The 71,288-nt window shown below is 40.0% G+C and overlaps 5 protein-coding genes and 1 long non-coding RNA gene across 6 annotated transcripts in view; 1 reads left to right on the top strand and 5 right to left on the bottom strand.

Moving 5' to 3' along the window:
- The window catches only part of LOC120804809, an 8,386-nt gene extending 7,007 nt beyond the window's left edge, over positions 1–1,379 (bottom strand). Inside the window, exon 1 of the long non-coding RNA XR_005709485.1 lies at positions 1,191–1,379. This is a non-coding gene — a long non-coding RNA (uncharacterized LOC120804809). The remainder of the gene's footprint in view (positions 1–1,190) is intronic.
- Positions 1,380–5,381: 4,002 nt separating this feature from the next.
- On the bottom strand, positions 5,382–7,478 carry tmem230b (transmembrane protein 230b). Its single transcript, XM_040155550.1, has 3 exons — positions 7,067–7,478; positions 5,945–6,067; positions 5,382–5,785 (listed from the first exon to the last, which is right to left on the bottom strand). The coding sequence occupies exons 1-3, from the start codon at positions 7,160–7,162 to the stop codon at positions 5,645–5,647; spliced, it is 360 nt and encodes a 119-aa protein (XP_040011484.1). The 5' UTR covers positions 7,163–7,478; the 3' UTR covers positions 5,382–5,644.
- A 10,377-nt stretch (positions 7,479–17,855) lies between these two features.
- Positions 17,856–23,076, top strand: adra1aa (adrenoceptor alpha 1Aa). Its single transcript, XM_040155884.1, has 2 exons — positions 17,856–18,756; positions 22,523–23,076. Exons 1-2 carry the CDS (start codon positions 17,859–17,861, stop codon positions 23,074–23,076), a joined length of 1,452 nt encoding a protein of 483 aa, XP_040011818.1. The 5' UTR covers positions 17,856–17,858.
- A 5,136-nt stretch (positions 23,077–28,212) lies between these two features.
- On the bottom strand, positions 28,213–35,483 carry dpysl2a (dihydropyrimidinase like 2a). The gene is made up of 14 exons (XM_040155692.1): positions 35,442–35,483; positions 32,343–32,431; positions 31,920–32,104; positions 31,587–31,751; positions 31,231–31,292; positions 31,012–31,092; positions 30,848–30,916; positions 30,573–30,693; positions 30,331–30,487; positions 29,888–30,029; positions 29,597–29,767; positions 28,909–29,088; positions 28,571–28,775; positions 28,213–28,472 (listed from the first exon to the last, which is right to left on the bottom strand). Exons 1-14 carry the CDS (start codon positions 35,481–35,483, stop codon positions 28,381–28,383), a joined length of 1,761 nt encoding a protein of 586 aa, XP_040011626.1. The 3' UTR covers positions 28,213–28,380.
- A 1,473-nt stretch (positions 35,484–36,956) lies between these two features.
- On the bottom strand, positions 36,957–41,820 carry bnip3la (BCL2 interacting protein 3 like a). The gene is made up of 6 exons (XM_040154543.1): positions 41,674–41,820; positions 40,276–40,546; positions 40,056–40,137; positions 39,857–39,963; positions 39,595–39,744; positions 36,957–39,056 (listed from the first exon to the last, which is right to left on the bottom strand). Exons 1-6 carry the CDS (start codon positions 41,723–41,725, stop codon positions 39,008–39,010), a joined length of 711 nt encoding a protein of 236 aa, XP_040010477.1. The 5' UTR covers positions 41,726–41,820; the 3' UTR covers positions 36,957–39,007.
- A 1,168-nt stretch (positions 41,821–42,988) lies between these two features.
- On the bottom strand, positions 42,989–56,130 carry ppp2r2aa (protein phosphatase 2, regulatory subunit B, alpha a). Its single transcript, XM_040154542.1, has 10 exons — positions 55,733–56,130; positions 55,290–55,367; positions 53,337–53,434; positions 52,889–53,054; positions 52,589–52,701; positions 51,687–51,864; positions 49,812–49,976; positions 47,862–48,031; positions 47,541–47,632; positions 42,989–47,170 (listed from the first exon to the last, which is right to left on the bottom strand). Exons 1-10 carry the CDS (start codon positions 55,737–55,739, stop codon positions 46,891–46,893), a joined length of 1,347 nt encoding a protein of 448 aa, XP_040010476.1. The 5' UTR covers positions 55,740–56,130; the 3' UTR covers positions 42,989–46,890.
- Between the last annotated feature and the right edge of the window lie 15,158 nt (positions 56,131–71,288).

Below are 71,288 nucleotides of genomic sequence, written 5' to 3'. Positions count from 1 at the left end.
CAGGGAAGCCTGAATGATTCTGGGAGAAAAATGAAAAAAAAAATTGTTGCTTAACATAGCTATCACCCTGTAAATAAGGGAAAAGCAATCACAAAAACTGAGTTATTATTAAATGTTTTCTTAGAAGACCAGAATGGAAGTAAATATTTATCACCGGTGTACCTTTTTGAAGAAATATTAAGTGTCAAAGGTGACTAAATCAACCTACAAGTTGACGAAGAATAAAGGAAGCTTACATTTATGACAAGTTAACAGTGTCCCTATACAAGCCAGTGGCCCAACGCAAGGGATTCCAGGCATCATGAGTGATGTGTGCCTCTGTGCACCTCATGTCTAGCCCGTCAGTATTAACAAGCACAACAAAAACAAAGAAAGGGAAAGGCTAGTGAAGGGAGTATATGTCATGTAAAAAGCAGAAGACGGCTGCACTCCTCTGTACAAAACATCTAAAATTAGATTTTGTCCAGCATATTGCACCATGTGCAGTAGCAGGCAAATAAACCGTCTGGTTCATATAAAAACAGACACCGAGCCACAGGCTATTTATTCCTGCACCCCTACAGTGAATTGTGATGCTCAGTCCTCCATGTCACCCTCCAGACCTGTAAAACAAAACAGGTGCATCTTTTGTCTGACAGTGAGTCTGATACATGCAGAGAGGAGAGAGCCCTAAATAAAATATTAAAAAAGCACTATTTTGACTGATTATTGTTCTCATTATTTTAATCCAGGGAACGGAGATCAGTTTTGGGTTATTTTAGCCTGTTAAATCTATTCACTATGGTTTAATTAGGAAAAAAAAACACCACCCTCATTGGGAGATTACAAATGCTGCATCTGATACACAAAACATAAACAAAACCCGCAACGTATCACAGTATTACTACAGTACATTTTACATGGAACCTAGACTAATGTCAAAACAATACTACGGGCCTCCAAAATAATATTATAGTGCTAAAACAGGAAATAACAGGCAATAAAGTAAGGTCACCGCTGAATTACATAGGCTCACTATAAGTGGAATAGCAAGAATAGTACAGAAATGTTATAGAGATTTCTATCCAACCAGCAGATACAGTGTGTTACTGATCTATTACAGACGAGATACCAACTACTAGAAGATGTTTTGTATGTTTAGGTGGCGGGCCTGTAGAGGATGCTTTGGCTCTGCCTGCACAGCTCCTTACCTTGCTCGAGGCACTCTTCACTTGAAGCTGAAAGTACAAACTTTCAATCCATTGGTGCTCCTCTTTTACACTCGTTTTGCAGACCAAATTTAGCTGTTAGTTGCTTTCCTTTCAGGGAGAGGTTAGATTAAAGCATACGTCTCTTTAAATAAAAAAAAAAAGACGCCGTTGACTAAAGCGCAGGTGGTCACATTGTTGTTCTCAGTCCGTGCGTGGATCAAAAGGAAAATAAAAATTGACCATCGACCTCCATGGTTATCAGTCGTCCTTAAAAATACTTTGCGGTTTCAATGAAATCCATAAACCCAAGCCACCTTCAAGGGTCCGACATCAGCCCACTTAAAGTCCATTTAAACTTTCCACGCCTTGGCTTTTATGTCCGCAATCTTCTTAGTCTAAACTTGCCCAAAGTACCTTTAATCATAAGTGAGAGTTTTATGATTCACTTCATAAATATGCAGAGCTGGCTCTCGGTCGACGCAGTGCACATTTAACATCAAACAGGAGCAAGTTTCATCAGAAAGAGAGCACACTGCACGTTTAGGTAGAGCCCTGCTGTTGATAGTCTCTCCGTGTCTCTCCTCCCATTATTATCATTCCCTCCTCCTCCAACAGGAGCTGCGTGAACCGCTGTCACTCACACCGAACAGAACCGCAACGCTTCCTGTTACACCTTTCAGGATAAAGCCCCTGCTGAGGTACAAGGGTAATATAAGAAGAAACAGATTCATTGTTAAAGGCGTAAATCTTGGCTGAAAAGATTGGTCAAATAAGCGATTGATCGAGGAAAAATGAGCAAATATTTATTCAGTTTTCTTTGTTTTAGATGACTGAATATCTTTACATTTTTTACTGCTGGTTGGTTAAAACAGTCAATTTAAATATGTTACCTTGGGCTCCGGGGGAATTGTGATGGGCATTTTCACAATTTTACTGACATTTTATGTACTACATGAATCATTACTTAGTTGCATAAATTGTGCAGCATTACGTTAATGAGTGCAAGCAGTTTTCATGGAAAACATGTAGAAATGGGACTGGTTTAAATACTTAAATGAATGATGGCTGAATTTCATTTAGTTGCTTCAGTTTCAGAGTCCTGGTTTTGACAAGACAAGATTTAAACCAGAAAATTCTGAAAACTGTTTTTAAAAGTCCCATCATGTCAGGTTGTGGTCAGAGCATAGTCAGTAGGTCTGGGATGTAAAAAAAAAAATGCTTTTATACTGAAGCAAAATGTATCGACTTCCTTTACTTTGCCGCCTGTCTCTGTGTAACTTGATGCTGCTGGTGTTTTTAGCGCCTTAGACAAAAGCGCCTTGCCGTGGGAAAGACTTGGGGATCGTAACAAAAGGCAAACGCACACCTAAATCTTTGACTGGGACCGTTTGGTACAGCATCCAGCAAATACCCCACAAAAACATCTCCTATCGTCCTCTGAGGACAAATAATAATTCCAGTATGTAAAATGGAAAACGGGTGGGACATACTCTAAATAATTCATTGGGTTTGACCACCCACCATACATGCGTGCGCACACACACACACACACACACACACACACAAACACAACCTGCCCAAGAAATGTTGATTATTTTCCCATTAAGACTAATTAAGATTACTACGTATCATCCCTTGCAGTAAATCTTATATATGCGGTATCCCTGTAATAACCATATCATACTTATGTCTGCTAACTTTAATTATCTGAACGGAACATCCTGCTCCATAAACATTAAAGAACAACAGCATTTATGGTGGCAGGGTTGGAATAACAAGGCTATGTTTATATAGTTATTACAATGTAAGCTGTTGTAATAGCTACGTGACAGTCTGACTTTGAACACATTAAGTAACTTTAACTTACTGGAACAAACGGCCAAACAGTTTAGGTCAAGTGGGGAAATAAGACTCATTGTCTAAAAAATTTTTGAGAAATATTCTGACCACCTTTAAACCAGAGAAATGTACGTGTCAAAGCAGATGCTAAGTTAAATTTGTATTACATTTGTACCTAAATGATTAATCTGCCCTTAAAAACTACAACTCGTTCAAATTATGAGCTAATGTCAGCTAATGGCTCAACATAAAGCTAGCAAGAGTTATTATTCGCTTCATAAACTTTGGGTTTGCTGTTAATAATACATTTATTTCCACAGACCGAAAAGAGCTATCAAGTTAGCTATATTATATTGTATCTTTTTTTTAACCTTACGCTGTCACAGATGACATGAAAAAAAGTTTTTCTTTTTTTCCTTTTTTTTTTGTTAAAACTAATTTGGACGACCCTCCATATATGTATAATTAGAAAAAGAAAGAGAGAGGGAGAGGTAGTTTTGTAACTTTACTTTCAAAGATTTTCATCATCTTACCTCAGAACCACTTCTTTTGATGTCCTCCTAAACTGAGTGGTGAATGATTCAAATATGAGCAGATGTACTGTCATTTATGAGCTGCCGGGGATGCGGTCGGTTGGGTTATCGGGGGACACATTACTCTTTCTTGTTTACCGTACGGTTTAATATAGCCAATACATCGCCAAACAGTCTGTATCACCACAAGGGGGCGACATTAGTCTGGATCAACAGAGACCGATGAGGTCCAGGACACTGTGCATGAGTAAGAGGGGTTAATGACGTAATTTAGCACAACAGACCTTTATTACTGGTTTACAATGATTGTGCCTTGATGACTTTTTGTGGCTTGACAAGGCTACAAAATAATATGTCAACTGTAGTTAAATTAGTATAATATTCCTAGAATATTACTATACACTCATTGTGTGTGTGTGTGTGTGTGTGCGCGCGTGCGTCTTATTATATGTCTGCTCCACAATTGTAGTGTTTCTTTGTGCTTATCTAATATGTCACTATACTAGGTTTTATGGTTTTCATATAAAATGAGTTCTTAACAGTAATTTTCTCCTACAGCAGTTGCTGCCTGTGTAGTAATAATGAATACCGTTCAAATCAAGGGTTAATAGAAAGCACACATTATAAAGGTATAAAAAAATACTGGATTGTTCAATGGTAAATTGATGAGGCAAAAAATGCAGAGATACCAGGAACAGCACAGCCAATCTGTCCTTTCTCAGTGAGTTTGTTTGTAAGTGTGAGTGCTTTTTGAAAAAGAAGGCAGCCTTCAGAAAAAAAGTTTTTAAGCTTATGTAAAGTGTTTGATCTGATCTAAGACCAGGCAGTTTGTGGTTAGTGGCCGACTGACTGTGTACAATTGGTAGCAAGAAATACAAAGAGAACACAAGGTACTATCCTTGAAAACATCCTCTAAAACAGCTGGTTGCCAAGCATCTGAAAGGATGCAACCTTTACTGGCAATGGGTTTTATATATGACATTATCCTGCAAAGGAAATGGAGGTGGTAGCCTTGCCTTTCACCAGCACACTTTCAAATCATGTTGAAATTGGTGAGTTGATAGCGCCGAACAGAGGAGGAAAGGCTCTTGATGCAGGCTGACAGAATGACGGGCCTTAATTGCGTGTGCGCGTCCCTGTTTGACAATGTTCACTCTCACAGGCCAGGTGCACCATATGGAGATCAAAGGATTGGCAGAATGGCATTAATCACATGAAATCCTCCAAGAAAGACCAACTCTGCACAGTAAGGAAGAATTAATTGGAGGGTAGGGCAAATTGCGTTATACCGTAGACTGATCATATTATGGACAAAACCATATTAGCCTTTTATTAAATATCAGTTGTCAGCCTGACAAGCTATACAGCATGATGTAAGATGCAGGTATATCACTTAGCCTAGTCTGCACAGCCTGATATATTTGCGAAATTGAATTGTAAATCGATTGCTTGTAAGCCAGTTTTTATGAATTTTCTCTACCACTGAACATATGGATGGATCAAGTCATATGTGAAAACGCACTGAAAACAATTCCAGTTTTATTTGGCATGAAAACCATTCTGAGAACCATCTCAACATAAAATATTGTCTACAACTGTCTACATACTGAATTAGCAGCTAAAATGTGTTGTACATCAAATCATTGTAAGGTTATTGACAGTGACGTATTGACGCTGTTTGGTTTCTATTAATCACAGGCCCTTGTCTGACACTCGAGATTTTACATGAATTAAATGAGTATGAGGGTTAAGTAATGCCAATGTCTCTGAGTGTAGATGATCTAAGTAATAAAAATAATATTATACAAATAAAAAGGACTCATCAAATCACTGTTTTATTAATTAATCAAGCTAACAAAACAACAAATATACAAGTCAAACAATATCTGATACTGATATGGCTTCATAACAGCAGACTGGCATTAACTACGTGGGCATTAAAATCTATCAGAATAACATTGTAGTTCACGGCGACGATTAGACCTCTTTTTCTTTAAAGGTATCACTACCTGCAGTTCAGCACAAGCAATACCATATATGAGTGCATGCAAGCCCAGCAAGACTCTGAAGCTACGATGTAGGTCAGTCATCAAAGTCTGGGATATCATCATAGGAGTACCCTGGGTAGCCCTTTGATGCATAGTAAGCTATCCGTAGGTGGTAAATTCCAGGCAGGAAGACAAGGATCCCAATGATAAGGACAGGCACGGTTCGGTCTGAGGGCTGAAATGCAGCAAGCATGTCAGACATTTATTCAGTCAAGATAGATATATTATTTGTTTTGCTGTAAAATAAATAAATAAATAAATAAATAAATAAAAAATAAAATAAAAAATAAAAAAAAAACAATTACAAAAACCTGCTCTTTGAAAAAGTACTCACAGTGACTCCAAAGTATCCAGCCAGGAGAAGGGCGCCAATGATGATTAACAGAGAGCCGATTAAGAAGAGGACCGTAGCTAGTGCTATGGCTTTGTATGGGACTTTGGGTGGGCTCTTTTTGAACTGGAGAGGAGGAGAAATATTTAATTAAAAGACTTTTCTCACAGACACAGCAGGCTTTATAGAGCACTGCCTGTTTTCCCACTCATACACTAGACAAGCAAAAAATTAGTCTGGCTCATGATTCACTGGTACTTCTTGGAAAGTAAAAGTCTGAGACTGGTAGACAGATATTTTCTATCCAAGTGAGCTGACTTTATGAACAATGAAACTGTCATTTGAGGATGTAAATATCTGGTTATGCATAGAATTCCCTCTGAATAAATAGTGGAGCCATGACCTGATGGTCATGACAAAGTTATTTATGCTGATTTAAAGGGTAAACCAACAATTTTTAACACAAAGGTCAATTTACTAGTTGTGCAGCAAATGAAAACATGAAAACACTCGTATAGTGTCGTCTGTGACTCTGGAGGAGATATTTCAAGTAAGAGAAAATAACTCTGATGGTGTCATTAGTGTTATCTCAACTTGGGAACGGGAACTACAAATTTATGACCAAAAAAACCTCTGTTACAAACTGGGGGCATGGAGTTTGAAATAAAGGGGTATTTACCAAAAGACCAAAGACCTATATCGACTTGCATTGTGGGAAGTGTAGGACCAAATGTTTTTGGAGCTTGATCCATACAAGGCACTAAGAGTCAGGAAATATCAGCCTCTGCTGCCTCGATTCTGACCACTTTTTAAGAATGTCCTCCCATGTTATGGAAGTGCAATACTAAAATCACCGAAATGCCCCCTTCTGCTCATTATTTATCATCATGTCCCGAATTTTCACTTTTAAAAGTGGGTGAACTATGACCTCCAGTCAATAAGGACAATAAGTCAATCACTGCTGCTAAAAACAGAATTATATAAGATATAAATGACATTATCATTCCTGAAACACTGACTGGGTTTGCCAGAAAATTTGAAAGACCCTCCCCTCGTCCAGCACGGATCGCTGTGATACAATCTGCAAGGTGGCGGGCTTTCCTCGCATTATGCGACCTGTCTTACCTGTAAGTCAATGTAGCCGTCATCATCAGCGGCCAGCCTGGAGTACCTAACTCTGCTGTTAGGAATCCCGTTGGACACAAGGTTACGAGCAGGCATCTTATCCAGCTGCTCAGCAGCCTGCTAACACTTTGTTTTCAGTGTGTCAATGTGGCTACAGAAGCGTCGACGACACCGCAGCCATCATCCGGATCACTCACTAGCCGTCAGTGTAGAAGTGAAGTAAAACATTACACCCGGTCTGAGGTAGAACCGCTGCTATTTCCTAAAATGGGTCTTAAGAGGAGATTACAGCAGAGTGTTGTCTGTTTTAGGCCTTGTAACATGGAGCTTCCTTGTTTTCAATACGCATCTACCTGCTCTGCGCTTGCGCACACCGAAGCGCGTTATTGGATATTATGGAAATCTGGATTCAGCGTTATTCCGAGATTCAATGTCATGTGTGCCATGCAGTGTCAACATTGCGTTAAGGGCATCATATAAATTCAAAGATGTCAAACTGCTTTATTCTGATGAAGTGTTTTCTCAATGGTGATTTGCACAGATCCATGCCGGCCACAAGGGGGCGCTGTCAGGTCTTATTAAAATGACAGGTCACAGTGAGCCGCAGACACTCTGGCGTCAAGATTCATCTCTTTGTGAGGATGTTCATTTCCTGAGGTGTTCTGTCAGGCCAGCTTTCTAATCACACTGTGTTCTCAGAAGATAAAGTTTCTGTCTAGGCTGCAGATTTTTGTTACAATTTCATGTAATAGAAGCGGAGAGACACACACACACACACACACACACATAGAGTCTTCCTGTAAAGGTTGTTTTTAGCCACAGAGTGTAATTTCACACGCAATATTTATTTCACATACTTGCTTGGAAGTTTTACAAAATAGAAATTCTGGGCAGTCACGGACTCCACTGGATGAAAAATCACAAACCGTTATATCAAAACAATGTACTTAATCAGCTACTTTTCTCCCAAAATGACACATTAATGAGTCTCTTTGATGTCCATTGTCCATCAATATAAATTAAAGTCACGATCCCATAACAATAATTGGTGCATCTAATTGTTGAATATTTAGAACAAAAAAAATAATCTCTGAAAATTCAACTGTGGGAGAAGCGGCCTCAGTTGTTCGTGTATACCAAGTTATCTCTGCCAAATGCTGTCGGCCCTCTGTTCGTGCACAGCAATAACCTGGCCAGTGAACAACTGAGCCTGAAACGGACAAAAACACACACAAAAATAACATTGCTGACAATTCCCTGAAATGAATAATTAAAGCTGTTGTGGGAGGGATATTGTCTTTTTTTTCCCTCCCTTTTTTTCAAATTGTGTTTCTCACATTCCCCTGCTGCTCTGTGGGAAATTGGACTGTCACATAGACAAATATAGACTCCCCTGTAGGCAGAATTCAGATAGCTGCACAGCCCTGAAGCTACAGAGGAACAGTGGATCGCTGTGATTCAAGCTTTCTGGCAGAGCTGTATACTCTACATTCAAGGATAAATGCCCACAGGTTGGATATAATCTAGAAATACTCTGTTCTTTTCGTGAGCCGTAATAATAAAGTAAATGCATACTCTTATTAGATGTGCTCGCAGCATCAATAATACGCTCTTGCTGCCTTTAAAGTACTTGTTGGCAGAGAGCGCGTCTTGAGCGATCATCAGTACGCTCAGCGACCTTGACTGAAGGTTGCATTGTTGTAGTTTAAGGCCATATCGTTGCTCTCTGGAGGGATATAAGCCCCAAAATCAATCGTGTTTCACATTCCTGTTGTTTTCCACTACATGTAGTATGAATCACTGTGCAATATGCTGCACTGTATGCTCTCGCTGTTCAATTTTACAATATTTATACATATTTACAAATATATCCAAGCTTCTGCAGAAAAACAATCTCTATAAAGCTATCCTCGATGCAGCTAGACTTCCTCTTAGTTTTAGGGGGATTAAACGAAGGTATTTTCTCTTTCAGTTCCAAATGCATCAGTACTGCAAATGGCAGTGCACACATGTGGAGCGCATTCAGCTCCCAAATACTGTATCTCCTCTGGTCCTCTCTTTTCCAGAAGAAAACCATAATAGAAGCCACCTCTGCCCCCTGACATGATTGACTGTGCAGACATTTTGCATGGACATGATGCCATCTTCACTGTACCTGTTACTGACAGTAATAGAGGTAAACTTTGCCCTTTGCCTTATTATCGATGCCAGTTTCCTTACTCATATCTCACTGTGCTGTGACCACATGTTGACTGCATTCATTAGCTGTCACCAAGACTGCGTCACTGCTCCGTATTCCTTTGTACGCCAAATCAGTCGCACTTATCTGTCCCGTCACCTCGCTTGGATGTTCAATACTCACAATCAAGGTCACTGCACAAGCTGCTTACCCTTCCTCAGTCTGAATTTAGAAACATGGCATTTCATTTATCTGCTCCATGGCCTTGAAACAATCTACAAGACCGGATAAATCTGCAATTATTTACATTCATGAATTCAAACCGAACGGGCTCAGAATGAGACCACTGATGGAGTAATCTATCTGTAAGTAACCCTACTGCCCTTTTTGTTCATTTTCAGACATTACTTCATGCATCATCTACTAGTCCTGTCTGCTTTTTGTTTTGTTTTTTTTTCTGAAATAGATGTGGGTTTTAGGATTTCAGTGGGATTGCCCTGTGAAATATTGGTGCACCGTACCACTCAGTACAAATAATAAAGCTGCAACATCTGCAGTGACATCTGGACTTGTTATTAATTAATCAGATGATAGGCAAGACTGTCACCGGTCAGAGGGGGGCAGAGTCATGTTGTCATGCTAGATAATCCCTGCAACTAGACCATAATGCCAGCACAGAGGAGCATCAGAACAGCTGAGCACACTTAGCCCTTAGGGTGTGTGTGTGTGTGTGTGTGTGTGTGTGTGTGTGTGTGTGTGTGTGTGTGTGTGTGTGTGTGTGTGTGTGTGTGTGTGTGTGTGTGTGTGTTTATAAGGCTGTGTGGTAAGAAGACAGCAGCAACCCCTTCTAACCCCTGAGTATGACACTGAACAGTAAGAGAGCAGCATTTCGGCCATAATTAGAGTCCTGTCTGTCTGATAATTAGGTCTGTCTTCATTACAGCAATTGCAGCTAGCACCACAACTGGAGCCCAATAAAACCATTATACCCCTTGAACATTATGCAGTCTTCCTGTGGCTCAGCCTTTTTACTTAAAAAAAAACCCGACCAGGTTTCAGATATGATCAAATTGGACATGTGTGTGGTGCACAGGTGCTGCTGAGCAACAAGCGTTTCAAATTTTAAAATAATTTTGCTGGGACTAATACAATTCTTTATTTTTTGGCCCACTGAGCCACATGTGGAAGAAGGAAATGACTCCGTTGATTTGTGGTTTTCTGCATTGCTTGTATGTGTGCTTGTATATTGAACATTTGATGAACAGTAATACATATGTATAAGGTATGGCAAGGGTTTTCTGTTTTTATTGATAGCTATGCTAGAGGCACAGCTGAGTGGATGGCAGTGCTGGTGAGTCTGTCCACTACTTTGGTTCAGACTGAAATATCTCAACAGTGATTCTAACTGACTTTGGTAATCCACTGACCTTTCATCTTATGCCTCCAGCAGGTCAAAATTTCAATTTGTCCAGTATTTTGATTTATATACATGCAGAACTATTGCCATTCTCATCAGCCTCAGCTTCACTTTTTATATAGTACTAATTAGCAATTGTTAGCATGCTAACATGCTGAACTAAGATGATGAACCTTCTACCTGCTAAACATTAGCATGTTAGCATTGTCATTGTGAACATGTTAGCATGATGGCGTTTAGCTCAAAGTACAGCCTCCCAGAACAGCACGGTTGTAGACCTTTAGTCTTGTTAATTTTTTATTGTTTATTGTGGGAGATGAGAAAACATGTACTAAATGATTATATTTAAAAATGTTACAACCAGACCTCATGGCCCTAGTAATAACTACACCATGCAAATGTAATAAAATCACTTTTCAATGACCGACTTCAAACATTGACATTTGTGAATGCATAACCATATCGGATTTATGCCTCTGATTGAGGACAATAAAATGAGGAAGGATTTGTCAACTTTGATTGAATCACGGAATATCCCCACTTGGCCCGGAACACTAGGAGCTTGTGTAAAATTCATGCCAAACAGTCATGATGAAGTGATGTATAATACTTTGGTCATGTCATTGCAGGTGCTGTATTCCATAAAGGATGGCTGTAGCAAGTTGCAGTAATACGTCTTGTAATTCTGTCCATTGCCACTGATGAGTCAGGTGTTTTTCTTCCTCTTTAATCTGAAATTTCAAGTGCGAAGCTCAGGTTAGCTGTGTTTGTGTGTGGGTGGACATCTGACTGCTGCAGTACAATGCAATGAGGATGTCGATCACCTCTATTTTGCAGTGTCAATGTGAACAATGCAATGAAAAGCATTTTATAACAATTTTCTCCTACAGCTTTATGGCATTTCACTATAGCTGTCTGCATTTACCTGTTCTGATTATTTTGATTTTATTATTCTGATTTTGTCAAAGTCAGAACCATAGGAGAGGAAAATCACCGTAATGTCACTGTTAATGCCAACATTAGTGTGAAAGCTCAGCTCAGGTTGGTTGCCTCCATGACGAGAAATGTTTCTCCTAGTGCCGAGATATTGATTTCAGTATCTTTCAAACTCAGCAGCCTGCCACACTGCATGGGCGGCTCAGACAGGTAATTGCTTTTCCAACAGGTCTTAGATGGCACGATAAACTCTAACCAGATGAAAATACACAGGAGAAACATCTGAGTATCATTTCACTGCTTAATTATTTTGTAATTTTTTTTAAATTTTGTATTTAATATTGTTTCGATGACTTGTTTTTTTAATGCATACATAATTGCACAGTAATTGATCTGCTGTTGCAGCGAATACTTATCTAGAAGGTTGTCTGTCTGTATCAGTGCAAGGCAGAATAATGAGCCATAATCTCTGTAAATGTTAGGATAATTGTAACCTAAATTGCTGTGAAAATTGTTTTTTCAATTTTAAAGACACTCCATCTATGACATTTGCTTTTATAAAATAATCAATTTATTGTGAACACAGAATAGAAATGACTATTTATGTTACTCAGTGCCTTTTGCCGATGTGAATGTACTTTTAAAGAGCTCAGAAGTGTGCTTATGATTTTGCTTTTGACACGGCAAAGTAGATTTGCCCCCAGGATATAAAGGCGGGCAGAAAGACACAGAGCATTGTAAGATTAAAGTCTAGTCATTGATTGAGCTGAGAAGCTGTACTTTAAATGGTCAAATGTTTACTTCACAGAGGGGCTTAAAATCTCCGTGAGCCGGCAGCAGCCCCAGGTTAAAGCCGTTATATCTAGACCCAACTGGAAAAAGAAAGAATAAACCAACTGGCTAAACCAGAGATTTGTCCACAGTGGGACGAAAGGAATCAGCCACTCCTCCCCAAAACAAAATGTGCGTTACTTTTTTAGGTCTGTTGATAAGATAAAGAGGAAATTATTTAGATTACAGCCAGCATTAATTACACTGTAATTAGTCAGTATAAATTATTTAATATACAGAGGGTATCAATAAAATAACTACTGGGTACCACTACCTATACCAGGACAAATAAATACATACAAGGGAAGAAGACAAAAGGTTGGGGAATAAGTCGGTTATAAATTTGTCATAGAAAATAAAGCACACTGTAATTAAATTACCTACATACAGGTTACAGTTATATTGTTATTGAGGTAATATTGTTGCTGAAATGGAACAAATGGGGTAAAAATTACAAAGAAGACTTTACTTTGTTGAGAGTTTTCTAAATATGGGAGGCTTTTTATTACTACTATCATATACATTATTGCTGATGCTGGGGAACAAAGAATTAGGTTAAGCCTTGGAAGGAGGGTCTACCCCTTATAACTCAAAATAGCTATCTGCATGTTGTTAAAATTATGATAAAATACAAGGGAAGAGTAAGAACCGAGGCTGGCTTTTATGTCCCGTCATAGCATCAGATCTTAAAGATTACAAAGCCAAATACATGTATTTTCACTCAGAAACTTTATTCAACAACAACATAGAGTGTAAAGAAAAGCGTGGTGATTCTTTGTTAGAGTGTAGGTCAGGGGTATGTGGGCTATAAAATAAAGACATTTTACATTGTAAGTACAGTGTAGTTTCCAGTTAGCATTTCACTGGTACCCCTTGTTTACAAAATGTTCACACTGTAATATCTGGGCTGTTATCTGACGGAATCTAAAATGATAAAACTGTATCATAAAAAACTATCATCATCTTTAGTTTTATATTTACACTGTTTACAAAACATAATTTCAGTTATTAAATCCAAACGAAACTAAAAAAAAAATCACCAGAAACAGAACCAAAAATTCATTCATATTAGTTTTGAGAAGTGATTCGATAGAATAAAATATTCAATCGAACACAGCTCCTGCAGGTAAAAGTATGGATAGATTATAATAGAAAATAATGCCATGACGGTACATGAGGTCGCCAGATTTACTACCCAGACTTACATAATTCATATGACTGTTTTAAAACAAAAGTAAAGTACATCATCTTGTAACACTGCAGTCTGACAGGTGGCAATAAGGTGAGTGACGCTCGTTAGCGACACATTTCTGAATGAAAAGTCATTATGGGTAGACAGTGACCGGTCGCGATGACGCACGGGGAGTGATGCTGAGGGGGGGTGATGTGAGGATGAGGATGGTTGGTCTGGTGGTGGAAGGGTGGGGGAGAGCGAGTGTGTGTGGGGGGGTGGGGGGTGTCGAAGAGAAAGCAGTGAGTCATTTGGTGCTCATCATCATATGAAGAGACTTGGAGCACCTGGAGGTCGAGCGCCCGTGCCGGCAGATGTGAGGGCTCTCCACGATGAGCGCACTTGGCTCTCCCCGCACCGTCTCCTCCTGGTGCGAGTCAGCAGTCACAACCGCGTCCAGACGAGGCTCGGACACGCAGCGGTCGGGATGTGAAAACCAAACTCAAAGTTAGGTGAGTCTCGGAAATTTTATTTTCGTTGCCCCCCCCCCGTCGTATTATTTCTAATTGTAATTGACGCGTTTCTTCATTTGCTTCCCGTGCTGGTTACGCAGACGTTGGATAAATTTCATTGTTTCTGAGTGGAACTTTGATTAAAAAACAGAAAAGAGGAACGCTTTATCAGAATTTAAGAATCCAATGATGATGAATTGTGCATAACTGGCCAAAAATAACGTTGGTTTAATTCTTATTTTTTAAGCTATAATTTGTAAAGTAGTGAAGCATATGATTTATCTTGGCAAATGGGCTCTGCTTGAATATCTATAATTGTCTTTCCAATCTAAGTGAGTTGCCTGTCTAATATATTATTATTATGCTGCACTGATCTATAAATAGATGCTATTTCTGATGTTTTTAAATCTCTCTTCAGTTTCTTAAACTTAAATGTAATGAGAAACCATCCTTTGATGTGGATAAAGATATTAGACAATAGCAGAGAAATGCACTGCGAGGTCTCGAGCGACAACTGACCATCACAAATGCCTACAAGTCCCTGTCTCTGTCATTTTATTAGGGCGGATGTCACTTTCTGTCAGGTATCACCTGTAGTCCTGCACCGTGGCCTCAGTTGATAGAGCTGGGAATTACCCCAGCACACCAGTGACGAGGCTGAGATTATAAATCTGAGCCCGAATGGATGTTTACTCCTGGCTAATTAAAATAACTGCAGACAAGAGAGGCTGCGCTTCTCGAGCTTTCCTCAACATTATTGTGGATTCCTGTCCAGCCCTCAGCAGGAGCTGCACATCAACCATATCAAGGCATTGTTGTGTGTCTGCCTGGGAAACAGCCAAGAACACAAAGCGTATATTTGTAGACTACTCTGGGGGGGGGGGGGGGGACATGCATGTAACAGGAAGGAACTCCAGTGTTTTAAAAACAAAGTGAAGGCGAATATCTACTAAGTGCCCTTGGGCAAGGCATCTAACCTCCGGCTCGCCGCCACCCTTCAGCATGCCTGCTCTTTCACTGGGTAACTCCCACTCTAGATGTGTGTAACTCTGTGTGAATATTAAACAGTTCAGTGCTGGATAGAGCCTAACCAGTGTGCATTACTGTAGTGCACCTGAATCTATATCCATCCCAGTTGAAATCCCACACCCCTTTAAACTCATCCTGCAGTTTAGTGATATAAATAGGTTGTTTATCAGAAGCCCGATGTAATAAGCTTGTCAGTTTCCATTTGTCTCAAAATTAATAATTTTAATCACAAGCCTCAATCTTTATAAAGTACGAGCTGAATGAATTAATCACATTAGGTTTTGTTAGGCTCCTTGGAAATCTCCGCAACATGTATCTCACGACATAAGGCTTTATTATCGTCTCAACAAATTTTTCTCAGACAAAAATGACAAAAAGATAAACATGATGATTCATAAGCAATTCAATTCCAAGTCCGAGACTCTTACTGTTACTGTAATACAGTCGCCGAGGAACCACAAATGTCAATTCCATCACTGATGTGAATGTCTGCCACCTAAATGCTGTACTATAAATCTAAAACTTAAACTTTACATGACAGAATGGATCCAGTCAATATGACTGAACTTGTCTAACAGTAAATCCATCAAGTATAATGTCTCCAGTTTATTGTAACTCAGTATGTTTAAAATTAGTTACAAACAATTTTAATGCAGCGGGGACACTTAATACTTTAAGCTGAGGTAACTCAATCTTTTCTATAGTGCAAAATGTTGATGGCATAATGAGCTCCCGCAATGCTCCAGTGGATAAACATGTAACTCTTACTCTCATAACTACCTTAGAGTCATCAGCCCTCCCACCTCCATCCTCTACTTGAGTGGGTGGAAGAATGTCCCAGGTGCTGCCTTATGATGGCTGCTGTATGCAGGTTTTTCCCGCACCGTGCCGGCACAGGAGCCAACCTGGGTCATAAAACTCAATCAAACACGTTAAACAGCTGTACATCCAGTGTGGAGCAGAGGTTTGTGGGGCGCAGAGGAGAAGGTCATCCGGTGGTTAACAGTTTGACGCAGCGTAGGAGAGGAGGGGGCTAAAGAGTTGAGGAGACTGCATAATGCCTGCGCCGTCACCATTGTCTTTGCACAGTCTTTCTTTGCGTTAAGCGTTTTTGACCCTGGCATTGTTGTGAAGGCTGAGGGGCTGCTGAAAAAGAACAAGAATAGATAGATAGATAGATAAGAAACTGACTCAGTAGAAAAGAGGGCAACGATGAGATGAAGTTTTTATTTAGTCTCAAATAAAGCAGCTTAACAAAATCTGAAAATCCTCAACATGGCCGCACTACTTTTACTAGAACTTAACTAATCTAATCTACATTTAGTTAAGGCACATCCACATTACAAATGTCAGGAATCTGCACAGACAGGATTAACTTCACATCTGTCAAGGTGAAAGAGTTCTCCTGGCCAAAATCAGCACTGCTGGATGGAGTTAGAGCTAGCAGACAGTTAGCTGAACTTAGCATAAAGACTAGAAGCATCTAGCCTGGCTCTGTCCAAAGGTAACAAAATCTGCCCAATGTACGCTCAATATAACTACACCTTAATACACACACAATAATTAATGTCAAATTGCAACTGTCAATTTTTTCATGTAGCTTTGTAGAGGCCATAGTGGGATACTGATTTGTTTAAGAGATTAAGAGTGAGGTTAGGCTTATCTTGGTGTAGGTCAGTTGAAGATCATATTAGCACCAAAAAATGGCAATAAAATACACATCAGGTCCTGTGACTGAGGCTATGGCATTGTTGACTCTCCAGCTGTCCTGGTTTGGCTCAATATCATCTAGAATTTGAATTGTGTGATTTTTCCCGGACAATTCAGCGAAACGGCCAACTGGTCAGTCCTGATATCGGTTTCTTTATTCCTCAACCTCACATTGTGTTTAGTCGATAAGCACAGGATGAGGCTGTGGTCACATTGATCTGACAGCAACTGGGGCTCAGGCATTGTCTCTCGCCCACAGTCTTGATAGATCTGAGCCGAAGTAACATGGAAAAGAAAAAAAAAAAACCAAACAAAGATGAATGCTTTTGTATTATAGTGTATGTGATGGATGTGTCAATTCTCTCAAAGAAGGTTCTTCTGTCTCTCCTTTTCAAAGGCACTGCATACTGTTGCTGTATCCTTCTTGCTGTGTTCAAGCTGAATTTGCCACCTGCGATCAACAGGAGGAACCTGGATGCTGCCCACTGCTCAACTACCATCCAACCAAGAAAAGTGATTTCTCACTCCAATATTTTTAGGAAAATGAACTTGAATTTAGTGCCCAAACTGCAGTTTTTGGTTCAGAGAACATGCAAAGATTTGTCTTGATGATCATCCATTTGTCTCTGCAATCTGTAATGCGACAGTCGTGTTGTACCAGCTGCATAATAGCAGTCAGTTTTAACATTTTCAAGATGGATTTTCTGATTTCAGCGCAGTAGGTTTTGTCTGCATATATTACATTTCTCTCTCAGTGTTTCTGCATGCATCCATTCCTGTAGTTTTATTTTTTTTGATGCATCGCCAGCGTAATGGCTCATTTGCCAGAGGCATCATCATTCAAATTATGTTTGGACAAGACAGACTTAATGTGATCATTACTCTAATGGCTTTTATGAGAATGCCCTGATATCCTTTTTCTGCTGTAGTGAACTTAAATAGGTGCGTGTTCCAGTCTACCTTTGCTGCAGAGGACAGTGTCGAGCATCAGCATAGAATTGGAACAGATGGTTCCTGTGCTGGACAATATGACCCCAGCTCCTCTGACACAGAACTGCTCCAACTGCAGCCAGGTTTTAGTCCCAGAGCTCAACGTGGTCAAGGCTGTGGTTTTGGGCTTGGTGCTTGGTGTCTTCATTCTGTTTGGAGTTGTGGGAAACATCCTCGTAATCCTCTCAGTAGTTTGTCATCGACACCTGCGGACAGTCACACATTATTTTATAGTTAATCTTGCAGTGGCAGATTTGCTGCTGAGCTCCACTGTACTACCTTTCTCTGCCATTTTTGAGATCCTGGATCGTTGGGTGTTTGGACGGGCCTTTTGTAATGTTTGGGCAGCTGTGGACGTGCTCTGCTGCACTGCCTCCATCATGAGCCTCTGTGTTATCTCTGTGGACCGCTACATTGGAGTTAGTTACCCTCTGCGTTACCCAGCTATAATGACAAAACGCAGGGCTCTGCTGGCAGTGATGCTGCTGTGGATGCTGTCTATCATTATATCTATCGGACCTTTGTTTGGCTGGAAAGAGCCAGCTCCGGAGGACGAGTCCATCTGTAAGATCACAGAGGAGCCAGGTTATGCTATCTTCTCTGCTGTGGGCTCCTTCTACCTCCCTCTGGCCATCATACTGGCTATGTACTGTCGGGTTTATGTGGTAGCTCACAGAGAGAGCCAGGGCCTGAAGGAGGGCCACAAGACAGAGAAGTCCGATTCAGAGCAGGTGATACTCAGGATACACAGAGGCAACACAACTGTATCAGAGGACGAGGCCCTTCGCAGCCGCACACATTTCGCCCTGCGACTGCTCAAGTTCTCACGTGAGAAGAAAGCTGCCAAGACCTTGGGCATTGTGGTTGGCTGCTTTGTGTTGTGCTGGCTGCCTTTTTTCCTGGTGCTACCCATCGGTGAGTATTGTCATGTTCATTAAGCAAGATGATGTCCAAGACCTCTTCAACTTTTGTCTAGGGAATAAATTGTGAAATACATCAATTCAAAAATATATGATATAAACAGTATCATTTTAATCAGCCTATACTGTATGTCATTTGTTTACATGATGAATGGGAATCGAATAGTTCGACATTATGGGAAATATGCTTATTTGCTTTCTTATCCAAAGCAAAAAAAAAAACTCTGCCTACCAGCACCTCTGCTTCCAGTCTGTATGTTAAGCCAAATTAAGCTAACTGCCTCCTGGCTCCAGCTTCATATTGAATGGACAAATACTGGACCTGCTTTTTTTTAAACTTTTTAATCAATTTGATGTTACTAATTAAAAGCATGTTCATATATTTGATCACCTGCACTCACACATTTAAGTCAGAGAGCTATTTAACTTCTTCATTAATTCATTTTACAGATTCATTCATCGATTTATGCCACTGCCAGGTATGTAAGTGCTGGCGAATTTAATAGTTAGGTGACATTAATTGAATTGCTCCTCTGTGCGAGCACACTGAAGTTGCTATCATTCAGACAAGCCATGTGACCCTCTTGAGCACTGTAGTAAGTGCTCTGACTCTGCCAGGTAGACATTCTATAAATAGGCTCAATAAATCTTTCAGAACGGCGACAGCCTCAAGTGCCCCCCTGTCTATAAAGAAAAGCACAGAATTTCAGACCGATATACACCGATCAGTCACATTTAAACCAGCTACCGGTTTTAATGCAGTGGGTGATCGGTGTATATTTTTTTAAAAAAAACTTTGAATGAACTTTCAAGCCGTTTCTCTGCTCCTTCCTCTCTCCCTTATGTCTGTTACTCACTCTATCACAACGCCAGTCCGGGAATGCCATCACACTGGTATCAGACTTTATATGATGTTCCCTTCAAGAACACCCAGCTTGAAGAGGACAAGCTTGAAGGGAAATCACACAGTTTACAAAACCGTGCATAGATTTAATGTGTTGGAGTTAATATGGAGGGAATGTGAGAAGGAAATCCGAAACCAAGTAGATATGAGATATGGAAAAAAAAAAACAACTCACAAATCTCTCAGGGTTTTTATTTATTCCATGCTCTCATGCTTGTAAATATAGCTACTACCATTTGGCTGAGTACTTCCCTGACTGTGAAATGAGGAAAAGCCTCAGTTTACCAATGCTCCCCGACTAATGCTGGCGTCAGGCTGCATACCGCTGCCACATAAGTCTGTCGACAATGACAGATTTAGCAGTGAATCACTGTTTTGATGTGTAGTACAAGATAAGTTGTGATTGTTTGATTTGGTTTATTGAAGGAGGAATTATTTTGTCATCAGAGAAAAATAAATTGTGGGAATTTGATCATGTCAAAACATCTTAAAAAGGTGAGCTGTCAGGCTCTGTGTTTATTCGTGGATTGTCCTCTGTTCTCCTTGACATTTCAGAAGTCCTTCTCAGGGACTATAAGGAAGTGTAAAGCAATCCATTGCTAATTTAAAGAATAGCTTCATGGGGTGCCCTTGTGCTAAATGATGACTGAGCATGAACTGGAACTGTTTTCATGTCATCTTTCTTCCATCAGTATCTACTAAAAGCATAAGAAGTCCCCATAAAAAATATTAAACAAGTAAATAAAGACTAATTCAGACCAGGCCGTAATCTGTGTTTCAGCGCCCTTTCTGGTTGTAAACCTCAAGTCTCGGTGTTGTTGTGTGTGGTCACAGGTGATGTTGTGATGTCACAGTGTAACGACACACCCTGGAGTACACTTGTACATCACAACACAAGGGCGAGAAGTTCTCAGTGAGTGTTACGTTTCTCTTTAAAGCTGCACCAGTCAACAATATTATATGATCAATTGGTCAATGTGATGTGTAATGTGATAGGGGTCGCTTGTAGGGACGAACCCACAGATAATAATCACCCAACTCTGCAATTCCCCTCAGCTCCGCTAAGCTTTTGTAGCACCTATCAGATCATTGTTTTGGTTTTATGTCATGCAACTAACTTGTTCAAGTTCACTCTGTCAGCTCCCGTCAACATTGTTTTCAGCCGTAGGCAGCTGTTTTCAGTGAGAAAAAAAAAAAAATCTGATAAACCCACTGTACCCTAACTGCTTAGCACTAAACAGCAGACAGTCACGGTTAACGTGAACATAATGGAGCATTCAACTGCTAAAGAGTCAGGTATTTTCCTCAGTAGTTGGTGGAAGCCAAGACAGAGCTAAAAGGAAAGTGAATACTGGACTTATATTCATCAGTTTGCCAGAGACATGATTCCAAATACTAATGTTGCTCTGTGTCTGGACGATGTGTCCACAGGCAAATGTTTACCACAACTTTATAAGGTCATAATATGTCAGTGTAGCGTTTCTAGCTTGTTCTGCTGCCCCTGGGTGACCAAAAAAAACCAAACAATTATTGCTGCTTTAAAATTAATTTAGTTGTGGGATGTTTTAATATCTGTGGCTGTGAAAGTCATATTTCACACCTTAGGGGCAGCTGTATTGGCACAATGCTTGCTAATAATGTGGGCAATTACTGTTTTTCCCCCTTGTTATCTCTCTCATGAGCGCACCATTTTGTCGCTGTTTGGTCAAAACCTTGTACCTCAGCAACTAGGAAAAACAACCTTCGTTGCAGACCGACCACACTGAATTTTGCAGGTTTTTCCAACAGATTTTGACAAGGGTTTATAAGCTAAGGGGTCATATATCTTTCTCAACCCAAAATATGTTGTGCTTTATTTGAAAGTAACATTGCAAAAACTAGAGTTAGACAGTTTACACACCGATGTTTAATTGATTTTGGACAACAATACACTTCTGTAACGGCTGCAATGCCTTTCTTTTTTCACCAAAAAAGTGAATCTATCAAGGGTATCAGAAATAATAGAATTGTTTTTTTGGCACAGCTGGAGGTAAAATGTATGAGCTGCACAGCCGGGCACAAAATAATTTGCTCTCGAAATCTCTCTCCACCTCCTCGGTCTATCCATCTCTATATCACAATCTCATTTCTCAAAAGCTCAAGTTTAAACGTCTGCAGCAGCTCGCGCAATAAAGCATTTCACAAGACAGCTTTTCCCCTCCTACCTCTGAAGATAGATGATAGATAGATAGATATATTGCGACCACAAAAGAAGTCAGCCATTTAATTTGTTTAATGTTTCACTGGCAGCCACTGGATATGTGAAGAGTCACCTACATTTTCAGTGACAAACAGGCCTGCACGTAATGGGCCTGTTAAGCCATTGTCTCTGCTTCATCATGAACGATCCCACTCACACTCTGCTGTGAATGCTTCCTCTAATCCAAAGCAGCACCATTTATGATAAAACCCTGGACTTTGATGGCAAGTAAGGAGCTTTTTTTTAAAGTGGAAACTGGATGGAACAATTAAAAATAAATCGTCTTAAGTGGATGCAATGAGAGCAATTATATGTTTCTCTCAGCACTTGCTGATTCATAGTTTTACCCAGCAGCCTCAGCTGTACTTTGTGTTCAGTGCTAAGTAGCAAATGTTAGCCTGCTAACATACTAAACCAAGAAGGTGAACATGGTCAATATTACCTGCTAAATATTAGCATGCTGATACTACCATTTAGTCTAAATCCCTGCTATGCTTCACAGAGCTGCTAGAATGATTGTAGACTCTTGCTTTCCGACATATCAAACGCCATGTGTCAGACGAGAAATCCGTTTGGTTTTTGCTGTTAATCACGCTTGTGTGACTAATGTTCCTACAGGCTCGATGTTCCCTGCATACAGACCTTCTGACACTGTGTTCAAGATCACCTTCTGGCTCGGTTACTTCAACAGCTGCATCAACCCCATCATCTACCCGTGCTCCAACCAGGAGTTTAAGAAAGCTTTCCAGAGTTTACTTGGAGTTTGCTGTTTTAGAATGACACCCAGAACGCACCGTCATCATCTGAGTTCAGGTCAGAGTCAAACACAAGGTCACAGCCAGCCACTCACACTGGGCCTGGACAGCAGGGGGGCTCCCTGTCGGCTCAGTCCCTCCTCCTCTATGGCCTTGTCCAGGACCCCTTCCTCGAGGGACAGCACGGAGTGGAGGGTCTGTTCGGGAGGCCCCACAAGTGGATCTGGACCGCCCAAGACAAACAGAACTAAAGTAGCCAAACTCTGCAGTAAAGGCTTCCACCAAACCTGCTGCTGCATCCTCAGTAGTGGGACTCCCTCGCAGGAGACAAACTGCGCCCAACCCCCTCCTGGCGGAAACCTTCCCACCATTAAAATCCACCAACTGTCCCTGTCGGAAAAAGGAGAGCCTGTATAACCACTGTAATCCTTCATCCATTAGTCACGACTCTCCTTTCAAGGTCACAGATGAGAATACATTTCCTTTTGCTCTGGTAACATTACAAAGGATGAGCTGTGTTGGAATGGCTGCTTTGATATTTAAATTTGAAATATCTCAGCTTTGATTTCATTCTGTGATTTTTCCTGGAATGTAAGATCGTCCAAATCTCCCACAGAAATATCCCAAGCACTAACCCTTTACCAAGATGTTACACCTTTATAAAAACACACTACTGCCAAATACAGCTCGGGAGAGCTGTCAACATATTACTGATTCTTTTTTTTATCATAAAATAAAGCAAATGTCTATCAAATTTTGGAAGAGTGTGGAAAAAAGACCCTGTAAGCACTCCCTCGAGGTGGACCAAATGAAAATCAACCAAATAATAGAAAAGCTGTGAAATTATTTCCTCAAGAGGACCAAAAGATTTCTACATGTTTACATATTTTATATTACGTGGAGCATTTCAAATGTATAAAAATGTAAATAGGAAAATTTTATATATTGCATGATTTCAACAAATGTTTCGAAAATGCTGGTCAGCGGTGCTCCTGTCGTCTCCAAAGTTTGCCTAATGCTTTTCCTGTTGTCAAAATGTTGTCTGTGTACTGCTCTGTACACAGTTGAAACCAAGGGACGTTGCATACTTCCGTGTCAGATTACAATAAATTTGTATGACATCTTCCTAACAAGGGATTCATGGGGACATTTTTGGACTCTTTGGTGTTTCATTCCTTTTTGGGGGGGGGTTGATTCACTAAATATATAGCCCCTCAAAACTTGTAGTTCATCCGTCCACATTCCCACAATTTCATCTACCTCTGAGCAGTGCCAGATGGATGTCTTAATATATTTCTGTGGAATTTTAACTGACCTTGTGGTTGCTGACCTCAATCCTGACCAGCCCCCAAGCCTCTTAAAAATCCACCAGATTTGGAGATGTCAAATTAAGTCATACACAGTCTCAGACATTCTTCTCTTAGGCCGTACTCCTTGTGTTTCTGTCTTTTATAGTCACCATCCACATACAAAGCACACAGAGTCTTTAGCTCGGCCTTCTTAAGATTTTCTGTGTGAGCGCTGCATTTACCAGTGCAAAAGGTGAACAACGGAGTGTGTTCAGTGGGAGCTCATGACTACAAAGTATCCCTGTTTACGCAGAGGCATCAAAGGGCAAGAGGACAACCTCTGCCAGCAGTATTGATTTTATTTTCTCTTGGCTACACCCTCTGTAGTACCAAGACGTACTCCCTTTGTGAGTCTGAGAGGGAAGCGATTCAGTCGGCGTCATTAAGCCAACGTCCTCCTCTGGGCGTTAAATTCAGTGGAAGAAGTGCACTAGATAGCTTTCCCACAGGGGAGGGACCTGGCAAAGCAGCGAGAGTGCTCGTCTGTGTCCGCATTGTCATTGACTGGCGTGTCTGTGAACCTGTAAATCACACCACATCTCTGCTCAGATGCCATTAGGAGAGGAGCTAGCAGCCGCAGCAATAAACTACAGATGGTACAGATGACCTAATTCACCCGTTCCTTTATTGTTCGCCTCTATCAGGAGTGGTGGGATTATGAACAAAACCTCAGCCAACAAATACCGGTGTGCCGTGCTTTATAAAGATACAGTGTATCATCTTCCAAATGAAATGGCTGTAATGAATACCGTAATTAGATCTGCAGCCTCGCAGGAGGCAGATATAGACTGGAGCAGGGCAAGAACGTCCCCTCCTGTGTTTCATTTGCATCCCCTGATTTTATCCAGCAACCTAATTCTATCATGGTGAAATTATCAATAAGTGTATAATCTATATTTTCTCAGCATTCTTTTGTAATGCATTTGCAAATTACTGAACCCACGATCACTGATTCTAAACACTTACATTTTATCATGAATGCATATAGAGTTCTAAATTAATGTTCACAATGATACTGTAGTGACGACATATCGATCCTGGGAGGGATTGTTGTCTCATAATAGTGGTGTCTGTGTTCTAGTGGATTGAAAGCATAGCAAGCACTGCTGGTGACTCATGTTTGCTCACTTCCCTACGAGGGTTTAGCTTTGTAAAGTCTTCCTGAGCCTTTTTTTCTCTCTCTCTCTGTCTTCTATTTCTAAAGCTCTCATCAGTTGGGGAAGATGTCGACAATACAGGATTCCCCCTCTCTGGTTTAATCAGTGTGCTCCTCATATGAAGTCCTAATTGGACAACTGTCAAACAGCCAGGGGAGCTTCATACCAACTAATGACAGAACTTTTGCTGACATGTGCATTCACTGTGATGTAGCCACTGTCTTGCTCAGTTCATTTAACTGGAAGCGCCCCCTCCATGGGTGAAGCGTCTAAGGAGATGGAAGAACAAAATTGCTGCTCTGAGGCTGACGCTGCGCACCAGGACTCTGTGTCCCCACCTAGTGTCTCACTGTCTCTCTGCATTTACTCCCTCCACTGCTTGGATGTGGTGTGACTCAACAAAATAGCTTTATTTTAGATGCCAAAAAGTTGACTGATCTTCTGGAGAGATTTTCATATATCTGTAATTTTTTAAGAAGGTTCCTGGACGAAATTGTGCAATTCAGTACTAATTATAAGAACACTATGCTCAGTTGTCAGACTACACTTCTAATAAATTAATTCCAATTAATTTGCTTATTTAACATAAAAGAGAATATTTTAATTAGGGGTGGAAGGACCGAACTTAAATAAAAGTAGCCATCCCACAATTTAAAAATACTCCATCACAAGTAAAAGTCCTTTGAAAATTTCCTTACAAAAGCATTCATGATGCAGAAGAAAGACCCCTATTAGCACTGTATTATTTAAGAATATCTACAAAATGTTTTTAAGATATATTTATTTGTGTCTGAATGGGTTTTACGCAAAAAAAATTCAATTAGTTAGTTCAAAATTCTTAAAATTACATTTACTCCTCACTCCCTCACTGAAAAATCTTAAATTTATGAATATTCAAATGTATTCAACTTCAAAAGGTTTCATCACTGGACATATGTCTGCTACTTCATTGAAAGGTCTGTGCTTACTGCATGTGTGCTGGAGGTTTACGTAAGTTGCATATTGGCCTCCGAACAAGTTGTTATGTCACATAAAATCAGCTCGTATGTACACGTCTTGAGCTCAGATTTTAGGTGAGCACAGCGAGAGGTCAACTGAAAATGCAGACAGGCAATAGTAAGATTAACTCAATATGGGCAATAAACATTACTAACATTATCCCTACATTACCCATAATAATGACTTACAATTCTTTCCAGGTATACTTTATATGACATAATTAGATCATTAAAGGATAAAGTTTTTCCATTTAAATTCTATACGGTTAACTTCATTTATAAAAAAAAAAAAAAAAGGTTAGTTACATTATTTTAATTTTTTATTATTTTAATCCACTGAAGTCAACACAGATGGGGTCAAATGCTGACGGGACCAATGATTTCCCCCAAAACCCTGGTAACCTACAAAACATACATGATTGAGAGAGTGTCACACTTGCTGGGAGAGGGGCAACAACAGTGCTCAACATTACAACTCAACAACCATTACCAAGAAACTTCCCCAAATGTAAATCACTTCACATTATAGCTTGGCATACAAAACCTACACTTGACAAGGCAATGAAGAAGAAATAACCCACTGTGTTACACTCTGGTCGTACGGTTCTGCATCACCGCCAACCCGTTGTGGTTTGGTGAATACAGTTACTACCTCGAGTGAATCTGGTGTCAACAAAGTTGGGCAGATAGAGGGGTAAGAGAAGAAGAACTGGGTATCTTGTAATTCATTCACAACACTAACACTGAAAACAGTGGACACATCATCAGCACATTGTGAGGGATTTCATTAACATACTGAAGCATTTTTCATCAGGTCTCAAAGATCATGGTTCCACTTCTTTAAAGAGCCTTCATAGATACAGTGTGCTATCAATATCATACAGAATAGGCAAGCAAGGAGTTCAATTCAACAAATATCCTAAAACATACAGACACGTCCAATACAAATAAAATGTTGCAAGCTCACATACACTTTTACCATTTGGATTGTTACAGGTGCAAGACAAATTCCGTCAAAACTGAGTAGATGGTGACTCTACCCCGGCTGTGGCTTATTACAGAGCTTACACGACTGCTGTGTGGATGTGCACATATACACCAATGGTCATATAGCACCAGGTGCAGAGAGGTTGACGGCAAACCCCCCATAGCTTCTTCATAGTGTCTGTCTGAATCCTGAACAATATACACCGGTCTGATCATTGGAAGCTTATTGCCCTGACAAACCTTTTCACAAACATGAGGCAAAAAACAAAATGATGAAACGAGGGAAAAAGGTTCATGTTTCTCAGACAAAATGTTATGTACCAGCCATTGCTCCCCGCCCCCACACTGGGGGTGAAACTAAATGAGTGGTTTACTTCGAAAATGCCCTTTCTTTTCCTTTCAGTGCAGTCAGTGCTTTCTAAAATGACTTAATAAAAACATAGCACATCAGTTTTAAAAAATGAAGAAAGTGCAATTATAACACGGAAGGAAGACCAAAGTGAATTGTTCAGCCGCACACAGTACCTACACAAAAACTGAACACTGCAAACTTCAGATAAAATTAAAACGTTTTATGAGATGCAGAAACAATATTAAGCTTTCATGATAAGTATTTTGAGATTTTCGTATTAAGAATGTGAGAATTTTTTTGTACTAAAACAGCAATGTTACAGTGTAGAAGTGTTACCACAGGGACAGTGGAGGCTTCACTGTCAACTAAAGGTGGTCGTGTAACACGACCACCAGCACATTCTAACTGATACCTGGGAAATAAACAGTGCAAGAAGAAAAACTGTAAACGACTGCTGCTTCTAAAATGCCCATGACACTGACCACTTCCCAAACATACTTTTCTGTCAACTTTCTGTGCCAAGAGGGCAACTAGACAGCTCAAACATGTACAGCAAAAATTATACAAAAATGTAAACAAATGTAAACAAATTACTTTCATCAGTAATCAAACTGGGCTTAAAAACTACAAAAAAGCTGCTTCAAATCACTTGATCCTTCCTTGATGACAGTGGAATATGGCAGGAAAGATGAAACAAAATGGAATAGTGCTTTTTTTTTGCATGAGGTGACATAGTGGTAGTGTGTGAATAAGAATGGATGGAGTGCTTTTCGGTGGAGTGCAGGGGGAGTCAGAGGTGACCAGATGTGATGTGACAGCGGTAAGAGTGGCCTCTGGTCCCATGTTGCCCTGCACTACGGCTCAGTCGCGAGAAGAGCTTAGCCGAGGCTGGTGATGTTTGCTTTTCCACCAGGGGGAGCCACGATGCGCTGAGTGGTGCGACGAGGAACATTATCGTCAACTTGGGCACCTGAAAAAAAAAAAATTAACGTACAATGCGATGTAACTTAAATGCGTAGTTGTGACAGAGGGCAACTACCAGGAATGAAATCTGTTTCTTCGACTCACCAGACAGGCTGAAGCCGGACTGGTGAAGGTTGCGCACTGGCTGATGAGTAAACTGCTGCTGCTGCTGCTGCTGCTGCTGCTGCTGCTGCTGCTTGGCAGGGGAAGTCTTCACTGAGGAGACTGTGGACATCACCTTGGGAGCCACAGTCACCTCACACACCGGCCCATCATACTGGCCCCTGGGGACTCCTCGCAACTCTGTGAGCTAAACGTACAGGCAAATTCTCAGACCACAAGCTGTGTGGCTCACTAGCTACCTATATTGTTAGAATTTAGTTCCTCTATAGCTGGATGAGTGCACCTGCTCAGAGGTGCAACTACTTGCAATTAGGACTCACCCTGCTGCGAGCCTTTATCCTCTTGTACACATGGTCAGGGAAGGGTTTACGGCTGATGTAGCGCCCACAGCCCTCAGTGGTGTGAAGGCTGGCCTCCTCCAACACAATCTTGCCCTGGCTAATCACCACCAGAGGACCTCCACGCACTTCTGTGCCCTCAAATATGTTATACTCCACAGCCTGGGAGAAGAAGAGATTCGATTTGGAGACAACTAAAACACTGCTCAGAGTCAATGGAATGCATAGTGTGTCTTATTACATGATAAGCATAAATCACGTGGTTTTTATACCCCAACAATTTCCACTGATAAATTTACATATGTAATTATGCTTAATGAAGAAGAAGACTTGTTTGAACTGATTTTCATTTGATATCCTGCAACAACACATCTGAAGAATTTTGTTTCGCCTGCTCCCACAGGACACCGTTCACTGTAATTTACATTAAATACGATTATACTTGCAGTCCCTCTAAGTAAGTTGACTTTCTTTAATGGTTAAACAACAGCGTTTGCACTGTGTTTGCACTTTAAAAAAGCTCTTTTTCACCCGGTTTCTGTAATATGCATTACTAAATCCATTGTTGCTCCTGTAGAGGTGTGTGAAGTAGGTCTCAACTGGTCTAGCATGGATAGATGACTAAGGACATTGTGGATAAGAGTCGAGTAAGGCAAAGTATCCATCTGACCAGGTTGTGGCTTTTAGCTGAGATGATCTTAGTGATGTCTGGGTCCCACAGCACGAGGTCGGCGTCAGAACCCACAGCGATGCGGCCCTTGCGGGGGTACAGGTTAAAGATCTTGGCTGCGTTTGTGCTGGTCACTGCCACAAACTGGTTCTCATCCATCTTGCCAGTGACCTTTTGGGACAGGACAACAAATCACATACTAGCATCTAAAACACACACAAAGGTTTACGAGGTCATTTGCCCTACAGTACTTCATGACAGGAATATTTGGAATGTGTCAAACAAGCTCACCACACATTTGTCCCAGATTAGGGACATCCTCTCCTCAGTGCCATTGGTGCCCTCTGGGATTAGGGTGAAGTTATCTTTGCCTACTGCACGCTGAGAAGTCTGGAAAGTGCAGTGAGCACTACCAGTCACGTGCAAGTCTCCACTAGGTAAGAAAAAAAGCAGCGAGAACTAAGGATACACTTAATACGTACAATAAGTCTCATCTTTGACAAATTACTCATGACAAAACTGCGACATTTATTTGCTGCATTTAACATCCTATCTTTGTAGTAAGTGCATGTAAGTAAATGTCACTTGAGTGTGCCTCTTCTGCAAAGGGCATTTCATAATGAATGTAGTCACAAAAAGAGGTATAGCTGAGTAAAAATAAAATGCTTCACACAGCAGTAACATATGTCAAATTTTGTTCCTTCCATCTTTAAGTCCTGGCACAGAGCACCTACCATGACAACAGGGAGTTGAGGTAGTCGGGGGTGGTGGGATCAGGGCTGAGTGGTGGAGAAGTGACATAGGCTGCTGCCTTGGCCCAGTTCTTGCTCCAGTAATGGGTGCCGTCTGTGCCCAAGCTGGCAGATATGGGCTCTCCATAAACCACAGCACCTACGGGAGCAGACAGGATGATGTCAGCGCAAAGTGTAAGTATACAGTGTTTTGACAGAGAAAATCTCGAGATTTCTCTTCTTACCCCTTTTCCTGGCAAGAGCAATGACATCAGCAGCACTCTTGCTCATCACCTTGGTGATGTAGAGGGGACAGTTGGTCTGATTGGCTACGGTGACCGAGCGATTGACTGCCTCGGCCTCCACCTGCAGAAACAAAAAGTCAGATTCATCATCACCATAGTGGCTCTTTGACAGCCTCTCTCCTTTTGATTCTGGGTCTTCTAATCCTAAAAGTACATTATCACATAATCTTTCGTCTTTTGGTAACAGTAAGTGAGAAGCCAGCCCTCCGTCTTACCTCCTCTGGGCGGCTAAGCACGTGCCCCTCAGGACCAGTGATCCCCAGCTCTAGAATACGTCTCTGCTCCTAAATAAATCCCCACAAAAAGATTATAATCCAAAACAGAAAAAAAAAACAGTTTCGAGCTAAGACTTGATCAACTTGATCAGTGGTTCTGTTACCTCTGCAATGATGTCTCCATTCTCAGCATGCACCTGTGCAATGGCTCCGAGGTCTCTGATGACACTGAACACCTCATAGATCTACAAGAAAATAAAACACACTCATCAGCTCATTAGGTCAAGCATCTACACCAAAGACATCGAACAGCCTAGAAAACATGGGCTCTGGCAGACAACTCAGCAGAGATCCCACTAACATCGACCAGAAGCAAAGCATACCTGAGAGTCAGAAAGTTGGAAAACATCCTTATAAGCCAAATAGACCAGGAAAGAGTTGACACCTGAAGATAGAAAACTTATGAGAGAAAACAGCCAAAGGTGGAATAAAGAGAGCAAAAGAGGGGAAGACCCAGAGTGAAGGAGAAAAGTAAAATCATAAGGATAAAAATTGCAAAGCAGAAATATTGAGTTACTATTGAGTTACTGTTTTTCCACTCAGTGATAAATGGTTGAACCCCCCCCCCGCAGTATCAGAGAAAGACTTTTTACTGAAACATTTTACTGTACCAGTAAAAGTGGCAGGTAAGTCAGTGATTTTGAACTGCATGCGTAGATGTAAGCTGTTGACTACATACCGTTATCCTTCACTAGGGTCTCCATCTCTTCCTGAGTCCCTTTGTTCCACTCAGTGATGTCCACATGCAGAGAATAGTCACAGCAGGACTTGCTATCAGCCCACTCCCTCCACTGTTTGAAAGCAGACACCAGGCTGACGCCAGGCTCCGGCACCACATGGTCAACTACACAACACAAAACAAACAGGTCGGATTTTATGTGGATAAGCAAACTGCATAATTAAATCATGCGCTTGACGGCATGTACATCTGCAGTGATGCGGTGTCCCTGCACTAGGATGACTGTGCTTTTAAACTGTTTGAAAACATGTGGAAATCTAATATAATTCATACTGATCATGGTCGTTCCCCCAGCCAGGGCCGCCCGGGTGCCTTGGTAGAAGTCATCTGCCGCCACCATGCCTCGGTCAGGCATCTGGAATCGGGTGTGCACGTCAATACCCCCAGGCATCACCATTCTCCCATGAGCCTCTATGATCTTAACTCCCCCCGGAACAATGAGGTTGTCCCCGATTTGCCTGAAGGACACAAATGGAAGAGAAAAAAACAAACAAGCAAAAATAGAAATTAATCAAGGAAACAGGATAAAACTAAGACAATCTAGAGTCCTAGAATCAAGGTAATAGGTGTGTGTAGCCTTCTTGTAGATATAATGTTAGTTAATGTAGTTCTGTCATTTGTCTTAAAGCCCTTGAGTGCCAGTGCAAAAACTAGAAAAAAAAAAAAAAGGGCAATTAATCTTCAAATTAAACGTACTTGATGACTCCATCCTCCATGTAGATATCAGCCAAGAATGATTGATCATCGTTCACTATCTTTGCTCCTTTGATGAGGAGACGGTCACTCTGAAACAAAGAGACAGCTTTTCACATCAACTATAAAGCACAAGTACCATAGTGATTCATTTAGCACGATGCATTTCTCAGTTTTTTCAGAGGACTCGAGGCCGAAAGAATGCAGCTTAAGTTGTGAAATAGCTCATGGTCACCACATTGCTCATACACAGCACAGATCAGCCCACAGCAACCTTCACCCTGTGGGAACAATGATTAGGATTATTCTATGATTTATTCACACTTAATAGACACGTCATTTGAAAGGAGGGAGCAATTCTTGACCAAAACCCTCAAGTAAAAGCACACACTGTTGACTGACACAATTAACTCCACCTGTATGAGATGTAAGGAGAGTGTACTAGGCTGGCCTACTTCTCCTAAAGGCTTCCCAGGGTCTCTGAGGACGGTAGGGAGGCTAATGAAGACAAAAATGGTTTACTGCAAACCTCACAGCAGGAAACACTCAGTTTCCGATGTTCGGGCTGGGTGAACACAGACAGTGGGAACGCATTAGGTATAAAAGTCGTGGCTGTGTTGGCGTGATCTCGCAGGCCATTACTCTCCTACAAATGGGTCATATAACCGTATGTCCTCTCTGAGTCTGAGTACTCGGCGACGAGCATGACGAGGTTGTCATATGTCTTAGCTCAAAAAGTCTCTCACTGTGCAGAATTTGTGTAGCCCTTAACTCGCTCTTTGAATGTATCAGAATGTAGAGGACATATATAAACACACTTCTCTGCTGTAAAAATGAACTTCGTGATTAATCCTGCAATTTGTAGTCATAAAACTGAACTGATAACTAAGAACTAAATGTACTTAGTAAAGAGCTCGGTGTCGAGCAGCGTAGGCTATACTTTAAATGGAAGTAGGAACTATGCTTTACATACTCAGAACTACACTCAGTCTATTAGGTACACCTAGATAAAACTAATGCAGTATATATAGTATATTTTCATTATCGATTCATTTTCCAATTATTTTTTCAATCAACCAATTTATTATTTAGTCAATAAAATGTAAAAAAAAATGTCAAAAAAGGCCCATTAGAACTTTAAAGAGTCGAATGTGATGTCTTCAAATTGCTTGTTTTGTGTGAGGAAAAGTACAAATATCCATAAATATTTAGTTTACAATGATATCGCACAAAGAAAAGCAAGGAATCTTCTCATTTGAGAAGCTGGAATCAGAGAATATTTGGCGTTTTTTTGACCACTTTTTGTTTGAAAAATGACTGAAACAATGAATCAATTATCAAAATAGTTGATTATGTCCTGTCGATCAACTAATCGTTTCACCTCTAATCTATTACAACAGTTCTGCAAGAAATACTCCCTTCATGAAGGTTATCATGGTTTTAGAGAGGTGTTGATTCAACTTCATGGTCAATTTGTAGAATGAGGTGTTTCTATTATTTAGCCTACACTCATTATTACAAACAGGGTGGACAAAATAATAGGAACACCTGACCGTGACTGTAATTATGACTAATAGATTTTGTTAATTTTCCAGCATCAGCATAATCATCATCATCATCATCATCATCATTATCATTATTGCATCAACATAGGGCTGCAACTAGGGATTATTTTCATCAGTTAGTGCATTTTTTTACTATTTTGGTTAAATGGTCATAAAACCTCAATATCAGTGAATGACAATAGTCTTATTAGTAGCCAAATAATCTTTGAAAATAATATGACACACAAAGACAAGTGTGCTCATTACAACTGTTGTTTAACTGGTCTAAACAATGAATTAATTTTTATCATAATTGTCATGTTTTTGTCATTCAGCTTATCATTAAACTGACTGTGTCTAGATATGGTGGTACAAGATTTGACTGTACAAATTAATACAGTGAAGAAGGATGATTGTGAGACTATAACTACAACCTTCACAGCATTGCTACCATTCCTGCTTTGGAGACAATGTGATTTGAACAAATTCAGTTACTGTTGATCAGGGACAAAGCCAAATCTTGGTGTTTTGCTAAAAGCTCTGCAGAGTGAAACTATCTGCTTCATTCCAAACTGGTAAATGTTGTCTGACTGTGTGTGTCTGAAGGCCTGGGGGCCTACTGCAAAGTTGCTGCTGTCTGCATGTTGTGTCTGGGATGTCAGGGCTGTATGTTTATAGCCCTGTCTTGACCTGTGAGAGCTTTGACAACTACCTAGATAACTGTCTCTACGAAAAAGGCCACTACATATCACAAGACAGTTTGGTGCTATTAAATGATCAAACTTAAAAGTAGTTGCTGTCTATACGCTTCAGTGCTCTGGCTCTAACAGCTGCATGATGAAAGCTTAGGGAAAAGAGTTTGGATGGGTGCTTTCCAATGACCTACTTTACAAAAGAGGTTATACTTCTTTTAACTATCACGACATCCCGACTCTAGGCCCTTAATACGGTTTAAAAACTGCACCACAAAACCTCATTTAAAACAGTATTTCAAAGAATCGGGGTCAAATTACCCAAACGTTTCCTGGCTGCAGCAATGGAAGAGTTTGCCAAAAACAAAGAACAACAAAAGTGTCCACTGAAGAGGGCAGACAAGGTAGATGTTAGAGGATGGAGGATGAAAGATGACAGTGAAGGAGCCTGTGCCTGAACATGTTAACTACACCCTACAAGCTGAGGATGCTGAGGAGGACAGCTAACATTGCAGCTACTAACGACAGGTAAAGGAGCAAGGAGATGCTTCAGCCAAGCTCTGAGTGCTCATTATAAAGAAAGCTACTACCTAAGCTCCAAATGAAGAATTGTCAAAGAGCTTGCTGTAAACCCACTCTCTGGGTCTCACTGTTCGTCCCAGGCTGTCAGTCTGTGGAGGTGAAGCAGGGCTGCTGCTGCTGCTGCTGCTGCTGCTGGTGGTTACAGCGTCAGTGTAAATGAATGGATACGACAGCTAAAGCGTTGGCTAGCTGTTGGTCTAATCTTGAGGCTCGCCGCACGTTAGAATAATGCCACCACTGAAGGATAAATGTGAGAATCTTTCAAGTGATTAAACAATACTCACTGTAATTCTTGGGATGTTCTTCTTTCCTTGGTAACCCGACATTTTGAGGAACCCTCTGACACAGATGCCCCCTGCCTCTTGGCTAACGCGAGCTAGCTCGACTGCAAAAGCTCAGCTGCCAATGAAAGGATGAATGGATGCTCTGCTTGTTGGCCAGTCGACGCCCTGGGCGGTCCCTGTCGATAGCAAGGAACGTTCGCACGGCGCAGCCTAACAAATGACTTGAAAGGAGACGTTATACCGCTGCCTGACAGTCGTATCCTTAGATTTACTGCTAGAATGGGTCCCTGAAGACCAGACGGGGACCAAGAACAGAAGGGCCACGAAGAGGTACCGCGCATGCGCACTGCCCCGCCCTGCACAGTCGCAGCTCCATGTTTCTGTAATGTGTTATCACCAGTTTTGGGGGCAAACAGGTTATAGGCGTTACCTGTTTTCATTGACTTGGTCAGATCAGCACCAGTCAGGGATCTCAACAGGTTCCTGGGCAATAGAATAATTACAGTTATAATTACAATTACAATTGCCAAACGTAAAAAAACATTTATCCTCGGTTATATAAGAGGTTTGTTAATTATCCAATACCATATTTCTGTAAATGAGCTGGTTCATTTCTGTCATCCCAGAAGAACTTTATATAAGGAGCAGTCACATTTTGTGGCGGTTTGTCTTATACCTTGCATCAATAGTTGTTTGTGGAATGGATAAACTTTCGATTATTGCATGTATAGTTGAAAATAATTGAAACACTATTTATCACCCTGAGCAAAGTAGATGGATTATGAGACAATGGGCCCCTGGGCACAGACATGTAAAAGGCCTCCCTTTTACACCCCTCCACCTAAGAGGAAGACACCCAAGACAGTTGTTTGTAGTCGCTTTGCGCCTCTTTATGGTAATTTTGTATCTCTTTGAAGTCATTTTGTGTCTGTTTAGTCTTCTTGCATCTTTTTGCAGCTGTTCTGCGATTTTGTGGTTGATTTGCGTTTTTTTGTAGTTGGTTTGAGTCTCTTTGTTGTCATTTGATTGACTTGCTAACTAGAAATATTAACAGTCACCTAAAACAGAGGTTCTGGCACACAGGCTCCCTGACCCTTTAACCCCCTGGACCTGTGCCCAGTAAGACCCATAATCCACCCATGGTGACCGACGTTTCACTTTAATGTCATGTTTACCAGTATGATAACAATCAGATGGACGGAATAAAATTTCACATAATGACAGTGGAGAAAAGGACCATGAAGCAAAAAAGCAAGGAAAACAGATGCTTTTTAGATGTACAATTTGGGGCATCCGTGGCCTTAAAAAAAGTTAGACAAGTGAGCCTGTGTTGAAAAGGTTTTATCCCTGAACCGCCAGGATAGATCTGCGTAGTGAAAGTCAAACAGAGGCATCCATTACTGCTACCGAGGAGCCCTTGAGCAAGAACCTTAATCCTAAACTCTGCAGCTGCTCAGTGGCCTACTGTGGATGTACAGCTTCCAGGCATTTATAACTGAGAGTGTACACATGAGAAAAAAGAGCATTGCTCTTAGTGAATCTTCCCTGGATTTGAAAAGGGTTACACATGCATGAGGATATTTTGAAGCTTTTTTAAAATGATTTAGCTAATAACACAAATAAGAATTCATTTTTTACTGATTGTGTTCTGTTAACGTAGCTAGGTTATCACAGAAGTTAAGGGATATTAAGTTGGAAGAGGAGTTTAAACCTTACCCAATTCAGAAGGGAAGGACGTGGATTTAGCAGAGGATATAGGAGTGGTGACAACTGAATTTGCCAGGCAAGGGACAGAGAGGGCTGATGGCCTGTATGATTTATCCTATTTGAAAACCTATCCAGACATGAAATAATTCTGTCTATTCTCTTTCAAACTTATTATTATATTCTTGTTTATGAAATGTAAATTAATTAACTTGCTGCTCACTAAGAAGCCCATAATGATATGTTCATTTTCTTAGTTATTATGGCTTAAATAATGCATTAAGGTCTATGGAGCTCTATTCACTTCCTTGGTATTTATATCTCAGCCACTGTATACAGTACAAACTTTATTCAAATTCCAAAACGATCTGTATTGCACACTGATCAACTGTACATAAGCCTGTTATGATGGCATGTACAGTTTATGAGTTAGTATAAGTTATGTAATGTATTAAAGCCTAAATGCATGTTGAGAGCTTGAAAACGAATACTGTCACTACAGCCAATACTGTCACTACAGCAAATATTGTACATTATGGCCAATGATTTCTCATATGATTGTAATGCCATCCATTAACAAACACTGACAGAAGAGTAATCCAGTCATCCAATCAGCATCAATATACAGAAATCACATGCATTTTCTTCAGGAAATGCTTCTTATGTCATTTTATGGAAGTTCTACACACAATGTACGCTGTTAATTGTATCAACTATGTGAAATGATTGCAAAGTGAAATCTAGATATAAGTCAGATAACACTCTTAAATGAGGCCCCTAGAAATACCTTCCTCTGCCGTGGTTTCTGCAACTGACCCTTCAGCAATTAAACAACAGCAAAAACACATTACTTACTCTGCAACAATTCATAAGCATGCATAATATGCATTAATACCAATGTATAAACAAATTGTACAATGTCAAGAGGTGTCTATTACATGGGGCAGATCACAGCTTTAATAATTTTTTACATCTACATCTTTAAATAACTAAACATATAAGAAAACCAAAAAACAGTCTAAGATAAATCACCAATGTGCAGTGGTGAAAAATAAAATTTGGCACTTTGCCATTGCTGCTATATTATGTGTTAAAGAAGAAGATATGTAGGCAAAAAGAAATAAAAATAGCATATGGCCTGGTAAAATGCCATCCGGCCTCTGTTCCATAATCATAGTATCCTCAAACAACCCCACTGTAAAATGTTGGAGCTACATACTACATCAATGTTTAAGCTTTCCACCTTAAAAAAACAAAACAAAAAACAAAGCTTTTAAATGAAACCCTCAGGAGTCAACATGATTCAAGTTCTACCCTCAAAAATGTGTGGAATTTAAAAACAAATCCCACTTGTGCAGCATCATTGTTGCCCACCTGCCAGTTTACTGCACCTTGAATGTTAAGCTCAAAAAGTTAAGGCGATAAAAGTCCCTTCTGTTCCCAGAGCCAATTCAGTTAGTTTGTATTGCAGATATGGCGCATATTTTTGGTTCATTCATTCCTAGGAGAGGGCCAGATTTCTCATGTCATAACATCAAAACAAGTTGAGAAATTTCAGAAAAAATCCAAAACCCTGAAGCCATCTGACATCAAATTCAGAAACAGCATCTGTTATCTACTGGATTCAAGTTAGTGACAACTGCTACAGATACAATGTTGCTCGGTGTCAAAATGTGATGTAGTGCAACCACATTACGTAATGTGTACACCTTTATACCTAACATCTACAATGGGACACAATTGGATGCTGACTGGAAGGGAAATGTGAGCGTACAATAGATGCAGAGAGACATCTCGACTACAGGAGGATGGTGGAGAGACGTGGAGACAGGAAAACATCCAGGCACTGCTTCTTCCTCTATTCAGTAAGAGCTGGTGGAGGCTGTGGCAATTCTCTTCCCGATGTACACCCTAGAAAAAAAAATCAAATCCAGAAAATGCATGAAATCAAACCAGTTTAGAAAAAATGGATGGGATAATGCATAAAAAGATATTGGACACAGTGAAAAATGGAAATGCTGACACTAATGATGTGACAGTGATATAAAGTCATCAATCTATATCAATTGATAAATTAAAATTAAGGTACACATTTTAATGCACATGGAGGCCAGCTCGTTCCTCTGAATGAAATAAATTATCCGAGTGAACAGTTACAACTTGCAGGTGACAATAGCTACTCCCTCAGATGCTGGTTCCTACTCTACTCCTAAACTTTCAGCAGGCAGTTGGTAGGTGCATCATTCGGGTGGTGATTGGCTGTGGAGTGTGCTGCAGGTCTGCTCTTCACCATTTTCACGGCTTTATAAAAGAGGCCCAAGACTGAGCAGACAGGCATCAGATGCATAAAACTGAAAAACATCAGTACAACTCGAGAAAATGTTACTTTGTCACTGCAAAGCTGAGCCTTGCATTACATGAGGGCAGAAGTGGATGAATTCAGACGTACCCGAGGCCAAGAGCGAGGATGTGTGAGATGAGTAAGGAAGGGAGGAAGACTTTGAGGAATTCAGCAGAGAAGATGCCACCTTTCTTCATGACTCCACTCTTTCTCATACTGAGAGATACTGAACGTCGGGGATGCCTGAAGTGGAACTCTCTAAGAGGAGTAATCAACCAACCAATTAATGCAAAATGATTTCAGAAAACAAATGAAGACAATATCTTGAACAACTATTTGAGAATTATTCTGGAAGTGAACGTCTGCTTACTTTGGTGGAATGTTTTCTGGTCTGCTGGACCAGTCAGAGACCCAGTCTACTTCTGTCTTCATTAGGATGTCTTCCTCTCTGTCCTTCTCCGCACCATCTTCCTCTGACTGCAAATGTGGAGGTAAAGCAGTTAGGTTTTAGCATAAAATGAAAAGACTTGAAAAGGCTTTAAACCATAGAGTTAAATATATTGTTTGACCTGACTATCTCTTGGGCTGGACATCTCCACATCAAAAGTTATCTGACCTTCATCCTGATCTGGACTTGGTGGCCTGTGAGGACTGAATCAACACATTGGAGTTAAAAAAAAAAAAAAAAAAACCTCATGTTTTAACAGTAAAGAAAGTGAAGTCCACTTTACTTCCATGCAAACACACTTGTCAGAGCTTTAAACAGCATATAATGGCCTTTATTCCTACCTATCACAGGAGGAGCTACTTGGGCTAGATTCATGCTGTGCGTCCAGGAGGATCTTTTCCATGTCTCCGTTGTGGATGGAGGAGGATGACGGCACATGCTCTAATCCCCCAATAAGGGTCTCATCATTCTCAGGCACCACTTCCAAGGTCTGCAGAGTTTGACTCACGCCAGCATTTGCGTTTATTTGGTCAGCAGCGGGTGTCATTAGCAGGTCGGGCTGCAAGCCCTGGGTCCCCGTGTTCCCATTCAGCTCCAGCTCTACCCAAGAGCCTTGGCAACACAGAGGTCAAGAGGAGGGAAGGAAGGGAAATTAGGCTTGTTGTGTTAGAGTGCAAACCGTAGCGGCTGAATGAATACCACATAGAATCACACCTCTGTCTCCTTTCCAAAGGAAAGAGCCGACCTACAGTTCCTGTACCACTGCCACTGTGCATTCAAATAAACCGGCTGTGCACTGCATCCATTATAGCATGCATGTCTTTGTGCCACTGCCCCACAAACAGCTTGCACATTTTTTTTTTTTTTTCCCCCAGACAGGAAGGAGTTATGTAATCTCTTATAGCCAGTGGGCTTGAATGGGCACAAAATGTAAACCTCATAGCATGAGACGCCCTTTTCCCCATGAAAGGCTCGCTGAATACAGAATACAATTCATGTCATTCGACGAAGCACGTATGCATGACCGACTGCACATTTACAGACGAGTTTGTCATCGATGCTGCTCTCTTGCATAACTGTGGGGTGCATTGAGAGACAATCTGCCCAGGCACGTCGCTGTTCCAATTGTGATGCTGTCATATATATAAGGGTTTCTGTTTTGGTCCGTAAAGAAATCGTTTATCGACTCGAGTCTGTACCCACCTTTTGCCGGCTTGGTGATTTAAATGTGTTTTATGTGCTGTTAGTGTGCAGGCACTTTGGCTAACATCCTACCATTGTCTCCCTTTAGAATTGGCATTTCATTAGAAAGACAGTGGCTTGTTGAATAAAAAAGAAGGCAACTGGACTCTAGTCGACTACACGACGAGTCAGACTGATATAACCTGTTATCCGGATTTTTTAAATAACAGTAGCAAATAAAAACAACATTTATTTCGTCTTTTGTCCCAAACTTGTTTTTATTTTTGGCTAGAGCCCGCCCAACGCCGTCTTGTGTACGCGATTGGCTGCCATTCCATCAATCGAACATTTATCGCAAAGCCATTGGCTAGCTCGTGTTGACGCCAAAACAACATCACCCTCCGCCCCTCCCAGAAGAAGAGGAAATTCCATACCCGATGTAACTTTTACAATAAACTCTTCATTACACGAATATCCTCAAAACACACACACGTATTAAGAATAGCTACCGTAGCCTTTGCAACAGGGAGCATGGAAAAACTGACGAGGGTACGTACCGTGAAGCCCGGGCTCTGCGTTATTGTATTGCTGAGCAGCAGAGGTGGACATGTTGACTAGCCAGTTTTAGCGTTGATCAACATGACACGCAACAATCTACTGTGTGCGCAGGCGCTGACTATGTCCAGGGTCCAGACCACGGACAGCCAAGAGTCTGAAGGCAGCTCTACACCAGTGAAGGGCATTTCCCCCCCCTTTGCTTTTAAACGTGTTATTTTTAGTTAAAGGTCAAAATGGTCACTCATCACAAGTGTACATGAGTATGCAAGATTCACCAAAAATTTTAGTACAAATTTTGCATGAACAGTCACAATTAAATGAATAAGAATGAAGTTTATCCAGGGCATTTATGGCTGATATAAGTACATGACATTTGTGCTATCATCAGGTCCTGACCTGCTGATGTGTTGGAGTGAAGGACCTGGGTGGACTCTTTCTATCTGGGCCATCTGAGTCTGCGGAGGGTTTGAGGACTGATGATAGTAGTAAAGCTAGCCCCAGTCACCTCCTATCACTCACTATCCAAATATAAATGCTGGGCTACATGGCTTGACTTAGCTATTAATGCAGGTAGGTGTGCATATCCATCGGTAGTGTTTGCTGTAGAGCTGTGGAGAATGGGTCTAATATACATCACTGCTCTCACAGGTCAACAAAAGGGTCCTAGTGGATTATGAATAACTTGTTTTTGGTGAATAAATGTCAAGTGCTGCATTTGCATAGTATCATGTGATAGGCATCGGGTTACATGCGCAACATGTGATTTCAGAGAGGTTTCACAGAAAAAGGCAGCACTTGAGTAACCCTCTGCCCCTTCCCCAAGAGGGTTGAGATGGTGGGAGCAGGTGCAGACTGCTGTCATAAAACTGCACACTATGTTGGAAAATTATTTGCTTAGCTTCAAATGGATGCATAGCAGTGGTATTTCTCTGCTGCTGAGATATCTTGAGAATATCTCGGAGAAGTCATCATGATCAGAGGGTTCCCAGTAAGAAGGGAATTGCAGCGGTATTTACATTCCTAGACAATGATTTTAGTAAGACCAGCATTGTCTGACAGAGCAGCAGAAATTTGAAAATATTTTGCCCTTTTTAAAAACACCGCAGCAACTCTGCCTTGGTGATGAAACGGGTCTAAAATAGGTTCAACCATGCTTTGAAAAGTGATTTTGATTTAGAAACTGTATGTTAGGCTTAGTTTTGTAATTCAAATCCCTACAGTAACAAAAACATCTTGATAAAGCTTATGTAATCATTTCACGTTTACAGCACATTATCTTCCATACACAAACCATAAAGCAGTTCATTCTTTTTTATTCAGAATCCAGGTTTGAAATTCATTACTTTTCATCTAAAGTGTACTTTATTCCATTTGACAAAGACAAACATAGCTGTACAATGAACCATTTAAACAGATCACCAAAACTCTCCAACAATCTTTATTCAAGAGCCCCTTGAAAGAAATAAACAAAAACAAAAAAAATACAAATTAATGAAGTTCACAAAAATAAAAGTGCATTTTGTTTTAACTCCTGTGATACATTAGACATGTATATACTGCTGCTGCAAGTGGAAAAACCTCTTAACTCCAATTTAGACAGTTTCCTTGAGATTTCATGATCCGTTATAGTGTATATAGGACAAGTTGAGTTGACCCAAGGTTCATATTCAAAAGCCTTAATAGAAACTTGAATGTGGAAGAAAAAAAAAGTATGATCTACCATGATCTGCCTGTAAGTCAGGCAGTTTTTCCTGAAAAGCTGCCTTCTTGAAGGTACAAGGTTTTGATCACACAACAGCAGTAAAATTCCCCTGAGCAGTCTCCTGTCTGGCATGCCAGAAAGTTCAAGAAACATACTTGATTATCTTATTTCTTCTTAATGCTATAAGAAAGGCAATAAGGTTCCTCTGAACATCTTTGTAGTTTACACCATAGCTTTGAACAACAGCATCAGAGACATGAGGGGAAAGTGAAAAAGACTGGTTTGGTAATATTTTATAAAATGTCAGTGTGATGACCATCTCTGCTGTGTCTGCAAAAATGGGATTTTGTAAAAGCCAACGTTAAGATTTTTTCAAAAAGGAAACTTGCCAATTCTAATATAGTACTATTTCGATTTATAGATTTCTGCATTTTCAAACATTTCTCACTTCCAGCATGTTGTCAGAGGAGTAATTATTCAACAGTGAATGAGTGAGTGAGTAAATGCTTCCTTTGAATGAATGACCGAGCAAAGCTGATTACTGATCTCATATTGAATGGACAGCTCTCCTTGTTGAGTGGTGGCTAACTCATTGAATCATCCTTGACCGTGGAATGGGAGAAAGGTGGCATGTTATACAGATTTGTACGTATATGACATGAGGGAAATAACTTGATCAACCCTCACACAATCTTGCATCAGACAATAAAGAAAAGTTGTTTTTCAACAGGTTGAAGGTTCAAAATTAAAAAAAGATTTGCAAGGTGTCATATTACTAGAGGACATTATCCAGAGCCCTGAGAGAGAGACACTCAACAGTAGCTTAACACCACATATGGAGTTGGGTGGTTATTTTGGTGGCATCCTAGTGACTGGAAATCAGTTGTCTATGGTAAGAGTGACACATAAATGTAACCCAGTGGACCTAAAAGATTCATGCCCTGATTCAATGGCTTAATCTGACACCAGAACACAATTGTAATGAAGTGGAAATTATGCTATAATCAGCCAGTTTGCTTCAAAGAGAAGTGGCAGCACCGAAGCATAGTGTAGCAGAGAAACAGTGGAGTTAAATTTTCCCATGTTCAACACAGTCATTAACGATGGCTTCCATACAACAATCGACTGCAAGCCAAGTGCATCACAAATTCTCCTTTTTAAATAAACACGTCTGGAGAGGATATAGTAGAGCTACCCCTGCATCACAGGGGAGAGAAGACATTTCATACAATAATTCTAAATCAGTAACTCCGCCTAGTCAATTGACCTGACTAGCTTTAGAGAGAACCTGATTTAACAGTTTGAACATTACAGATTGATTAAAATGCCTTTCCCATTCAGGCCTACAAGGACCTATTCTTTCACAGCGAGCAAAATTATTCATAAACAAAACCATGGCACAAAAAAAACAAACTTTAAGATCCAAAATTAACTCAGAATCAAACTCTGAAGTGTCCAAATGGGTTCTACATAGACATCAGTTACAGTCAGCCAAATTTAAAAAAAAAAACAACATTATAGTGCTTATGACTCCAGAGGTACTGACACCTGAAAATACTTTCCTTTGGACATCCCACGCCAGAAACGACACACTTCCTTGATGTCACAGAAAGTCTCTAGCTTTCAAACAAATACCTGCCAGAATGAACAAAACGTCCCAATGTTATATTACAAAAAAGGTTACCTGACCTTCAAGCCACCTTCCATCTACAATCAGTCCGAGAAAGACAGCTAAAGAAACTACAGTGATAAGACTGTAATCCTATTGCCTTAATTTATACAAAAATAAATCAGCTATAGTGATTATTCTTCTTTTATCAGGTACAGTACAAAACATCATAAAAAAAACTCTACAAACGCAAACTAGATCCAGAGGGTGAAGCGATCAATCTACAACACCACAATGCGCTTTGTGGGGAAGCTGACAGCAGCACTCAATGTCAGTGCCTCAAACCAAAAGGGCCACAGCACGCCATCATGCCCTTCCACGTATGTAAGCTTTTGTCCTGAGCTCTATATGGTGGTCCACACATGTGCAAGGGTGACCGGTCCGACCGGGGTCACCTTGTCTGCAAGATAGCTTTAAATGAATCTGACTTTAGAGTGTATAGGACTTTGGCATGATTGGCCCCCATTCAACTCCTAAAACCACAATACCTGATGACTGTGTGCACTCGCCATTCCTATGTCCATGGTTAAGGACTACACAAGATTTTTCTTTTTTTTTTAGGTTTTAGCCCATTAACTAGAAAATTACGTATACATTACTGCTGATACTTTTCCTCAATGTAGCCATTTCAGTACACTATGATAATCAACTTACAGGCTTGAGCTTGAGATAAGTAATCCATCGCAGTGAACATTTAGTCAGACCGGGGATTGTTTTGAAAACCAGATTTTGATATGTCCAGGACTCTCTAGCATTACAGTTTTGAGCTTCAGCATTTCCAAGCTATTGTGTCAGAAGCTCTATAGAAGAAACTTTCATTATTTCCTGCATTTAAAAAAAGCTGATTTTAGGAGACTTACCTTCATTGTCAGATGTTATGTTATGCTTGAACACACACTGACTTTTCTTGCTTGCAACTACGTTACCACAGAAAAATTACTTTGACTTAATCAAAGACAACAAAAGGCTCACTGTGATGGAATACATGTCAAGTTAAGTTCAAGTATGTTGACTTTCTTACTGTAGAGAAATGAATGTAAACCGGTGGCTGCCTTTAAGATAGAAATTTGATCTAATAAATATTGGTACACTGTGGACAAAAGTTAACAGTAATGTAAGTTATACATTATTTGTAGAGAATGAGCTGAAACATGATAAAACACTAGAATAGTCCTTTAACAGCATAACCATACTGTATATTAGGAAAGAAATGGTGAGTGAACTTGGCAACTTGACAAATACTTGGGGCAAATATGGAGTGTTGACAGCTTGTATTAGCAGTGTTGCAGGCCAGTATGAAAAGGAACATGGTGACAGAAAGACTTATTAACAATAGGGAGAATTTCCTATTCAAACTAATAAAACAAGGTAGCTACAAAAACTTAACTATTAGTAGCTATGACATACAAATGAATCATGTCACGATGGCACAAAAGAATAAGGAAACAAATTAGCCAAATACGTGTATTTAACACATTTTCCCTTTGGTTAGGGATGTAGTGGAGTTGCAAACAGTAACTTGATGAATGGAGTGATTCTGATGAAGGAAACCCGTGACACTAAGTCCCAAAGTCTGGTCTCAGATCTACAAACCCTGCATGTTTATATTTGTAATAATCATAGAAAATGTGCTTGTGATGCCTTGGTTGGATTTGCTGTGTTAATGCCGCTGTTTGTTGTCAACAGAGTAAGTCTTTTCACAGTCAATAATTAGAATCACCAAGGGCAGATCATATCAAGACTTGGGGATTTAGCCAAAGACAGACAGACAGACAGATATTGTTTGTTATGTATCAGCACAGTGGGGCTCAAGCAGAAACTGGGATCTGAGCGGTTCAACAAATGCTAGTTGAGTTTCTCCTGGAATATGTACAGATTGTTGGTGGTGGCCACAGCAATGATGTTGTCCAGAGGATGCCAGGCAGTGTGGAGGATCTTCTTGTTAAAGTCAAGACTGTCCACACTGATCTCATCCTTTTTACGCTTCCCACCTGTGCTTACTTTGCGAGGTTTTAGGACCGATCGTGGTTTGCTGTTCTCCCGTGAGGCCTCTAGGGTGACGTCCTGACGGTAGCCTCTGTCAAACATCCTGAAGAAGTTGTTGTAGGAACCAGTCATCACAACGCTGCAGAGAGACAAGGTATGAGTGAGTAACGGTAGGACAGATTATAATAATGACGGAAAATGAATCAAAAAGCCACCAGCGTATTGTTATCTGTCATGAACCACTGAACAGAGCACGTACAGAATACCCCTCTGCCACCCAAACCAAATCTGCACAGGGCAGATAACCTCAATAAGTGATAAAGCCGGGGTTGCTGGGTTCACTTGCGTCAAATAAGGGTCAGCCCAAAAATGCGTCATGCATGTTGAACGTGTGGAGAATTGCAAAGACATGATAAATAAACCAAAAATGACTGCATGGACATTGTCACGACAGTTCTCTTACACTGACTGAACATGTAAAAAAAAAAGAAAAAAGAAAAAGTTCTCACCTGTCGTTCCCATTCCAGCAACACTCAAACTTGTCGAAGATGCAATCATTCTCATAAAGGGAACACAGCTTACTCCTGAGATATTCATGCACCTGTTGAAGTAAAGTGATGAAGAGGTGTTGTAATTACAATTAACAGTTGTGCTAGAGTGAAAATAACATTGCAACAGACCTGGATATTTTGATTATGACTTCAGTAAAACAATTCCTTCTTGTGGAGAAACGGTAGAATGATGTAAGAATTACAATCTGCTGGAAAAACAAAAAAAAAAAACACTGATAACACATTAATTTTTGTCTGGGCATGGCAGAAGTTACAGACCTGGTATGTCTCTACTGGTCGGGTCTCCATGTTCAGATCCCAGATTTTGACAGACAGGTAGTCGCGGGTCATCATGTAGCGTCCACTGTGGCTGAACTTTACATCAGAGATGGATGAGATGATTTCAGAAAAGAACGAACGATTGTTTGGATCCTCTGGCTCTTCAAACACTTAAAAAAAGAAAAGCATGCATGCCATTAGTATTCCCCAACTATCCCCCTGCTATTAATTACAATGACAGGCTACAATTTTTATATAGCGGTGCACAATTTAATGCAGCAACATATTAAAGTCTGTCTGTTCTCTCAGTCCCACATTATCATACACAATGTGTTTCTACAAGCCTGCTTTCTCTAAAAATGGAAAATCTTAGAGGCAGAATGAACAGTTTTTGAGCTCTGATCCTTAAATAATAGGGAGAGAACTAGCAAACTCCCATACACTATTTTTAAACTCAAGGCTCCTCCCTTCATTTAAATTCTGTGTACACATTAATTATCATCATATATAGCTACTCGTGCTGCAACTCACGTAAATTTTAAAGAGCTAGAACTTATGCTTTCTGGGCAATTGTTAGCTGAATGAAGACTCATTTCCCTCTCCCTCTAAACTTTCTGCTTTCACAAGACTATTGAGCCCACACAGGTGTATAGTGTTTAGACTTCTAATTAGGCCCTGTTCAGACCCGGCACTATCATGCATCTCAGGCGATCCCATCACAAGTGGACAGCTCTACGTACGTCAGTTCACACCTGGCATTAGAATCCGCCTACACATGCATCGCGAGTGACCGCTTGCGATCCAATCTCAATTCCCCGCTCTATATGCAAATAAACACGTACATCAATTTCTTTTGCAAACACAAAATGCATTGTTGCTTTTAACCATCGGGTGGCAGCAATTCAATTCTCGATGCCTAGTCGGCGGGAAATTAAAAGAAAAGAAAAAATAACTACAGAGTGGGTCTATTTCCTTGGCCTGTTCTTGAAAAACCAAATTCCCCCGATGTTTGATGCTTTCATAATATATCTCTACGACCTTCTCGAAGTTTTCAGCCGTCACAGACAAAAGCAGCTTACATGATTTGTACGACTTGTATTTGTTAATGAGATAATTAGAGGATGTCAGTTGAGTCAGCGGTCCTTCAATGGTCTCAGGACGCCTTTTCGTTCACACTCCTAAACGAATTTGGCCACATGCAGCCCAGACCACCTCTGATCTGAGTGATCGGACCTCAAATGCATCCTCAATACATCTTGGGTGCATTGACACCTATACTTATAGCCGTCCACTTGTGATCGGATCACCTGAGATTCATAATAATGCCAGGTCTGAACAGGGCCTTAAACTTCTCTTCAGGAAGGCGTGTGATTTTGCAAATTTGCATAGGTGGAAGTTCCTAAGATTGATCCTCAGTATGGCCAGCTTTTCTGTTGGTTCAAAGATGTTCCTCTACCCTGACCAACGGATGTTCAAGATAACTGATGTTGGTATTTGACAAAACCTTTCACCTTTGATAAGACTTGCCCGCTCATATGGATGTATGGTGCTTCACTAGTCTAAACTTCTCTTCAGGAAACTGAAGGCTTGGTTAAAGCAGATTTCTTGGCTAATAGCTGAGCTACAGCTGTTAGAAAAGCTACGTCCCAACCAAAACATCTGGAATGTGAGCCCCATTCAAGTCAACTTGCATTACAGTTGATAAAGATACTATTACCATAGTCCTTAACGGAAAGACTGGCATCACAATAGGAGCTGGTCGAGCAGGGATTTTTAGGCTTGATATGCATTAAAGCACTGTCGTTCTACTAAAGTGAGCTCACTGAGATTTTCTTCAGAAAATTTTACCTATTCTGTATTCACTGTCTATCACCCAGTTCCCTTAGACAGACACATCTCAGAATTCAACAGCTCCCCTACAGGGACACAGCGTAAATGAAATTGGCTTACTTTTGGCGTGCTTGTCGCACAGTGCTGATGCCCTCATGTCACACATGCGGATGGTGCCCTTACTGCTGCTGTAGACAAAAGTGTTGCATTGGTTGGGGTGAAACTCCGCTGCTGTGATCACCTCTGTCAGCTCCTCCATATTGGCTGGCTTAATGTCAACAATATCTGAAGAAGTGAGGTTAAGGTCAAGGGGCTAAACAGACATTCCCAAAACTTAAAAATACTTCTGAAATAAAAATGGAAAAAAAGTTATTACTGAACGAGTACAAATGTAGCCTACCATTGCCATATTTCCAAGTGGCCGAAAAAGGTTTAGCATGGCTCTGGGTCTGCAAATACTAATTTTTGGAGGTCAATTTTGTTATTAAAAAAAAAAAAAAAAAAAAACAACAACAGTATAATGGAGTAATTCTCCAGTCAGAAAATGCTGTCCTCTCTGAGATCCTGCATTAAGAATCCCATTTATTTACAGGTGCGCTGAACTAGATAGGTGTCAACATCAACACTTCCTTATTTTGTGAATGTACTTACAATAGCAAGCAACATTTTGCCAGCACATAATTCATTTTGCTCCCTTAGAGAGTTAGGACACTCAACAGCTTTCTCAACAGAAAGCCATGTGGTCAGCTCAGTGCAGGAGTCATACATTTCTTTACACTACAACTACTTTGGGGCCAAACACACACATTTCACTTTTCAAATTTTAGACTATGTCAGAGCAACTAAGTGTAGAAGTTGAAAAGTCCACTCTTTGGGGACATCTGGTGGTAGTATCAAATATGACGCTGTGGTAGAGACCAATGCACACCAACAATTTTTTTTGACCAATGTTGTGTGTCTACGGTTTTTTCTTTTTTATTTAAATACACCAGCACAGAACCACAGAGTCATTGTTTATATGGCCTATATAATAAAACAGATTGATTAATTTACTGACATGGATCAGAAAAAGGTGTCTATATGCAGCGAGTTTCCGTTTTGCTGCAGGGACAGAGTGATGTACAGTCCGACTGTATCCAGTTGGATGTGTGGTGGGCAGGTGCACAGGATGCATGCCGGGGATCATAATCTAACAGTGAGTCAGAACGACCTCAAATGAAAAAAAACTAGCTAACCAGGACATACCATTCATTATTTCACACAGTAGGGCTGTAGCCTCCCGGTCGACTGATTTGTCGATATGCTCTCATCCAACCAGATTCTCATTGGTCAGACGAGATATCATATCTTCCTCAAACTGTAGGCCAACTTGTCTGTGTTAGGATGCTCCGTCAACTTTCGCGTTTAATGCTTGTGGCTTTGATTATATATTCCTCAACAGTTCTTGTTCTGGGATCACCATCTGATGTAGTTCTATTTTCAGAAATCATATGAATATGGGCAGGTGCAAACTGGTCAGCTCTGGTTCTGTTGTTGTCATTTCAATATGAAATACTTTGGTCAAAATAATTTAATACACCGCAAATACTAGCTTTTTATGTTTATTTAGAATTCATTTAGGCTAATAAGGCTACCAGGTAGAGTGCACTCAGTGCACTGTGGCCGATTTAATTAATCTAGAGATAACGTGCAGATTCGACCAATCGATTGTTTGAAGAGAAGGTAAGATTTCAGTCGACCAAGATTTTTATTTGTTTGACTACAGCCCTATCACACAGTACATATGCACAAAAAAGTAATATCTCAAACACTTATGTTCACTTATAATCGACCATGTATTTGACACTTTTTTCCTGGATCAAAATATTGGCAAACAACAAAAAAACATTTCCAAATCACATGAACAATTACTGCCTAATAATAAAACACATGGGCCTGAAAGACTGCAAGTGCCAGTAAAGCTAATAGTCTTAGAATTCAAGAACAAAAGGATACTAAAGCTGCGATCAGTGATCTCCAGATGCCAGAGGTTAATGCGCAGGTCATCTGCAGACAGGTAGGTCTCACAATCACTGTTGACTGAGATGGAGTTGATATGGTAGGTATGAGCATTCGCAAACACTCGTCTAGGGCTGGCTTCCACCATCAAGTCCATGGGCATGAATACTGGTACCTGAGGAGAGGAGCAGGGTTACAATCACTTTATTTTTAGAAAAGATTGTGTGGTCATCATATTGTACTGTCACTGCCCCAAACGGGGGTGGGGGTGGGGGTGTCACTAATACCGACACAAACAGTAACAGTTAACAGTCTTTATAAACAAAGAAAGAAGGGTCTAGCCTAGGTTTAACAGGCTACTCTGTTAAACTGAGTCTATATTTGGAAACTATTCAATAAATATAGATCATGGTTTCACAAACTGGAGGAGGCACATGACCAGGGAGAAAAACGCTGTGTGAAAGTAAAGCTGAATAGACCTTTTTCAGAACACACATTTTGACTTTTGAACACACGTGTAACTAATAGCATTAATGGTTGCACAGCACTAACTGCGGGAATCGATTGTTAATGTTATTAATTACACCAGTGCTTTTGTTGCTGAGACATGTCAATATGACTGCTCAATGTCTGCATGAATCAAAAACAACTGGCAACTTCCAGACAGCGCCATAATGACTGGGCTTTCAAGTAACTTGCAAAGAAGCTGAACATATTTCCGTTTTAATTCATTACCTTGATGTACTCATTTAAGGAATGGATGGGAACCGAGCACAGAACCTCAACTGTAGCTTACAATTACAATTCCGGCACAGTAAAACATGGTTAGTAGCAACATAATGATACATACTGTACATGTTCAACATTATCATGACAGTAATATAGCAACTGATACACACCCTTAATGTTGTGACTGTATTGGGATCTCTGTATCGCCCATCTTCTTCCTTCAAATTATAGCCCTCTGGTCTCTTGTCACGCTCACTAATTTTCCACAGCTTTATGGTTTTATCTGCCAATGAAAAAGAGCAGAGAGTATGAAAAAGTCATCTTTGGTTACATAAGAAACTGTGTAAATTTAGACCACTTGCTACCATATGGTGTCTCCAGAGGACAGAGGAAAGGTTTCAGTTTAAAATAGCTCAATATCACCAATTCCTTCTTACTACAGTCAGTCAGTTTAATTAGAATCCACTAACCATTTGTAGACAAAAGGAACTGTGCTGCATTTTTCTGAGGCAACCATCGAATCTTGTTGATCTTCTCCTCGATCTCGAGGCTTTTCAGGTAATCAAACTCAGGCTCGTGGCTCTGGAAGGTGCTGTAAACATTGTACTCCCCTCGGCATTGTGGCTGATTCTTACTCTAAACAATAACAGACCAAAGATCAGAATTAGGTTCAAGTATTATTATGGTTGAAATAGACCAATGCTGAGAGCAAGAATCAGCGTTTCAGCTCATGTATGATCAGATGATTTTTTTTTTAATATGTTTTTTTAAATTTCAAAATGGTATTTTCAGCTTAAATTCTGAATTCAGTAAAATGTGCAGCCTGTGTAACCAAGTCATGAATTTCTCCAATGTGAAAAAGAATGATTGCACTGTTTGTACAGATTTAGTTTCGTAAGATGAGTCACCAAAACTTACCTCTGGCTCCTGCTGAAAGATGACAACACGACCCCCCTTGTCCCCGGTGGCTAGTAGCTCCCCAGAGTGGTTGAATTCAACCGTAGATATGATGTCAGCTGTCAATAAGGTAGTGTAATTAGAATATAATCGGGGAAAAAAAAAAAAAAAAAAATTAGCACTTTTTTTAAGAGACTAATTTGTGACTGTTGAAAGTTAACTGTTGTGTAAACCTGAGGTGTGTTTGATGTGAAAATATTTCGCACTGGTTTGCGAGGCTTTTCTGGTTGAATGATTCATTTCCCTCCCAGTAATGCACAAAATTCTTCCAGCAGCGTTAAAGATATTGTACGTTTAGCTCCATTTTGTCTACCTGTAGGTGTGGAAAACCACGTCAACCATGGCGAAAACACAACAGAGCAGTGATGTACATGTGTATATACACTAATGTGATAGGACAATGGAAAATAAAGTCTGGGGGGGGGGCACACTTGCTTTTCGCAGCTACTCACCACTTCTCAAAGACAAGCATTCTCATCGAATCCTACAGCACAACAATCACTCCCTGTTTACATGCTAGCACTATTCTGAGCTAGTGCAGTCCTTAATATAGACTATGGTGTTGTTCCTCTCTTAGCAAAGCACACAAAGTGCCTGATACAACCTGACTCCATACAAACTCTCATATAAAACAAAAATGGCAGAGTGAAGGAGACTATTTCAGCAGCTATTTCAGCTATAGAAGTAGTTGTGTTTTTAGCCTATGCACTACTGTGTAGTGACACAAGGAGAGGCTCACGTTTATACTTGTTCCCAGGCAAAGATTACTGAAAACAGCTGTGTAGTCCTTCACACACAAATAAGTCTATCATGTACTGTAAACGTGGGTGTTTAGGGCACTTGTGATATTACTCATTGGACAATGGGAAAACAGGGGCTACAACCCACCACTGCTCTTTCTGTTCTTGTGAAGATAAAACTATAGTGTGTATATATATAAAAATCCCCTACCTCATGGACTTATTTTTTGCACTTCATTTGCATTATTTATCCCCATGTGCTTTGTTAAAATTACCTATAGTACGGCAAGATTCAGTTCATCCAAATCACAAAAAATATGTTCTCACTTACCCCTAGTGGTATCTAGCTGTACAGGCAGTTTAAAAACAACAGCAAAGCATCTTTTCAGACACTATGTTCCAGTTAATCAGGATAATAATAAATAATAATCAGTCTTTAATGTGGATTTTCCCTGGAAAGACACTTTGCTGTCCAGGTCTTCATTTAATTGAAATTCCATTCACCTCTATCTTGATGGATTTGCAACAGAAGTCTCAAATTATAAAGACCATCCCCAGGGCTAGATAGAGACAGAGCTAAGTGGGAATTTTTTTCTTTTGACTTTACCTATCAGACCCTTTAAAAGTAGGACATTAACGCACTGTGAAACACATTCGAAGTAGAACCCAACCGAACTGATTGCTCAACCAAATAAACGCATTGCTTCATGAACTTCCTACTTGTTTACGAAATGTCCTTGTCCTGCAGAGGTTAAAACCTATAACTATTCAATTTTGATGTGAATTTCACTCCCAAGCATGCAAACATTACATAACATACACTGGACAAATACACAATGGGGAATTATAAAAGTAGTGATTGTTGAAATTTTGCAGCAATTTTGCAGCAATTTTGCCAAAAATAGATGAATGTTGTCAGACGTCCGCCAGGATTTACCAGTCTGTAACAGGCCTACTGCACAATGAGCAAGTCTGTGCCACACCACTGACCCTTTTACTCCAGTATAGACGGACTGGTGCTCTAAAATAGAGATCACTCTAATAACTTTTCATATGTAGAAACACCTCAAAACAGAACGTGTAGCACTAGCATTAAAGCTAACCTCAAAACAAGCATGCACAGGATGCCAACCAGACAGTGGTCAACTGTTCGGTGACCACCAAATGGACTTACCTTCTGCGACATCATCATCTATCGCTCCTTTGACTTGGGAAAAGCACCACTGCACATCACTGTTCCCACCACCGGCCCCTGCACAAAACACAACCCCAAGTTTTAATACACCACCGCCAAAGACAACTTTACACGAGTTAGCCTGGTGCTAACTAAGCTAAATAAATTAGTCTTATGAGAACAGGGCCGCACGTAACTTCATACTAATCGCATATTAAAAATGGTGAAGGAAATTCCCGGTCATTGGAAATACTTAAGGCATGTTTGCTGTGGAAAACGCTCACTTTCACGCTGTCAGTGACACACACATCTAGCATCTTGGAAGTATCCTAGCTCGCTAGTTAGCCTGCGCTGGTTAACCACAACAGAAGAGACAAACCCATCATAGAGATAACAATAATGAAACATCAGACACTCTCACGGTCTTTGCTCTCTAGTTTTACCTGCCATGGTGAGCGACTCAGACAGAGGGGATCTCTGTAGCGGGCTCGGGCCCTTGACTGGAGCAGTGCTGACCCGGGTCGGCTGGGTGGTTCTGATCAAGGAGCAGTGGAGGAATGAAGCGGGGAGTGCTGCTCGTAAGTCCGAAGAACCCACAAGTCCCAGGGCCGGTTGATACAGACACCACTAAACAGTTTTCAACCAAAGAGAGTATCTACAATCCTTAGTACTGGCTTTTAGACTTTGCACTCTACTTTGAGATTTCCCTCGCCTCTGCCTCTCCCAGCATTACACTTTCAAAATGGCGCAACTCGGGCGGTGTTCAGCAGGCTTCAAATTGAGAGAGCGGTGAGGGAGCACCATGAAATTTTAAACCTGGCTGACTCATGAACCGTCAGCGATTTGGGTCTTTTTCCTGTCTCCGGTAACAGCTAAAATAATTGGTTTATAGCGCGTTTCATTTTCAACGTAAAGTCAAAACGACCTTTTAAAAGAAAACCCTGTAATAGCTTAAACCCCGCCCGTGTGCACTGTTACAGTGATTAAAATCGAACTAACCCACGCACGCACGCACGCAGGGTGAATTCAGCAAAAGTGGTCAGAAAACTTTAAACTAGATTTGTCACGAAGTTTGATTTAGAAATGTAGATTTATGGAAAAGACCTATTTTATATTTATTTAATATATTTTATATTATAATTTTATATTTTTTATATCATCATCAAAGGGGATTTTTTTTAGGAGGCGGTTACTGCCTCTAAAACCACCATTTTTAAGGTTTGGTGTGCATTAAATGCCTCTGACAGTTGTAACACACCCGGATTTCACTGTGTCTAACAACATATGAATACGAACAGAACATGACATAAGACGGACTCTGATGACAATGGCAATAATGGCACTTCTGGTGGAACCTGCCAGACATCAGTTTTGTTAGATGCCACTCTGAAGAGGCAAACCTTGGTGCATACATTTGAAGAATGAAGGATAAACTAACTGCTCCCAGGCAAACTGGAGAACTGGTACCATGCCCGGATTTACACATGAACAGGCCCCAGGGCAAAAATTAGTGGTGGGCCCCTGTAGGCCTTCTTCACAGCAGACATTTTCATACTTCATACTTATCATCAGTGGTGGAAATAATGAGTTACATTTACTCTCATTACTGTAACAAAGTCGTTTTTTTGTGTACTTTTACTTTGTGGAGTCTTTTTAAAAATCAGTAATTTAACTCATATTCCAGTATTTTTTAACTCAAATATTGTACTTCGCTACAGTTAACGTCCAGTAAGGTGATATTTTTATCTTGTGTGCACAAGTTATTATCTTCTGGGAAGGAGTTATTATCTTGTGCACACAAGATAATTTAAAAGTTCATATGCGTCTCTAACGTCTTTAGATAAACACAGTCACCATATAATGGAGAGAACTCAGTTATTCCAGTATTATTTTCACGTCAGAATGGGAAGAAATTCTTGCTGCTCTTGCACATAAACGTGATAGAACAGTAATTTTACATATAATTGTTGATGTATCCAAAGCTAATATAGGAGCTAGCCTTAGCTAACATGGCTATTGTTAGCCTAGCCACTGTAGCCAATGTGACACATCCATAAAAGAAATTTAGAGCCAACCAACCAAATTATATGTGTATTATTTTCAGCAGGTTGAATTTATTAGTAGAACCCAATCACTAATTATATCGTTGACAAGGCATACATACACATATGTAGCATCTTATTTATTATACACCATAAATACTTTAAAACTTTGAACCAGTTGCTATCATCGTGGCATAAGCTGTTTTCTACCGACATAGGTATGATTTACATGAATATATGTATAAAACAATAGTCCCACTAACAACAGGACCCCTAAATTTAAGAATCACTGGAATAATGTTAGCTAAGGAACTGTCATATCTACTGCTGGTGCATTCTGACATGTTATCTGTAACACCTACTATGACAAGTTGAAATGTCTGCTGCGAAAAAGGAATGAAAAGGTAGTATCCATTGCATTGACTTCCTGCAAACACTCCCACAATGCACTCCATCACATTTTAAAGAAGCACAGATGTATTGTAGATTTACAGATTTACAACATACCTTTGTGTGATTCTGCAAATTGAAGGGAAGTGTCTGAAATCCCAATTTACTGCTCATTAAACTACTATTATATAGGGAGTAGTGAATGAGTGAAAACATGAGTGAATTCAGACACAGCTTATATTTATAAACTTATAAGCTTTATATCTGAAAAGCAATATCAAAATTTGTTATTTGACCGCCATCGATTTTGCAGCAAATTATTTTCTGTAAATCAAACCTCCATTGTTTTTAAGCATGGATTATAACAGCTCGCACCTTTAATAGTACTGCCATCAACAAACATTTTTTCTAACATGACATAGTAGCACCTTAAAGTTTGACCATAAGTTTAGTTATGCTTCTTTACTGGCACTACTGTAGATGTGAAAGCAGACACAGCGCCCAGCAAGCCCAGAAGTTGGGACGTACACAGCTCTCATATTTCATTTGTAGTGTGAGGGGCCTGATTGTTATATAACTTAATCTAAATATTAAAGGTCTTCCTCTCTCAGTTTTACCGTTTTTTTGACCATGATAAACTCTTGTTACATGTTTAAGTTGAAATAGTGTGAAACTCTTGATTTAAATGTCACTGTAAAGATAGTTCAGAAAAACTTGACTAGACTTAAAATTTGGTAAAAAGTCTGTAAGTTTTGCCTTTTGTCCATACATTGCCACCAAGGATGTAGTGGGCCAATAAATGCAGTACTTAGAGAGTCAGATAATAATTCAAATAACAGTTCTGAAATTCACCACACTACTGTATTAATGATTTTGAAATAGTATGAGCTCTCAAATCTTTCATCCGCTCATTTTGCAAACAGCTTTTGACACACAAAAAGGCCAAAAGCCTACCTGCTATTTACAGACTAATATGACAAACCCAAACAGCCTTAACCTTGCAACGTTTTTCATTGCCATGCATTTCTGTTTGTTACACAGCAGCACTTAAGGCTCATCAAAAAAAAAAATAAATAAATTAACAACCATCAGCCATCAGAATGTGAAGTAGAGCGGGGTAGGATTCAAGTAGTGCAAGCAACAATCGGAGACATATCTTTTGTGTTTCTGAATGTATTTGCTGGGAACTCTGGTGCTGATTGCATACAAGTGTTTCACAAACTTAATGATAAACTGAAATTGTTTAATGGCGGTTCAGTAATAGTGGCAGGAGGAGACTGGAACTGTACTACACGTCCTTCAGCTGACAGAAATGCAGGAGAGCCTCATCAAACATCAGCCTCCCTTTTGTCCAGTGTTGTTGCAGAAAATGACCCTACACATGACTGGAGGAAACGTCATCCAGCAGTTGGACAATACACATGGGTGAAAGTCACTGAGGCCAGTGTGAGGGCAGCTAGAGTTGATACGAATCATTTTAATCAAACCTACAATATCAGGTTAACTAAAGCAACAATATCACCCGTTGGTTTTTCAGATCACCATTTAGTGTGGTCACATATTTACTTACTGGTCTACCCTCAACGTTGTCCCATTGTAATGTACGATTGATCTGCAGGATGGAGTCTGCAGAGGATCAACCAGTCATATTGCTCGAATTTACATAATCATTCATCTCTGCTGCAGTGGAGGAGCAGGAGGAAGAAAACGGGGCCCCGCTATCTTTTAGAACACCAGAACTACTGGACTTCTCCAAAGTATCAAAAAAGAGATCAATTGCAACTACAAAAGTTCTTATTAGAGCATCTTCAGCCAGTGTCCAAGAGTCGAGGTTGTTTGGTGTGTTGGCACCAAGGTCATCTCCTAGAGGCAGTTGGAGGTCTCTGTACAAACCTCAGATGAGAAACAAGGTGTGTTTCTCCAGTGGAGGGTGGTGCATTTGGCCGTGGCCACAGATAGACATGGCAGGTGCGGTGGCTACACATCTTTGAACAGAGTTTGTATATTATCAAATGGTGTCAGACTTACAGTTTATTTAAATTTCGGGAACTGGAGATGTCTTGTGTAATATAGCTCAAGAATAATTTATTCTGAGTTTCTCAAAAAAAGACAATAACAAAACGTGTTGTTTATTTTCTTATTTATTGTTCTTGTTGGGATTTTTTGGAGGGATACTTTGGTAAATTTGTGCACGGGTGGTATGTACTTGTTTAACTTACTTCCTTTGTTTATTGTGAATTTAAAAAATTGGACCTATAAAGGGTTGGTTTAAGTTCAAAAAAGGTCTCCTCACCTCTCCTCTACTCTTGTGTCCTCTATTCTAGTGTTCTCTCCTCTCTCCTCCCTAAAAGAAAAATGGAAGACAAGCAGGTTAAATAGCAGGTTAAAAATTTTAGAAATCAGGTAAAAACAGGTATAATTTATCACTGGATCTAATAAATCTTAATATAGCATGAAATATTTACCTTTTACATGAGAGGGTTCACATCTCATATTGCCCTCCCGCCTCCTCTCCTCTCTCCCCCTCACCTCTCATCTACGCTAGTGTTCTGTACTCTTGTGTCCTCTCCTCTTCTCTCTCGTCCCTAAAAGAAAAAAGGAGGACAAGCAGGTTGTAGTTAAAAACTTTAGAAATCAGGTAAACCCAGGTACAATCCATCACTGCATGAAATCTGATAATAATAGGAAATATTTACCTTTTAAAAGACAAGGTTCACATCTCATATTGCCCTCCCGCTTCCTCCTCTCCTCTCTCCTCCTCACCTCTCCTCTACTTTAGTGTCCTCTCCTCTCCTCTCCTCTCTCCTCCCTAAAAGAAAAATGGAGGACAAGGAGGTTGTAGTTTAAAACTTTAGAAATCAGATAAAAACAGGTACAATTGACCATTGCATGAAATCTGATAAAAATAGGAAATATTTACCTAAAGACAAGGTTCACATCTCATATTGCCCTCCCACCTCCTCTCCTCTCTCCTCCTCTCCTCTCTCTCTACCCTTTTGTCCTCTCCTCTCACCTCCCTAAAAAAAAAAAGAAGACAAGCAGGTTAAAAAGCAGGTTAAAAACTGTAGAAATCAGGTAAAAACAGGTACAAATGATCATTGCATGAAATCTGATAATAATAGGAAATATTTACCTAAAGACAAGGTTTACATCTCATATTGCCCTCCCGCCTCCTCTCCTCTCTCCCCCTCACCTCTCCTCTCTCCGCCCTTAAAGAAAAATGCTCGACAAGCAGGTTAAATAGCAGGTTAAAAGCTTTAGAAATCAGGTAAAAACAGGTACAATCCATCACTGCATGAAATCTGATAATAACAGGAAATATTTACCTTTTAAAAGACAAGGTTCACATCTCATATTGCCCTCCTGCCTCCTCTCCTCTCTCCTCCTCACCTCTCCTCTAACCTTGTGTCCTCTACTCTAGTGTCTCCTCCTCTCCTATCACCTCCCTAAAAGAAAAAAAGAAGACAAGCAGGTTAAATACCAGGTTAAAAGCTTTAGAAATCAGGTAAAAACAGGTACAATTGATCATTGCATGAAATCTGATAATAATAGGAAATATTTACCTAAAGACAAGGTTTACATCTCATATTGCCCTCCCGCCTCCTCTCCTCTCTCCCCTCACCTCTCCTCTCTCCTCCCTAAAAGAAAAAAGGAAGAAAAGCAGGTTAAATAGCAGGTTAAAAGCTTTAGAAATCAGGTAAAAACACTTACAATTGATCATTGCATGAAATCTGATAATAATAGGAAATATTTACCTAAAGACAAAGTTTACATCTCATATTGCCCTCCCACCTCCTCTCCTCTCTCCTCCTCACCTCTCCTCTAACCTTGTGTCCTCTACTCTAGTGTCTCCTCCTCTCCTATCACCTCCCTAAAGGAAAAAAAAAGACAAGCAGGTTAAAAGCTTTAGAAAACTCAGGTAAAAACAGGTACAATCCATCACTGCATGAAATCTGATAATAACAGGAAATATTTACCTAAAGACAAGGTTTACATCTCATATTGCCCTCCCGCCTCCTCTCCTCTCTCCTCCTCACCTCTCCTCTCTCCTCCCTAAAAGAAAAATGGTCGACAAGCAGGTTAAATAGCAGGTTAAAAACTTTAGAAATCAGGTAAAAACAGGTACAATCCATCACTGCATGAAATCTGATAATAACAGAAAATATTTACCTTTTAAAAGACAAGGTTCACATCTCATATTGCCCTCCTGCCTCCTCTCCTCTCTCCTCCTCTCCTCTCCTCTACCCTTGTGTCCTCTCCTCTCTCCTCCCTTAAAGAAAAATGGTCGACAAGCAGGTTAAATAGCAGGTTAAAAGCTTTAGAAATCAGGTAAAAACAGGTACAATTGATCATTGCATGAAATCTGATAATAACAGGAAATATTTACCTTTTAAAAGACAAGGTTCACATCTCATATTGCCCTCCTGCCTCCTCTCCTCTCTCCTCCTCACCTCTCCTCTACCCTTGTGTCCTCTACTCTAGTGTATCCTCCTCTCCTATCACCTCCCTAAAAGAAAAAAAGAAGACAAGCAGGTTAAATAGCAGGTTAAAAGCTTTAGAAAACTCAGGTAAAAACAGGTACAATCCATCACTGCATGAAATCTGATAATAACAGGAAATATTTACCTTTTAAAAGACAAGGTTCACATCTCATATTGCCCTCCCGCCTCCTCTCCTCTCTCCTCCTCACCTCTCCTCTCTCCTCCCTAAAAGAAAAAAGGAAGAAAAGCAGGTTAAATACCAGGTTAAAAACTTTAGAAATCAGGTAAAAACAGGTACAATTGATCATTGCATGAAATCTGATAATAACAGGAAATATTTACCTAAAGACAAGGTTTACATCTCATATTGCCCTCCTGCCTCCTCTCCTCTCTCCTCCTCTCCTCTCCTCTCTCCTCCCTAAAGAAAAAAAGAAGACAAGCAGGTTAAGTACCAGGTTAAAAAATTTAGAAATCAGGTAAAACAGGTACAATTGATCATTGCATGAAATCTGATAATAACAGGAAATATTTACCTTTTATAAGACAAGGTTCACATCTCATATTGCCCTCCTGCCTCCTCTCCTCTCTCCTCCTCTCCTCTCCTCTACCCTTGTGTCCTCTCCTCTCTAAAAAAGAAAAATGGTCGACAAGCAGGTTAAATAGCAGGTTAAAAGCTTTAGAAATCAGGTAAAAACAGGTACAATTGATCATTGCATGAAATCTGATAATAATAGGAAATATTTACCTAAAGACAAGGTTCACATCTCATATTGCCCTCCCGCCTCCTCTCCTCTCTCCTCCTCTCCTCTCCACCTCTCCTCTCTCCTCCCTAAAAGAAAAAAGGAAGACAAGAAGGTTAAATAGCGGGTTAAAAACTTTAGAAACCAGGTAAAAACGGGTACATTTGATCATTGCATGAAATCTGATAATAATAGGAAATATTTACCTAAAGACAAGGTTCACATCTCATATTGCCCTCCCGCCTCCTCTCCTCTCTCCTCCTCTGTCCTCTCCTCTCTCCTCCTAAAAGAAAAAAGGAAGACAAGCAGGTTAAATAGCAGGTTAAAAACTTTAGAAATCAGGTAAAAACGGGTACATTTGATCATTGCATGAAATCTGATAATAATAGGAAATATTTACCTAAAGACAAGGTTCACATCTCATATTGCCCTCCCGCCTCCTCTCCTCTCTCCTCCTCTCCTCTCCTCTACCCTTGTGTCCTCTCCTCTCTCCTCCCTAAAAGAAAAAAAGAAGACAAGCAGGTTAAATAGCAGGTTAAAAGCTTTAGAAATCAGGTAAAAACAGGTACATTTGATCACTGCATGAAATCTGATAATAATAGGAAATATTTACCTTTTAGAAGACAAGGTTCACATCTCATATTGCCCTCCTGCCTCCTCTCCTCTCTCCTCCTCTCCTCTCCTCTACCCTTGTGTCCTCTCCTCTCTCCTCCCTAAAAGAAAAAAGGAAGACAAGAAGGTTAAATAGCAGGTTAAAAACTTTAGAAATCAGGTAAAAACAGGTACATTTGATCATTGCATGAAATCTGATAATAATAGGAAATATTTACCTAAAGACAAGGTTCACATCTCATATTGCCCTCCCGCCTCCTCTCCTCTCTCCTCCTCTCCTCTCCTCTACCCTTGTCCTCTCCTCTCTCCTCCTAAAAAGAAAAAAGAGACAAGAAGGTTAAATAGCAGGTTAAAACTTTTAGAAATCAGGTAAAAACGGGTACATTTGATCATTGCATGAAATCTGATAATAATAGGAAATATTTACCTAAAGACAAGGTTCACATCTCATATTGCCCTCCGCCTCCTCCTCTCCTCTCCTCCTCTCCTCTCTCCTCTACCCTTGTGTCCTCTCCTCTCTCTTCCCTTAAAGAAAAAAAGAAGACAAGCAGGTTAATAGCAGGTTAAAAGCTTTAGAAATCAGGTAAAAACAGGTACAATTGATCATTGCATGAAATCTGATAATAATAGGAAATATTTACCTAAAGACAAGGTTTACATCTCATATTGCCCTCCCACCTCCTCTCTCTCTCTCTCCTCTCCTCTCTCCCTTGTGTCCTCTCCTCTCTCCCTAAAAGAAAAATGGTCGACAAGAAGGTTAAATAGCAGGTTAAAAGCTTTAGAAATCAGGTAAAACAGGTACAATCCATCACTGCATGAAATCTGATAATAACAGGAAATATTTTTAAAACCAGGTAAAAACGGGTACATTTGATCATTGCATGAAATCTGATAATAATAGGAAATATTTACCTAAAGACAAGGTTCACATCTCATATTGCCCTCCCGCCTCCTCTCCTCTCTCCTCCTCTCCTCTCCTCTACCCTTGTGTCCTCTCCTCTCACCTCCCTAAAAGAAAAAAAGAAGACAAGCAGGTTAAATAGCAGGTTAAAAGCTTTAGAAATCAGGTAAAAACAGGTACAATTGATCATTGCATGAAATCTGATAATAATAGGAAATATTTACCTAAAGACAAGGTTCACATCTCATATTGCCCTCCCACCTCCTCTCCTCTCTCCTCCTCTCCTCTCCTCTACCCTTTTTTCCTCTCCTCTCTCCTCCCTAAAAGAAAAAAAAAGACAAGCAGGTTAAAAGCTTTAGAAATCAGGTAAAAACAGGTACAATTGATCATTGCATGAAATCTGATAATAATAGGAAATATTTACCTAAAGACAAGGTTTACATCTCATATTGCCCTCCCGCCTCCTCTCTCTCTCTCTCTCCTCTCCCTCTCTCTCCTCTGAAAGAAAAAAGGAAGACAAGCAGGTTAAAAAGCAGGTTAAAAACTTTAGAAATCAGGTAAAACAGGTACAATTGATCATTGCATGAAATCTGATAATAACAGGAAATATTTACCTTTTGAAAGACAAGGTTCACATCTCATATTAGCCGTCCTGCCTCCTCTCCTCTCTCCTCCTCTCCTCTCCTCTACCCTTGTGTCCTCTCCTCTCTCCTCCCTGAAAGAAAAATGGTCGACAAGAAGGTTAAATAGCAGGTTAAAAGCTTTAGAAATCAGGTAAAAACAGGTACAATTGATCATTGCATGAAATCTGATAATAATAGGAAATATTTACCTAAAGACAAGGTTTACATCTCATATTGCCCTCCTCCTCTCCTCCTCTCCTCTCCTCTACCCTTTTTTCCTCTCCTCTCTCCTCCCTAAAAGAAAAAAAAAAAAAAGCAGGTTAAAAGCTTTAGAAATCAGGTAAAAACAGGTACAATTGATCATTGCATGAAATCTGATAATAATAGGAAATATTTACCTAAAGACAAGGTTCACATCTCATATTGCCCTCCCGCCTCCTCTCCTCTCTCCTCCTCTCCTCTCCTCTACCCTTGTGTCCTCTCCTCTCTCCTCCCTAAAAGAAAAAAGGAAGACAAGCAGGTTAAATAGCAGGTTAAAAGCTTTAGAAATCAGGTAAAAACAGGTACAATTGATCATTGCATGAAATCTGATAATAATAGGAAATATTTACCTAAAGACAAGGTTCACATCTCATATTGCCGTCCCACCTCCTCTCCTCTCTCCTCCTCTCCTCTCCTCTACCCTTTTTTCCTCTCCTCTCTCCTCCCTAAAAGAAAAAAAAAGACAAGCAGGTTAAAAGCTTTAGAAATCAGGTAAAACAGGTACAATTGATCATTGCATGAAATCTGATAATAATAGGAAATATTTACCTAAAGACAAGGTTTACATCTCATATTGCCCTCCCGCCTCCTCTCCTCTCTCCTCCTCACCTCTCCTCTCTCCTCCCTGAAAGAAAAATGGTTGACAAGCAGGTTAAATAGCAGGTTAAAAGCTTTAGAAATCAGGTAAAAACAGGTACAATTGATCATTGCATGAAATCTGATAATAACAGGAAATATTTACCTTTTAAAAGACAAGGTTCACATCTCATATTAGCCGTCCTGCCTCCTCTCTCCTCCTCTCCTCCTCTCCTCTCCTCTCTCCTCCCTGAAAGAAAAATTGTCGACAAACAGGTTAAATAGCAGGTTAAAGCTTTAGAAATCAGGTAAAAACAGGTACAATTGATCATTGCATGAAATCTGATAATAATAGGAAATATTTACCTAAAGACAAGGTTCACATCTCATATTGCCCTCCTGCCTCCTCTCCTCTCTCCTCCTCTCCTCTCCTCTCCCCTTGTGTCCTTTCCTCTTTCCTCCCTGAAAGAAAAAAAGAAGACAAGCAGGTTAAATAGCAGGTTAAAAGCTTTAGAAATCAGGTAAAAACAGGTACAATTGATCATTGCATGAAATCTGATAATAACAGGAAATATTTACCTTTTAGAAGACAAGGTTTACATCTCATATTGCCCTCCCACCTCCTCTCCTCTCTCCTCCTCACCTCTCCTCTCCTAAAAAGAAAAGGAAGACAAGCAGGTTAAATAGCAGGTTAAAAACTTTAGAAATCAGGTAAAAACGGGTACATTTGATCACTGCATGAAATCTGATAATAATAGGAAATATTTACCTAAAGACAAAGTTTACATCTCATATTGCCCTCCCGCCTCCTCTCATCTCTCCTCCTCTCCTCTCCTCTACCCTTGTGTCCTCTCCTCTCTCCTCCCTAAAAGAAAAAAACAAGACAAGCAGGTTAAAAAGCAGGTTAAAAACTTTAGAAATCAGGTAAAAACAGGTACAATTGATAATTGCATGAAACCTGATAATAACAGGAAATATTTCCTGCCTCCTCTCCTCTCTCCTCCTCACCTCTCCTCTCTCCTCCCTTAAAGAAAAATGCTCGACAAGCAGGTTAAACAGCAGGTTAAAAACTTCAGAAATCAGGTAAAAACTGGTACAATCCATCAATGCATCTAATACATCTGAAAATAACATGAAATATTTACCTTTTACATGAGAGGGTTCACATCTCATATTGCCCTCCCACCTCCTCTACTCTTGTGTCCTCTAGAGGAGGAGTTAGAAGAGGAGCGAGAGGAGGAGGTAGAAGAGGAGCAAGAGGAAGAGCTAGAAGAAGAGCTTGAAGCTGAATTTATGAAAACATTACATAACTTGAGTCATTCATGCACGTCCTGTTATTTTCTTAATCTCACTTTGTCCTGCTAAGAGTCTGAGTGCTTTATTACAGTCAAACATGCCAGGGACCCCAAAAGCCCTAGGTGTACTCCATATTATTTGGGTCTACATAATTTGATCAACTTGTTTGAAATTTGCACCACTTGAAGAACAGGTCTTCCATCCTCCATCTTATAGAGAGACACTGTGTCAAAATATAGTTTCTGACCTGATCTGTTTTAGTTTATATGTCTTGTTAATTACTTTCTGTAAATTTGTGTTTTATCAAATTGCTTCATTTTTTTCTGTCAATTATTTTTATATATTATGACAATTGTTTTCTTTCATCTTCAAGTGATTGCTAAGTGTATATAATGTCAGAAAATGGGTTTGTTTTTTTTAATATATATATATATATATATATATATATATATATATATATATATATATATATATATATACCCAATGATAGGAAACTAGGCGAAACTAGCAAATATTCACATTTGAGAAGCTGGTACGAATGATTTTTTTTTTTTTGTGGCATTAGTGCATAAAAAAAATATGTTTACAATTAGTCAGTTATCAAAATTGTTGCCATTTAATACTTTATCAGTTGACTAATCGGTTAATAAACTATTCATTTCAGCAACCAGTACTTTAATACGCCATTTTTGACCTTTATTCAATTAATGGAAACAGTTTTTCTAGAAAACTCTCATCGTGCAGTTGCTTTATACTTCCGTTAACCGTGTATGTTCGTCGGGGCACCGTGACATAAAACTGACCAGTTTTAGTGTGAAGTTTTGTGTTAAACACTCATATGTATATAAGTATATATTTAAACATCATTTTTATTGATATTTCTCAGCATGCTTTAATAGTTGAACGTGATTTCAAGGGGGCGCTCCGTATAGAATAAACCCAGAAAACAGCCTTTCTTATTCAAACTTCAGTCAAAAGAGTCAACCGTCCGTCTCCTTTGATTCATTTACACTGGTAATTGAAAATATTGCCAACATTGAATGTCGGAGGTTCAGAAAGTCTCAACAGCAAAATACATGGATAAACATCATGGGTTTAAAACGTGAAAAAATCTCACAACTTCCATGAAAAAAACTCCTCTCGTCGATGTCAGTAGGTCGTTAGTAGATGTCGAGATGGAAAAAAGTTGCAGGTCGATGTCTCCTTTTCAAAGAAATAGTCGACTGGAAGTAGAAAAACCGTGTTTCTCTGACCGTTAGAGGGTTGTTGATGTTTAAATGATGCTCGGGTCCAAATGATGCACCTGGAGACAAAACATGGCGACCGTGGAATGTTCAGGTCCGTTCGAATAACATGTCACATCTCACAGCTCTCCCACCGTACATTATGCACAGCCTTACATTTACCTGCCTTTACCTTTATTGCCTATATCTATATTTGCTGCTCTCTGTGCTCCCATCTTTTGGCAAATGCCAGTTAACTACCTTGGTGTGGTCCTTCACATGTGACTTTATACTTATTATGGAGTCTCCAGTTTTTACCACAGTGACAGATTTGGGACATGAGTTTGACTATATGATAGGACTTATTGTGGCTAGCAAGTGAAATCTTAGCTTGTGTTAGATGCTTTTAAAACCATGTTTTCTACATGAGACCTGTGTGGAAAAGTCAAGGGACCTGTATAAAAAGAATATGACTGCATCTGAAGATGTGACCACTGCATCACCGCATTTGCAGAAATGCATCAAATCGACGGGGAAAAACTGTTTCCCTGAGACAAAGTGCCCTCTGGTGCCTATACAATTTAAATGTGTGGACCTCATAGCTATGACTCAAAACGACTAAATGACCCACGACTATGGCTTATTCAGTGATGATGTTGTTTCATTTGCTCACTATAGTAGACATTTTATGTCTATGTCACCGAATCCGACCTGTGTCCAACCCAAATGTGATGTTCTCCATCCCAGAGTTATGGGACACTGAGGACTGTGCCATGCCACTTGATCAAGAGGAGCTGGATATGTGCAAAGGACAATGTGTGTTTCTCAGTTGTGTTCCTTGCGATGATGAAGATATATTTGATCTTTGTGCGGTACTGGTGGAGGAATGCGCACAGTTCCCCAGTAAAGCCCTTTTAGAGCTGTTGAGGAAAACCATCAACATCCAACTAAGTGATGATTAGATACATTTTTTGTAGTTTTAGCCTACGAGCTACACCTTTCTCACTCCTGTCTGCGCTTACACAGCGATCTGTTTTATTTGAAATACCATTAAGTAAGTCAGGTTAGGCCTATTTAGAAATGCGGGAAATTAAAATAGCTTTAAACAGCCATTGCTTGCATAGATATTATCTGTGAATTACAAAAAGCTATTACTATTTTTAATATTGCTGTACTACATGAAGGAGACACTCACAATCATTTGTGTGTGACTATCAACTACAGAGTCTAGAGGGTCAATTTGAAAATGCTTTCATATGGTTCAACATTTACTTATAAGCAAATGAAATAAAAAGTTTCTGCTTTCACACACTGCAGTTCTTTATTTATTGATATTGTTTTTTACAAAAATAATTGACAAACTTGTAAACTTGTAACAGAATTTTGTTGAAAACCTTACTTGACACTAAAAATTGACTTCCTAACCTTACTATCACTTCTGACAGATGTGGTGCATTTTTAACAATATATCAATAGCAAAACAAAACTGTGTTGGTCCACATGTATGTGCTTCGTACACACTAAAGTCATTTACAGTACGATTCTTTGTCATAGAAGACAGGTTTACGCCTTGAAAATGATTTGACAGGAGTGCTTAGCCAAGCTTCACTCATTGACAGTTGGTTTCGATGTTAACGAGAACTACAAAACTATAAAAGTGCAGGCCACTACACTTCAAATGATTCAGATTCCATTGTAATATCAAAACCAAAATCTTTAGAACAGAGGATGGGCAGGTGCTCAATGTGAACTGTGTTTCCTCCATACTTTCAAATTCCTCAACTTTATCAAGTAGAACTTTTTGCAAAACGCAATTATTGCAAAGTTGTTATCGATTTTACTCGTGACGGTTCAATGAACAAAGGCAGGCGTCAGCAGGAACCCAACATGAAAGGCGTCATTACATCTCTTAAATATTGCACTGGGCCACCAAAACTGTTTCAGCATTCAGTATTGTAATAAAGCTAAACTGTGATTGGCTTCTCCACATAATGTAATGACCAATGACCAATCTGAACAACATCTTGGTGAAAAAACACACACTGTTTGCTTTATTGTGCCTTTTTGTATAATGAAAACAAGACATGTGAATTTCAACATCCCAGAATACATGCACGCCCACTGAGCAATTTGAGGTTTATACTATATCCATCACCCAAACTGAGCTGTTTCGGATCACACTGAAATCACTGCAGAGATCTGGATAGTTCTGATAATTAATTGGTTAAATGAGATAGCATCCACATTTGTTTGCTTGAGGATGAGACCAAAATTTGCCAGTTTCAGTGAAGTTGACAGTGATGTCCCTTCCAAACAGAGGATCAGCCCAGGTACAGAAGCAAAGGAAGAGCCATAAGCTGTTCTCATCCAGTTCCCCAACACATCTCCTCAGGTGTCTGGCCACACAGCTCTGTGCTGCATTCACGGACAGTGGAAACTTGCCGATGTCTTTCATACACTTCGGTGCTGGAACTTGCCATTGTACAATCTCTGCTAATCTCTGTGCTGCCTAAGATGCAGCCAGACCTTTCAAAATAGCTCTCCAACAAACAATTACAATTACAATTACAGAGATGTTTTCTTCAGTTGGAACCCCACCACCACGGGCCACGCCAACCCCGACAACATAGCACTGTGCAGACATGCATGACACAATCTGCATACAGTGGAATTCACTATTTGATGCAAGACTGTTATCCTCTATAAGAAATGTGCAAAAGGCCATGTTTTGCAGTTGAAATGTCATTTTAATTGTCAAATTCTTCAATGGAAAATCCTCTTTACATTAATGAATAACGTAAAATAAATATAACTTAATATACATTAACCTCTTCAATAAAAATAGATTATCATT

Source organism: Xiphias gladius, chromosome 19 (assembly GCF_016859285.1).
Source record: "Xiphias gladius isolate SHS-SW01 ecotype Sanya breed wild chromosome 19, ASM1685928v1, whole genome shotgun sequence".
NCBI lineage: Eukaryota > Metazoa > Chordata > Actinopteri > Istiophoriformes > Xiphiidae > Xiphias > Xiphias gladius.
Note: the sequence above shows the minus strand (reverse complement) of the source record. Positions and strands in the feature narration are given on the sequence as shown.

Excerpts from the sequence above, each read along its gene's own strand:
- tmem230b (XM_040155550.1), bottom strand. The coding sequence starts at position 7,162 with ATGCCTGCTCGTAACCTTGTGTCCAACGGGATTCCTAACAGCAGAGTT. Across the intron at positions 6,068-7,066 it reads ACGGCTACATTGACTTACAG|TTCAAAAAGAGCCCACCCAA; the intron begins GTAAGACAGGTC and ends CCTCCTCTCCAG. Across the intron at positions 5,786-5,944 it reads CTGGATACTTTGGAGTCACT|CCCTCAGACCGAACCGTGCC; the intron begins GTGAGTACTTTT and ends GCTGCATTTCAG.
- adra1aa (XM_040155884.1), top strand. The coding sequence starts at position 17,859 with ATGGTTCCTGTGCTGGACAATATGACCCCAGCTCCTCTGACACAGAAC. Across the intron at positions 18,757-22,522 it reads TTTCCTGGTGCTACCCATCG|GCTCGATGTTCCCTGCATAC; the intron begins GTGAGTATTGTC and ends ATGTTCCTACAG.
- dpysl2a (XM_040155692.1), bottom strand. The coding sequence starts at position 35,483 with ATGTCGGGTTACCAAGGAAAGAAGAACATCCCAAGAATTACA. Across the intron at positions 30,694-30,847 it reads TGCTTAGCCGCCCAGAGGAG|GTGGAGGCCGAGGCAGTCAA; the intron begins GTAAGACGGAGG and ends TTGTTTCTGCAG. Across the intron at positions 29,768-29,887 it reads TAATCTGGGACAAATGTGTG|GTCACTGGCAAGATGGATGA; the intron begins GTGAGCTTGTTT and ends CTGTCCCAAAAG.
- bnip3la (XM_040154543.1), bottom strand. The coding sequence starts at position 41,725 with ATGTCCACCTCTGCTGCTCAGCAATACAATAACGCAGAGCCCGGGCTT. Across the intron at positions 39,964-40,055 it reads CCAGCCCAAGAGATAGTCAG|TCAGAGGAAGATGGTGCGGA; the intron begins GTCAAACAATAT and ends CCACATTTGCAG. Across the intron at positions 39,057-39,594 it reads ATCCTCGCTCTTGGCCTCGG|GGTGTACATCGGGAAGAGAA; the intron begins GTACGTCTGAAT and ends TTTTTTTTCTAG.
- ppp2r2aa (XM_040154542.1), bottom strand. Across the intron at positions 52,702-52,888 it reads GTTCCTTTTGTCTACAAATG|ATAAAACCATAAAGCTGTGG; the intron begins GTTAGTGGATTC and ends TTTCATTGGCAG. Across the intron at positions 47,171-47,540 it reads TGCTGGAATGGGAACGACAG|CGTTGTGATGACTGGTTCCT; the intron begins GTGAGAACTTTT and ends GTCTCTCTGCAG.